The sequence below is a fragment of the Larus michahellis genome, chromosome 18 (assembly GCF_964199755.1).
Source record: "Larus michahellis chromosome 18, bLarMic1.1, whole genome shotgun sequence".
NCBI classification, from domain to species: domain Eukaryota; kingdom Metazoa; phylum Chordata; class Aves; order Charadriiformes; family Laridae; genus Larus; species Larus michahellis.
The window spans coordinates 7402358-7459702 of record NC_133913.1 but is presented as its reverse complement, the minus strand read 5'-3'; the positions used below and the strand labels follow the sequence as shown (position 1 = coordinate 7459702).

Genomic DNA, 57345 nt, shown 5'->3' with positions numbered 1-57345 from the left:
TGAAGGAGATCAAATTGCTGTGATAGAAACTGTGCAGGAGAACGGGAAGATCAGCAAGGATGAGGGTACTGGGTGCACTTCCCATGAATGCTGAAGGCAGGTGCAGAGCTCTTGACTGCTTCATTGGTCCCCCTAAATAATTTTTACTCAGGAATTGGCTGCCTTTCTTGGAGGGAGAGCACTTTTTAACATGTAAATTCCTTTTACCAGGGCCTGTAGTGAAAGGGTAAGGCGCGATGGCTTAAAACTGAAAGTGGGTAGATTAAGATTGGATATAAGGAAGACATTTTTGTATGATAAGGGTGGTGAGACACTGTAAAATGTTGCCCAGAGATGTTATGGAAGCCCCATCATTGGAAGTGTCAAGGTTAGGTTAGACGGGGCTCCGAGCAACCTTGTTTCCTTATGATCGGTGGAACTACCTCTTGGCAGCCACCACAGTCTCATATCTTATTTCCCATCATGAAAATCCAGTTGCCTTGGCACAAACTGTACAAGTGCAAGGACGGTAATCACCCTACCCACGTTCTCCACTTGGATGGAATTATGGTGGATGAACTGTAGCTCCGAATGACTGAAGACCAAAAGTTGCAGTCTCTCTTCTCCAGTGCCTTCCTTCCAAAGGTTCTGTATGGCTTCTCAGGCCAGGGGACATACACATCTCCTTCCACAGCTGCATGGCCCACCTGTACTTCTGGCTCCTGGGAAGTGCTCAATGCTTTCTCTACACTTTCATGTCCTACAACCACTGCTTGATGCTCTGCAACCCACTGCACTATAAGGCCATCGTGCATAAGGCTGTGTGCATCTGGCTGGTGGCAGGCACATGGCCGGCTGGTTCCCTGGTTCCTTCTCTGCATGCATTACTCACCTCCCATTTGGCTTCCTGCAGGCCCAAGCACATCCTCCACTTCTTAGCTGATTCACAAGCTGCCCTGGACATGGCTTGTGCTGGCACTTGTGCCAACAAGGCCGTGATTACCTTCAGTACTGATGACGAGACCCTTCACTGCTTCATCTTCATTCTCACTTCCTACAGGTGCAGACCAAGAACCACCCTGTGACTCTGCTGTGCAGAAGGCAGGCCCAGAGCTGCCTCAACCTGTGCTTCCCATTTCACTGCTGTGGTCTGTTGCTAGGGCCCATGTGTCTTCACCATCATGGGAAGTGACCTCCAAATGGTCACTGGACAGAACAGCAGCTGTTCTTTACATGATTCTTACTCCTCTGCGCAACCTCTTGATTTGCACCCTAAGAAACAGGGATGGGAAAGCTGCTCGTATTTGTTCACATCCAATAAACAGCTGGCAGGGTTGTGGTGTTTGACAGTAGAACTGATGAATAGAACTGTTTCCTTTGAAGGCAATGCTCTAATACTCGACTGACCAAAACTGGGTAATCCTCTGTGGATGCGATCAGTCCAGTGACCTGTGCCCTGGAGAGGGGGCAGCACATTGTCCTGTGCTGTGGGAGTGACTGGGCACTGGCATAGGTGTCCCAGGGAGTTTACTGAGTCTCCCTCTTTAGAGATATTGAAAAACTACCTGGACATGGTCCTGGGCAACTGCCTCTTGGTGGTTCTGCTTGTGTGGGGAGGGTGGACAAGGTGACTTCCAGGAGTCCCTTCCAACCTCAGCCATTCTGTGATTCTTTCAATCTGTGAGAGCAGGTGATGTAAAGCAGCTCCGAGTTCCCAGCCTCTGATGGGATTTAAGGTTGTCTATACTGTCCTCTCTTTCTAGTCTTAGCACTAGTAAATAGCATTTTAAGGAATGCTTTGAAGATGCTGAGTGACTTTCTTAGTGGGATCAATCTGTGTCATTTCTGGTGCTCCAGTTTTTGCAGCCTGTGGGGAGTCTGGCTTGTCCGAGGCTCACCACTGAGGCACTGTACCCTTTACAGTGCTGGGCCAAGTCCCACACCCCAACATCGCCCTTAAAGAGATCACTTAGGACATCTGGAATGATCTGAGGGCTGGAGGAGTTTTTTCCGTTGTAATGTGGAGATTCTTTGTAGTTGCAGCAGTATGGATGTTCTCTAGATTTTATGTTATGCCTGACCTGCAGAGCTGGGGCATGGAGAAGCTCAATATCTGGAAAGGTCATGGCAGCTTCGACTCCACTGTGCTTTCTTTCTCTTTTCTAGTGAGAAAACAATTGACTGAACCAGCATCAAGCTCTTGAGCTCATTAAAGCTGATGCTGCCTGATTCATTGCCTTGACTGTGGCACCTGAAGGACTTGCCTAGAGTCATCCCGAGAGGCTGTGAGCTGGCATTGAGTGCCGTAGTTCTCAGTGGTGTGTGTGCATGTTCATGCTCACATACATGTTCCTCTTGCTGTGCTCATGTATGCATTTGCACACATGGGAAGACACCGCGAAAGACCATCTAGTCCAGTCCCCCTTGTCATGGCCAGCGGCATCTCTCACTAGATCAGGTTGCTCAGAGACGCATCTAAGCTCACCTTGAACACTTCCAATGATGGGGCTTCCATAACATCTCCGGGTAACATTTTACAGTGTCTCACCACCCTCATCATACAATGATTTCTTCCTTATGTCCAATCTAAATCTACCCTCTTTCAGTTTTAAGCCACCAACCCTTGCTCTTTCACTACAGGCCCTGATAAAACGTCTTTCTCCTTCTTTCTTATAAGCCACCTTCAAAAATTGCAAAACCACGAGAAGGTCTCCCCAGAGCCTCCTCCTCTCCAGGCTAAATAACCCCAGCTCTCTCACGAGAGGTGTTCCAACCCTTGGATCATTTCTGGAGCCTTTCTTTGGACCCACTCCAACAGACTCTACAGACTCCGACTGTGGGAAGTGAAGAGACATCAGCTCACTCACGGGCCTTGTCCCATCCTAAGCAGATGTCCACAGGAAATGGAATGAATCATCTTTCTGGAGACACCGATCCTGCAAATGACCAATGGTAGCCTCTGATCTCTGAACTAAGCTCACAGCAGGGCCTGCCTACCTGGTCACCTGCACATGGCTTGCTTCATCATACGGTCAGAAGTGAACCCACAGGCTCTTCCACCAGAGCCTACAAACACCTCTATCCCATGGCTAAACCCCATATCCATGTCCCTGGTACTCAGGCACAGATGGATAACAGAGAAAGGGCTTTTGTGTGGGTGAATGGAATCAAGCTGGGTATGTTACTCTCCTCAGCTGCATCTCTGGCTCTCCCTGAGTGCACATCAGTCTTCCCTCAGCCACAATGAGCTCTTTCAAACAGGATTTGCAGAAGATGACTCTGTGAAGTGCGTGTCCTGTGCCCTGGACAGTGTAGGCAGCCTCTCATTGGGTGTCTTGAGTCTTCTCATTTCACTCTAGATGCCTAGAGGTCTAGATTAGTGTGTGAGTATGTGTGGGTGTTGTCGAAGCAGGCTGTTTAGTGTGTCTTGAGTGACCTTTCCTGGACTCTTCCAGCATGTGAGATGAGTCCTCTGACCATGCCAACATGTATTGCACCAGAATGCTTGGGCCCCTCATCCTGTCATGCAAAAGATGCCTCCACTGGGGAATGTGCCTGGCATAAAGCTGGAAATGGAAGGACAGCAATCCAGGAAGCCAAAACATAGCTCATAGCATTGCTCGGGATGTTTTGCATTCAAGGAGCTTGTCAGCAAAGAATCACCTCTGCAAGGGATGCCTCTGGCAGCCTGGGGCAGTTAAGGTGCATGATAAAAGCCAGCCCAGCTCCTCACTCTCTCATCCACTTCTCTTGCCTCCTTCTCCTTGGGAGTCAGGTTAGTTTGAAGCCCCTTCTCCTTCTCTGCTTTCTCTAAAAAGAGGTCTCACTTCAGCTGACCTCTCAGCTGAGACTGGCTTTGTTCTCTGCCAGCTCATGAGGCTGCTTGTCATGGGAGGGGGTAGCCGGGAGAAGGTTAGACATGGAGGGAGGTTGGGACTCTGCTGAGGTGGCTTCTGGACTCAGGGGCCAGGCAGTAGCTGCATAGGAGCTGGTGGCTCTTTTTGGGCCCTGTCAGAACGAGGCCAAGAAGTCCTCACATTCTTGGCACAGCCTCCGTCTCCCAGCTCTGCATGTTCTTTGTCTCTCTCATGGTGATGTGATGGGCTGCTCCTCACACATTCCCTTGTTTTGCTTCCTCCCTGCCTTCTCTCCCAGGTGCACCTCCGAAGCCAAGACATGTCCTGCTATGACCAGTGTCAGCCCTGCCAACCCTGCCGGCCCGGTGGCCCGACCCCACTGGCCAACAGCTGCAATGAGCCCTGTGTCAGGCAGTGCCAGAACTCCACCGTCGTCATTGAGCCTCCTGCTGTGATGGTGACCCTGCCCGGCCCCATCCTCAGCTCCTTCCCACAGAACACCATTGTGGGATCCTCCACCACCGCTGCCGTTGGCAGCATCCTCAGCTGTGATGGAGTGCCCATCACCTCTGGCTGCTGTGACCTTTCCTGCATTTCCAGCCGCTACTGTGGCAGCAGATGCCCCCCCTGCTAAACATGCGGTCAATGGCTCCCCATAAGGACCCCTTGGAACTCAGAACATGGTGCTGGACAGAGGATCAGACTTCATGCCATTTTTTTTAAGACAGCTGAACATCTCTGACTCTCCCTGCAAGGACAGACATGAATACGCTGACCTGGGCTCTCTGAAAACACAGTCAATATTTACCTTTCCTGTCCTCCATTCACCCTTTTTCTCTCTTTTCTTTGATGTCCGGTGCTTCCCTCAAAGCTTTGTTGTGAAGACCCCAGAAAGCAGCCTGGAGGGACCTGCTAGCCTGCCTTTCTCTGCTGGGCAGGTCAACAGATGCCCTGTGGGAACTCTGCCACAGGAAATGGGGAACACATTCTTGTCTGCTCCTTCTGCTCCCCACGCTGGGGGCCTCCACTTGGAATGACCTCATTTCCCTCTTTAGACTCATTAAACAATTGATGCAACCCTGCCTGTGCCCTTTACATGATCTTTCCATCTGCACACTGACTGCGGAGGGTGAAAGCCATTGCTTTGTGGTAGGAATCAGGTGAGGGCACAGGGGAACCCTTCATCACTCCTAGAGGCATTGGAGGGTGGGACACAGTGCAGGGAATCCCCTTTCAGGCACTGCCTCTTAAAGCTGAAGAAGACATCCCTGGTTACTCCACAGCCAACGGCCATCAGTCCTTGCCTTGCTGCAGCTCTGCTCAGAAATACCCCCTTGGCCATGGACCATGTCATGTGAAAGGGAATCATGACAACTCTTGTTCTCCGGAGAGGAACCGCGGGCATGTGGGAGGCCTGGGAGGTCTGCAGTTCCACAAGCTCTTGGGGAAGAGTGCTCCTCTTGCTTTGGGTGGAGCTGTGCTGGGCAAGGAGGCTCAGAAGACCATGTTCCCAAAGGATGCCAGGAACTGGGAATGGGTGAATAGCCTTGGGGATGGCCCACATTCCCTACTCCACCGGCCCCTTCCTTCCATCTCCTGATCTAGGGAACATGGTCAGTATGCCATGGCATGAGCAGCAGGGACAGCTTCCCCATGCAATTCTATCACCCTCTAGCATCTGGCATGTTTCATCTGTTGCCCAGATATGTAGGGCTGAGGTGTTCACAAGTTCCTATTGGTATCAGCTACAGCAGGCCACTCACTGGAGTCCCCTGTCCCAGTGAACCCAACACCCCTTGGGTGAAGGCAGGCCTAGGACTATGACCTGGTGCCCAAAGATGCAACACTGCTCTGTGCTGACCCAGGTGAATAGGGTCGCAGTTTGGGAGACGGATAGTTGTAAGCAACTGTTAGAAACAGGAGGACAGAGAGCACTGCACATTGGTTGGGTAAAGGGCCCTGATTGTTCGACCTCGATCAAGGCCTAATTCAACCAACAGGTAGATAGCCTCACGTGGCTGTAGCAAATTGATATTGTAGATGATGGTTGGGAATGGGAATGCTTACTCGAATGGTTACATGTTAAGCGTGGCCACACAGGCTGTGCTGACCTATACAAGCAAGATCTAGCCCGAGGGTTGCCTGTATCAGTTAAGCTGTGCAAATAAGTAGTAACTGCCTGTTCAGAATGTCGCCTACGACTCAGTAAAGATCATTCCAGTAAGGCGCCTCCCTTACACATTCAGGACAAGAAAACATTGTGTCATTCATGGCAGATTGATTATATTGGGTCCTTGAGATCATCAGGTGAGAAAAGATACGTCCTAGTAGGAGTGGAGATTATCTCCGGCATCACTGTGGCCATCAGCTTCAAATCAGCTACTGGGGACAACACAGTAAAAGGTCTAAAGGGGTGGTTCAGCACACTTCCCCTTTCTGAGGAAATCCAAAGTGATAACGGTTCACACTTTACCTCTACAGTGGTACAAGATTGGGCCAAAGAAGAAGGGATTCGATGGGTATTTCATACTCCCTCTTATCCTCAGGCTAATGGCATTGTTGAATGCACCAATGGATTGGTTAAGCGTTTTGCAAAAACTCATGAACCTGGTTCGCATTTGTGATTGGATGATGCCATCTATCAATTAAATAACAGATGGAGTGGAGATGGCTGTCCTAAAATGAAAACTTTCTGTGTATCTGCCAATATCATCACTCCAAAAGTTCCCAATGAACCGGGAAAATACCTAGGAAGATTTCACCCTGGGCAACCTGTGCTAGTGAAAATGCCTCAGACTGGAATGGTTCCAATGGTGCTAGCTACTCCCAAAAATCCCCATGCATGGGAAGCCAAAGACTGTTCAGGGAAGACACACTGGATCAGCACCCGGTGGATCTCGCCCTCTTTTTAACCCCATCAGTAAAATAAGACCGAGCAGATTTTCTTTTCCTTTGTGTCTTACAGGAATCTTGAATGAACTGTACGTGGACAGACGGATTGGCCTACGCTAACCCTGAGTGTCTCCAGGGAATCCTGACATTGATCCTGGCAATAATGTTATTTTTATTATGTATGGCTATCTGGAGGACCAAATTCTAAAATGATGAATTGGCAGATGGAATTGATGCTATTCAGTTTTACCTTTTTATTTCCTGTTGTTTGTAGTCAAAGACATCCAGAGTGGCCATGGTCTCAAGCTTTTGTTAAACACAATGAGATGGCAGGAACAAGAAAGGGAGAACTGAGTTTGGCCATTGTAGTTCTACATGAAAATGAGGTGTTACATGAGTGGACCTGGAATAGTTGGTACCCAACCCTGAAAGGTAAGGCAGGGCTGGAAATCTAAGTAGGATGTAGAATGATCAACGGTTCAAACCACGAGAAGGCCATGAGAACAGAGATATTTCACCCTCAGAACTCACGCTCAATGACAACAAAGCACTGTGTCACCAACGAGTGGGATTGCTGTTATAATTTTACTCTTGTGGAACCCACTTTTGTAACTTGTTGTTGGCAACAGGATGAAATAGCACTGCTGTTAGAATTCAAGATAGACATAGTTGAACCTGACCCAACTAATGAGCTTTGGGATAATGCATTGTCACAGTACACTGCAAGCACTGGAACAGCAGAAAACAAAAAGGATTTAAATCTCTCCACTCTGGTTATACAAGGCAGTGAAGTATATTCCAGAGATAAATGGAGATGGAAAGACTCACTTCAAATGGCTAAAATCGAAGCCGCCCCTGGAAAGAAAATACACATTGGTTGCTGAGTTATCAATGGGTCTACTTACCACAGGCCAACTGAGATTAAAACCATCTACGTGGACTCTACCAAACCAGAAAAATATAACACTCAATGTTACAAAATTATGGAGCCAAATTCAGATTGCTGGCACAGCTTCACTTTTACCAAACCTATAGTAGTGTATTGTCTTTGGGGCTATAAGGGCACAGAATTGTCATTTGAATTTATGATTGACTCAAATACCCCTGAACCTGCTGAAAATAATGGAAAACCTACACCCTCACAAACTTTCAAAGGTGTACCGACTCAGCCTTCCATTAGTCTAACTCCTTACACCTTCAACACTGGCCCTTATGTTATTAAACACACAGGCCAACAACAGATACTGTTTAATCCAACATATTCCCTCAAATGAATAGAATTGTCAATGCAGATTAATATCTCTGCGATCAAGCCTACCTGCTCACCATTCCTGAGTATATCTTATGCAGGGGGGTCAGCAAGGTTACACAGATGAACTTTTGCCACCTCACAACAACTGAAGAGAGATGTGACTGGTATCTCAGGAACAGGACTTGGAGTCTTCAATAGTATAGATGCTGAGATACTTGCCAACAAACTAGTCACAACCACTAGTGATCTAGACAAATTAAAACATCCTCTACAGTCCTCTCTATCAGCGTTGGGAAATCACCAATGGCTTTTATCGAATATATTGCCTCAGTGGGAAGAAACAGGTGAAAAGGACCATCAGCTGATCACAAATTCACTCAGTACAACCCAAAATAATGTTGCTTTCTTTGGCTGTTAGTTGTATCCAAGCACAATTGTGGATGCAATCTATGACAGCCACAATCATTAGGGAAGGTGAGTAAGGCACCTAGCCCACCAAAATTCTAAAAGTAATATGGGATAATGCAATTGAGTTTGAGAAAAAATTTCAATCCTGATGGTACCTGGTTAATTTCACCTATGATCCCATTGAGAGCAAGGCCACAGCTTTTGTCTTAACAATACGCAATGCTTTAGTATACACCATATACCCAATCATCGCCCTGGGGTTGAGTCACCATGGAGCTATACTCTATCCAATAGAGCATAGACTGTGGGCACAACAAAATGAGAATAAATGGCAAACTGTTGATGTTGACGCATGCGTTTCATGAGACCAGCAAGGATTCATTTGTGAGAGTAATACTCTCAAAGCACAAGACATTTATCTTGACACCAACCAGAATGTCTCTCAGTTTAAGATACATCCCAATGAAACCCCAGAAACTGTGCTTGTATATATTGGGAAAGGGTGCGTTTGCATGAGGTCTCCCTGTAGTCTTGTGTTCATAGATGACATAGTAGTTGATATAAGTAATCACTCAAATCTTTGTGTTTGTAACTTTACTAACATTATCGGATGTGACTTCAATTATTCAGCTACTGTTACGTCTTTTCAATTGCTACAATCTAATTACACATTGATTCGAGATCTGTTGCCTACCCCTATCGGAATGAATCTCATACTGGTGAAGAAGCTGCTACAAAACGATGACTTGAAGTGACTGCTGAAAGAGGCCCAAGAAAATGGGCAAAGAACTTTGATGACTGTCCGTCATGATGTTGAAGAAATACACCAAGTGCTGGAAAGAGTCAAGAGAGATGGAGGACATGAATGGTGGGACACTCTTTTTGGATGGTCACCAACAGCTACAGGACTTTTTAATAAGATGCTTCATCCTGTTGTTGTTTTACTAGTACTCACTGTATTGTGCTTTTCTTTGACAGTTGTTTTGTATGTTAGACTTTGGATTATGATGAAAAGCTTAACTTGCTTGATCACTCCAAGATATGTATTTGCACTTGATAACCCCCACCCCAAGAGGACAAGTGATATTCCCTATCAGTATTGAGTATTGTGGAGCTTGAGTGACTGTAGTCACGGGGTGGATTATATGGAATAATTAATAAATTGGCCAAGAATACAAAAGTACAGCATTGTTCACACATTAAGGAAAAGTATAAAATCAAGAGGCTTCTGAGGTAGAAAACAGCCGGAGCTGGCATGTGAAGAATGCAACCTCTGTGGTTGCCTGTACAAGGTTGCTTGCGAAGCTACACAATGGATGGAACGAAATGTTATCATTCCATGACCTTGCCTTGTGACGAACAGCAGATATGGTAACGAGATGGTACTATGGAACCGATAAGCTGCCTACTTGCTACCCTGAGCCAACATTTCGTCAAATTTTGATGAAATGTTGTTCTTTGTGTGAACTTTGCTCATCGTAATGTACTAAAACACACGTCCATCCCAGAGGCTACCTGCCTCCAAGGTGCGACCGCTCCTTCTTGAGTGCACCAGTCATAACAAATGTATTTATGACTAAAGTCACTCAAACTCCACTTTGAAGATAAAAAATAGTATAAAAATAGCTCAAGAGAGGGGAGATATCAGGGAAGACACCATTGCGAACAAGTCGAGGAGAACTCCATCACTGGCTTCCGGGATCAGTTGATGGGCTGGAAGTTTCTTCCCCCCCATAGGGATGCCTTTGTGTAAGACTTAGATTATACCGAGTGTTTCCTCAGGGAACTTAGAAGTCTCTCTAGAGAATCTCTATCCTACATTTATAGCCACGCTGTATTGTTTATAACTTGTCACGCATCTTGTATATTTAACAATACCTTTATTTGCACATGCTTTGAAGACAGTGTATTTATCACTGGCAATCCTAAGAACCTATATATCTGTTGTTTACTTAAACTGCACTGTTTAAGTAGCTAGTTGTTTCAGTTTCTCACTGAACGTGACCAAAGACTCGAGAGTGGCCGTGCTAGTTCATGAGCACGACTAGACTGAAGGTGCAGTCTACTATTAGTGTATCCAAATCGTAATGCTTTAATACATATTAAACACGATTGGATTGATAGTGCTGCATTGGGCATCACTCAGAATTTAAACCAAGCCGCGCCTAGCCTCCCACTTCAGTGAGGAGTGTTACAATGCAAGGGGGTTTATCTTCTGCCAAAACTGCTTTGTACCCTTTCACGCCACAGACATTGTCCAAAAATGCCTCTTAACTGCTGACAGGCATCAACCTCCTATCTAGGAAGCCTGTTCCCATGTGTGAAAACTCTCTCAGTAAAGAAATGTTTCTTAATGACAACTTTGAACTTCCCCTGATGCAGCTTTGAACCATTGTCATGTGTCCTGCCGCTGGATCCCAGGGAGAAGACATCAGCAGCTCCCTCCACTTCCCCTCCTCAGGAAGCTTAGAGAGCTATGAGGTCACCTCTCAGACTCCTTTTCTCCAAACTAGACAAGCCCAAAGTCCTTAGCCACTCCTCATAGGACATTCCTTCCAGCCTTTTCACAGGCTTTGTTGTCCTCCTCTGGATGCATTCAAGTACCTGCACTTCCTTCTTAAATTGTGGGGTCCAGAACTACACACGGTACTCAAGGGGAGGCTGCCCCACTGCTAAATACAGCAGGATAATCCCCTCTCTTGACCAGCTGGTTGGACTGTGTTAATGCACCCCAGGCTGTGGTTTGCCCTCTGGCCTCCAGGGCACACTGCTGACTCCTGTTGAGCCTGCTGACAACCAGCACCCCCAGATCCCTTTCTGCAGGGCAGCTCCAGCCACTCCTCTCCAAATTTATACCTGTGTCTGGTGTTACTCCATCCCAGATGCAGAATCTGTCATTTGGACTTGTTAAATTTCATGCCATTAATGATTGCCCAATGCTCCAATTTACCTAGATCCCTCTGCAAGGCCTTTTGTCCCTCCAGAGACGCGTCAACACCTCCCAGTTTGGTATCATCAGCAAAATTGCTCATGGCACATTCAACTCTTGCATCCAGATCACTGATCAAAATATTGAACAGAACCTGCCTCAGAATTGAGCCCTGAGGAGCACCAGTGCTGACTGGTCATCAGCCAGATGTAGCCCCATTCACTACAACCCTTTGAGCCCTGCCTTTCAGCCAGTTTTTCACCCAGCACACCATATACCTACTCATCCCACAGTTGACTCTCCAGAACTTCTCACTTTACTTCCCAACTTTTCCAGAAGGATAGGGACACTATTAAAAGCCTTAGTAAAATTCAGAAAAACTCCATCCACCACCTTCCCTTCATCCACTAGGTGGGTGACCTCATCACAGAAGGATATCTAATTAGTTCGACAGGACTTTAGTCAAGTGACCATCTTCAACATGTATTTGTTCAATGTTTCCTTTAGACCTCCTCTTGCTATCTAAGTACTTAAAAATGCTTTCTTGTTGACTGACACAAGACGGGCCAACTCTCAACTCTCATTGAGCCTTGGCCTTTCCTGCCTTCTCCCTGCATATGTGAATCGGAGCTCTATAACCTTCCTGTGAAGCCTGACCTTCCTTCCAGAGTTTGCACAATTTCTTTTTCCTCTTGAGTTCCATGAGGTCTTCTGCCCCGCCTGCATAGCTTGAAACACAGTGGAATTGCCTGTTCCTGTGCTTTTAAAAGATGTTTCTTAAAAACTGAATACTGCTTGCAGACTCCTAAAAGCAGATTCTCAAGGCACAATCCCAGGATGAATGCTGGTTTACAAGTACATAATAGGTTCATTGCCTTCAAAGAGAAGGAACGTGAGGAGTTCGAGATGAGTGGGCAGTTGCAGGGCTACGATCATGTTGGGATCATGGAGACAGGGTGGGATGGCTCCCATGACTGGCATGTTTCAGTGGAGGGATACAGGCTCTTTCAGAAGACAGACTGAAAAGATGAGGAGGAGGACTTTCTCTTTCTGTGAGAGAGCAGCAGGAGTGCATGGAGCCCTGCCTGGCGATGGGTGATGTGCCAACCGAGAGCTTGTGGGTAAGCATTAAAGAGAAGACAGATAAAGACACACTGTAGTGGGTGTCCCCTATAGGACACCTGATCAGGAAGAACCAGCAGAAGAGACCCTCTACAGGCAGGCAGGAGCAGTCTGATATTCACTGGCCTTGGCCTTCATGGGGAAATTCATCCACCCCAATATCTGCTGGAGGAGCAGCACAGCAGGACATAAGCACGTTTCCTCAAGTGCATGGATGACAACTTCATCACCCAAGTGATAGAGGATCCCATGAGGACAGGTGTTCTGCTGGACCTCATAGGTATCAAGAAGGAAGAGCTTGTTGTGGATGTGAAGATCAAAGGCAGCCTGGGTTGCAGTGACCGTGAAATGGTGGAGTTCATGATCCCAAGGGGACTGAGGAGGGTAAATAGCAAGCTCATAACCTGGGCCTTTAGGACAGCAGGCTTTGGTGCCTTTAAAGACCTGCTTGGAAAATTCCTGTGGGGTATAGCCCTGGAGGCAACAGAGGCTTAAGACATCTGGACCACTTCCTCCAAGCTCAAGAGCAGGCCATCCCAATGAGCAGAAAGTCAGGAAAGCATGCCAGGAGGCCTGCATGGATGAACAAGGAGCTCCTGGCCAAACTAAAACACACGAAGGAAGTGAGCAGAGGAAACTGGGGAGGACTCCAGGGACACTGTCCAAGCATGCAGGGATGAGGTTAGGAAAGGCAAAGGCCAAGTGGAACTGACTCTGGCAACAGCTGTCAAAGGCAACAAGAAGGCCTTCTGTAAGGACACAGGTGACAAAAGGAAGGCTAGAGGACTGTAGTCCCCCTGCTGAATGAGTGGGCCTTCTCTGATGCTGCGCAGCCTGGCAACACAGGACATGGAAAGGCTGAGGTGCAGAATGCCTTCTTTGCCTGAGTCCTTACAAGCAAGATCAGTCTTGAGGAATCCTATGTCCTTGAGACCAGGAACTCTGGCATAGAGTCCAGTTGGAGGCCTGTAACCAGTGGGTGTTCCTCAGGGGTCAGTGCTGGGCCCAGTCTTGTTCAATGCATCCATCAATGACCTGGATGAGGGGACAGAGTGTACCCTCAGCAAGTTTGGTGATGATACAAAACTGGGAGGAGCAGCTGACAGACCAGAAGCCTGTGGTGCCATACAGCGAGACATGGACCGGCTGGAGACTTGGGTGGAGAGGAACCTAATAAACTTCAACAAGGGCAAGTGTAGGGTCCTACACCAAGGGAGTAATAACCCCATACACCGGTACAGGTTAAGGGCTGACCTGCTGGAAAGCAGCTGTGTAGAGAGAGAACTGGGAGTCCTGGTGGACAGCAAGTTGACTGTGAGGCAGCAATGTGTCCTTGTGGCCAAGAGGGCCAGTGGTCTCCTGGGTGCATTAAAAAGGGTGTGGTCAGCAGGTCGAGGGAGGTCATCACAGAATCACAGAATGGTAGGCGTTGGAAGGGACCTCTGGAAATCATCTAGTCCAACCCCCCTATCAGAGCAGATTCACCTAGAGCAGGTTGCACAGGAACGCATCCAGATGGGTTTTGAAGGCCTCCAGAGATGGAGCCTCCACCACCTCTCTGGGCAGCCTGTTCCAGTGCTCTGCCACCCTCAAAGTAAAGAAGTTCCTCCTCCAGATGCAGCCTCAGCAGGGCAGAATAATATCCCGGTGGTGGTAGAGGGCCCACATAACTTTGATTTTCAGCAGCATTGAAATAATGGGGGAAATAACTTTTACAGCTCTTTAATACCCATAGCTTGGGGAAGGCTGCTTAGTTTCCTGAGTAAAAGATTAAAAGAATCCATGAAACCCAGCCCACCTGCACCCTACAAGTGACCACGTGAATGAGTTGGGAGGGAAAGAAAGACAAGGCATGTCCTTGGGAGACCAACCAAGGATTAAAGGGTTGGGAGTAGTTTGGCTCATTCCTGTCAATGCAGTCACAGACCACCCACCAGTGTGCCCCAGGCCAACATCACTTGCCTGCACTGCACCCGTCCAGCACTTGAGCTGAGGCTTCTGCTATCAATGACACATTCCTGCCCCAGAAATCATGGGGTCTCACAATCCCAGCACTCAGAAGAAGCCTCCGTGAGGGATGGTAGACAGCATAAGCCAGGAAATGAGAAGGCGGCGTTGGAAAAACAGCTACCCAGCCCATGTCATTAGCTGGGATGTTTTCTGTTCACCATGAGCAGCTTCGACAATTGCCACTTCTGTAGAACCTACCTCTGGGCCCAGGGCAGGTCAGGGCCACCATAAAAGCCAGCCCAACTCCTTGTTCTCGCATCCACTTCTCTCTCCTCCTCCTCCTTGGGAACCAGGTCAGTCTGAAGGCCTTTCCTTGCATCGTTTTCTGCTCATGCAGATGTGTACTCCTCCCTCCTATAGTGGGCTGTGGTGCTGCTCTCCATGAGAAGGGGAAGAAGGGTGAAGATCTGAGTAGAGAGTGTCTGGGACTTGGTTGAGGGAGCTGTTCTCTTAAGAGATAGGCAGCAGCCTCCTTGGGCCTGGAGACACTTTGCATTGTCTTGAAAGAGGACTTGGCACTTGGCTGAGGTTGCCCTTCACTGCAAAGATTGGCAGCAGCCTGGTTGGGCCTGGGTGATCCTCACAGTACTGTGTCTGGTAACCCTTTTGCCTCACTGCACAGTTTCTAGCTCCTGGCTCAGCAGGTGCCTTCGACACGCTTGTGGTGGAGTGACAGACTCCTGGCAGACTGTTCCTCACATGTGCATGTGCTCTACTGCCTCTCTGCCCTCTCTCACAGGTGCGTCTGCAGCAGACAAGAGTCATGTCCTGCTATGATCAGTGCCTGCCCTGCCAACCCTGCCGGCCCTGTGGTCCGACCCCACTGGCCAACAGCTGCAATGAGCCCTGTGTCAGGCAGTGCCAGAACTCCACCGTTGTCGTGCAGCCCTCCCCTGTGGTGGTGACCCTGCCCGGTCCCATCCTCAGCTCCTTCCCACAGAACACCGTTGTGGGATCCTCCACCTCTGCTGCTGTTGGCAGCATCCTCAGCTGTGATGGAGTGCTCATCACCTCTGGGTGCTGTGACCTCTCTGGCATTTCCAGCCGCTACTATGGCAGAAGGTGCCCCCCCTGCTAAATGTGCTGGTGACAGCCCTAACAATGACCCCCAGGAATCTTGAAGCTGTTGCCTCCGTGAGGACAGAGCACCTGACCATCGATTTCAGAGAGGCTGAGCATCCAGTGCTGCCCTTCCAAGGGAGGAAGACTGCTGGGTTTCTCTGAAAATGTGGCCAAAGTCTAACTTCCCTGCCTTATTTTCTCTCCCATCTCCTTCTTGTCTTCTGTTTTTTGGGGTTGTAAGACCTGCAAAGCCACCGTGGGCCATCTGCTGGCCCCTCTCCCTCTGTGGGACAGGCCTGTGGGATCTCAACTGCGGGCCATAGGCACAGACTTTCAGCAGCTGCTGATCCTCTCCCTGCTCTGGCCAGCTCCTCTACAAGTGAATTTGTTTCCCACTTCAGGGTCATTAAAGTTTTCTGCATGCTAACCTCTGCTTCCATGTCATCCTTTTCATGGTGGACCTTGTCTTGTATTGCCAAGGAAGAAAGGCATTGCTTTGAGTAGCAGAGGATAAGGTGAGGGCACAAACAGAACAGGAAGCAAAGGGTGGCCTACAGAGCAATGGGTTCCTTCCAGTCACTGTCCCTTGGTGCTGAGGAAGATATACTCATCTCCTCCACAGCCAGTGGGCATCAGGCCCGGTACTCCAGCATCTCTGCTCACATACTATCCCCTGGTGTCAGAGCATATCCAGCAATAGGGAGACTGATCACTGCTTTCCCTTGGAGAGTGCTCCCCAGTGCTGCTGGAGGCTCTGAGAGGCCAGCAGCTCACAGTCCTGTGCAGAAGGGGATTCCTCCTGCTCTGGATAGCCCTGTGGCGGGAAATGAAGCTCAGTCAGAAGATGGCCCCAGAGGATGCAGGAGTAAAGATGGTGTGAGAAAAAGCCTTCAGAACGACCCCTGACTTTCTCATCCTCATTCTCCCACTTGTCCCCTGAATGAGGGAGCATGGTCTGCACCCAAGGGCAAAGGTAGTAAGGGCAGGACACCTATACACCCTCTACTCCCTCTGTTCCCTGCACAGTCCAGCAGTTACACGGATGTGCAGGGCTAAGGGGACTCACAGGTTGATGTTGAAATCAGCATGGCCAGGCAACACACCAGGGCATTCATTCCTCTCACACACACCCAGCTCCCATCAGACAGGGCACCCCAAGGGCAGCAACCAGTGCCAAAGCCCCCATGGTTGGTCTGGGGTGCCTGGCCTGGGGTGCCTGGCCTTCTTCTAGGCATGAAGTATCTTTCCCCAAGGCCAGTTCTTCTCCTGGTAGGGCCTGTTGCTCACCTCTGCTTGGTGGGTTATCCACCTCTCCAGCTTTGTAAACCTGGTCCAACTGCAGAAGAAATGGTGCAGGGCTGCGGGAAGCCTATGAGGTATTGTATGAGAAGGGCTCCAAGGATGGGCAGAGTGCACTGGGGAGAGCAGGTCCTCCAGATCCCAGCACATGACCATGCAACAATTGGAGGGTCCACAACGTGGTTCTGAGTATTTTCAAAAATTCTTGTAATCATGTAATTCCAGGAAGGAGCAAGAGGGAAATAACACAATGGAACCAGTTTTAAGGTGTCTCTATCTCAAGAGAAGACAAACCAAATTGGTGTCGGGGATGATGAATGTGCCTGCAGTTATTAATAGTGGTCAAAATTAATAAATCACTAACCTGTATGTGCAATGGCTCATGTGCGTGCTGCTTGTGTTTTACCAGACTTCCAATGCATTGGCTATAGGAAGACTGTGCCTTCATTTAGTGTGGTATGGGAATGCTTGAGGCCATCGTTGCATAAATTGATGTGTGGAACGGACAGAAAACATTCCATCACAGGATCTTGTCCTGCAGACCCCTGGGTGTACAGGGGGAGCAGCGCTGCCAGGGCACAGCTGAGGGCCCCTTCCCCCACCCTCAGCCTTGCACAGACACATCCCCTCCATCCCCTGGGTTCTTACACAGCCAAGGAAGCTCCCTGCACCGGGGTGTCACGCACTGCACAGAGGTACAAGGCACTGTCAGAGAGCTCGACTTCCTCCAGCTGGAGGAGGCTGTATTTCTCCATGGTGTTCAGCACGGTGGTGAGACGGCCACTGGGCTTGCGGCCAGCAGTTGCCTGATAGGAGACCAGCTGGGGACCTTGGCCTTTCCTCTGCTGGTACCAGAGCAAGCCATTAAAGTCGAAAGTCTGGTATGTGCAGGTTGTCTGGAAGGTGTCTCCCTGCTTCACTGTGATGTGTCCTTCTTGCTGGGTGACAGTTATTTGTCCCATAGTGCCTGGAAGGAAGTGAAGGTCAGCAGCTTGGCAGGGAATGGCTCTGGGAAGCAAACCAGGAGTGGATAAAAAACCCTGGTTGCGAAGATTCCCTCCCTTTCCCTTACCCTGCAGGAATATTCTGAGGCCTGGGTACAGCATGATAGGGAGGAGATTTGGGCAGCACCTCGGAGCTCTCAGCCCAGCATGGACCCTGTGAGAGTTGTACTGTGTCCCTGCTCCTTCTCCCTGCTCCTGTTCCTACTACATAGAGGAGCAGAGAAAAGCCTGTCAGGCCTGATCTTCATGTGCTGGGACCAGCAACCCTCCAGCAGGTAAAGGGGCCCATGCAGCTATGGCAAAAAGATTCACCCTGCTTCCCCATCCATCCCATCTCCGAGGGCTCCCAGCTCCCTGATTATATACAATTGTGAGCTTGAAAGAGGGATCCCTGGCTGTGTCAACATCCAGGAGAAAAGTGGAAGCCACGGCAGACATGTGCCAGCCAGGAGGCAGAATGGGACACCCAGTTAATGTCAGTGGGATGAGAGCTTTAAAGTCCCTGTAAGAGCTTTGACAGGATCTACTGATTTGCACTGGAAAGGGAGACATGTGAGAGTGAGAGAGAGCGCTGAGATCTCCTGTGGTGAGAGCAGGTGGATCAGAAGAGAGAGGCAGAGAGAAAGGCACTGAAGGTGAGAGAAGAGCAGCAGAAGAGGTCTGAGGTATCTCTTCTCTCTCCTTTCAAACAGTAAGAGCATCTTGAGAAAAGAGGTGCAAAACCACAATGTGAGCTGGTATTTCACAGTGTTTTCCTGTAATTCAAGAGTAGTTCTCTGCATGATCCTGATCAGGCTGGCAAGGGTTTCCTTGGGGGAAGAAGGATGTGTTTATAGAAAGCCAGGACTTACCCAGCAGTTGCCCCAGGAAGGCCGTGAGGATGAGAGATCCGAGCTGCATGTCGACATCAACCCGCCTCTTTGTGGAGTGAGAGAGAGTCAGAAAACCCCCTCCCAGCCCCGAGATAACAGAGCTGCCGGAAACAACGCTGTTGGGGGAGCCAAGGAAGAAGCGGGGAAGAGCAGAGGTCTGTTCTTCCTGTGCCTCAGATGCTGCTTCTGGGTTTCTCCCTCCTCCAGCAGCAACACCTGTGGCTCCCTCAGCCAGTGGCATTCTCAGCATTTCCCCATGAAGAGCCCCTGTGGGCTCTGGGGGCCCCAATTGTGGGAAGGGGCTGTTCCCAGTGAGCTCACAGTGGAGTCACCTCCCAGCTAGAATTCCCTGCTCTTCTGCACTCCCACTGCTTGGCCACTTATAAGGTCAGGGATTTCTTCCCCAATGAGGCTTAATATCTTCTGCTGTGCTCCCCAGCTCTCTTGGGACACTGCTATTTCCTTTGGGAACAGAATTCTCTTCTGTTTCTCTCACTTCTCCCCTTTCTTTTTTCATCTTCCTGGCAACAATGCCTCTCCCCCAGCTCCCCACAGTTAGCAGAGGAACCCTCCTGTGCGGTAGACCAGGGCTTCTTGCCATGTCCTCTTCTGATGGGATAACCAACAGTGAGAGAGAAGAATATGGCTCCAGAACTGTTCTTAGATGCCCCAAACCCAGAGATGACACAGACAACCTATTCCTACTCTATGGGAAAGGGTGAAAGGTCAGCAGGCAACAGAATGAGGGATGAGTGGGTCACCCCCACTCTCAGAAAACACATAGGGCACCCATTGGAGTGCTGCACTGCGAGGGCTGGGGATAGGGCAGTCCTGCACCCACAGCTGAAAGGGCATGTGAAAGGGTGGGGGTACTGCAGATGAGGACTCCTACTCCCACACCTTTGCCACAGGAACTCCAGACTGATCCCATGCACCAGTTGACAGAGAGAACACCCATCCCATGGCACCCATCCCATGGCACCCAATCCATGGCAGACAGAACAAACTCTTCATTGTCGTTAAGTTAACCTGACCTGAGTAGGCCCCGACCTGTGCTGTGCTGAGCTGTATATACCACTTGCCAAACTTGGCAACACTCCAACAAACACGTCCTTGTCTTGATCTAGGAGTGAGGCACTGTGCTTTCATATAATTGTCCTTTTGCTTAACATGAAAAAATTAGTGGTTTATTTCTAAGGAAATGCCATGAAAACTCCAGAGATGACAATGCCAGTGAGTCTCGGCATGGGCAGGATTTGCACTTTTTGTGAAACCCCAACTTGAGCTCTGCCTGATGGTCTATAAATCAAGGTTCTGAGCATCCAAAAGGGCATAACATCACCTGTACCATACCACTTTACCTTCTGTGTTATCTCCAATTAACGGTATTTTTAGTCAGCACTCTGTGGAGGAAGAGCCACATTGTACCTGTAATCTATCTACAACCATGCTCCACCTTCATCATCCCTGCAGTCACTGGTTCTTTGACCTCTAACACATATACATGCAATGAGGTCCCTCCAGTTGCTCACAGCAAGAGGTATGAGCCCTGGGACACGTTCTTCCTTCTCCAGTTGCTGGCACCCAGGCCTTGCTTACACCCCAGTCCCTCCAGCGCCTGGCACAGAGATCGACAGGGTCTGTGACCAGAGGCCGCTTCTCCAGTTGCTGACACTGAGACCTTGCAGCACACCCTGGTCCATACATTTACTGGCACCCAGGCCTACAGTCTCCATGGCCATTAGTTGTTTGCCCAGTTACTGGCACCCAGAGCTCTCTTTCACACCAGTCGCTCCATTTACTGGCCCTCAGACCTTGCAGCACACACACATGGGAAAGGAAGGGAAGGTATGCAGAAGGATGATTAAGAAAGGATTTATGAAGAAGGCAGGGGGGGCTGTAGTGATCAGGCACAGGGCTCATCCCAACAAGTGCACTCACCAGCCCCTGCTTACTTGCAAGTACCTCCCTTTATCCTTCCTCCTCTCTATTGCCTCCTCTTGCTACACCCCAGTCCTCTCTTTTCCCCACTTTTGACCCTTCCCCAAAGCATTCTTTAATAAGTGTTGTCTAGTCCCACAGGACCCCCTCAAACACCCATAATCCTCATGCTCCTCTTGTCACTTCTTGTCACTTCCAAAGCTCAGCCTGACCCACTTCAGAGCTACACCTGCAGTTTCCAAATGGCCCATCAATTAGCAGCTGAATGGCTCTGGGCTCCCTCCTTGTCTCCCTTGTCAATTGCTGAGAGATTGGTGTCATTGTGTGCTTTTTTTTTAACACTTTCCCTTTTGCTGCTGCTTCCCTTTGAAAGGAAAAGGGACTTGATCTGATAGCCATACTGAACCAGCCACTCTCACCTTCCACAAGCCTTTGCAGTGGCATCTGCTGACCTTGCTCATGTGTGTGAGTTCCTGAAGAGAGAATGTGGGCACAGAATCCAGAGGGACTCAGGGACACAGGAATTCCCTCAGGCCACACAGTCCAGCCAGAGCTGCAGGAGAGCTGTGAAAAGCAGAGGGACAGCTCAAGGGGATGAACAGGGAATCTCGTCCAGTGCTTGGCAGATGGGTCTTGCTCGCATGTCTAGGCTTTCACTGATCCCCAGATGCAGGGCCAGGAAGACATTTTCCCACCTTCAGTTTCTGTACCTGGGAAGTAAAGCCACAGGAGCAGTCATGTCTCCTACCAAGAGCCCCCTTCTCCAACAGTGGCCATTGGTGGGAAAAGTAAGAGCTGGACAAGCAGCTGGGATGCTTCTCCTGAGCACTCACTGCTGTGTCCTGCTCAGTTTCAGTGGCTCAAAGGTGGCCCTGAGTCTGCTGTGGCAATGCACCCTCATGGCAAGGAAGGCCAACAGCATCCTGGGCTGCAGTAGCAAGAGCATCACCAGCAGGATGAGGGACCTGACCCTCAAACTCCACTCAGTGATAGTGAGGCCCTTTGTGGAGTACTGGGTCCAGTTCTGGACTCCCCAGTACAAGAAAGGTACTGGAGTGAGCACAGCAAAATAGTGGATGGACTGGAGCATGTTTCCTCTGAGGATGGGCTGAGAGGGCTGGCAGTGTTCAGCCTGGGGAAGAGAAGGCTTCTGGGAGATCTTGGCAATGTGTGTAAATAGCTGATGGGAAGGAATGAAGAAGAGACTCTTCTCAGCCAGGCCTCCTTGGGACTCCACAGCTCTTTGGTGAAGATGATCATTAGGGTGAGAAACTAAGGGAAAGACACCAAACTGTGACCCTTACACTGTTCCAGCTTCACAAGGGCTAAAGGGAGTTTTTTCAGCACTTGGTGGTTCTTTGGGCAGTCAGGCCACAGCCAGGCTTCTCACAGCCCCCCATGTCACAAGGTGCTTGAGCTTCCTCTCAGGCAGACATAGCCTGGTGTATAAGTGCTGCCTCTCAGCTCCAGGTCACACTGCCGAAGGGGCCTGGGGCACCGGAAAATCCCTGTAGGAGCCTGAAGGAGGAAACCAAGCAGCCTGCTGTCAGGCAGTAGGAGGCAGGAGGCTGTTTTCCTCATGGGATGAAGTGTAAAGGTTTCTTCTGGATTGTGCAACGCATGGGATGTTTAGGAGAAGCAGGAGAGATGGGGAACAGGGAGACAGGGAAAAGGAAAGACCAAAGCTGTTTGGCCTGGAGCAAGCATGGGAAGACAGATAGAGACAGGGATGAGAGGGGCCAATCCCATGAAAACATGTGTCTGATGTGTGTGTTGACCTGGCCATGCCTGTTGCTCTGCCTTGTTTGTCACCTGCCAGGAGTTCCCTGGAAACACAGTCATCAAGTCCAAATAAAATACGGAGTCCAAATAAAATAAGGATCCTTCACTCAGAAGGAGTGCCTTGGAACCTCTGACCCATGTCAGAAGGTGCTTGAGCATCATTTTAGGCATAGTCTGGTGTAGAAGCGCTGCCTCTCAGCTCCGGGTGTTTCTACATCCTCTTATGGGATCAAACCCCTTATGGGATGAAGTGGAAAAGTTTTTTTCCTGGATTGCACATGACATGGCATGCTTAAAATAAGCAGCAAACACAGGAAAATGGAAGGATCAAAGCAGTTTGGGCTAAAACAAGTGTGGGAAGACAGATGGAGAAAAGAATGAGAGGGACTAAAAGTGTGTGAACATGTGTCTGATGCGTGTGCTGGCCTGGCCATACCTGTTACTCTGCCTTCTTTGTCACCTGCCAAGAGTTGCCTGGAAACACATTTCTCAAGTCCAGCTGGAACAGGGAGCAGGGCTGATCCTTCCCTCTGTGCCTCAGAAGCCTCTGCCCATGGGGTTTGACCACCTCTGACAGCTGCGCGAGCCACACAGGGTTCCCCAGGGACTGGCTGGAGCCCACAGTCTCTTGCCAGAGGCCTCCTGCCAGCTCTCACTCCCCTCAGACCTCCAGCTCCTGAGGGCAACTCAGCAAATCCCTTTCTGACTCACTCCTCAAGGAGGAACCTGGCATGCCTTGAGGCTGCGCTCAGTGTGTCCAGGCCAAGCATTTTGCCCTGTCTCCTGGGCCTCAACTCCAGAGGTGCTGAATCCTGTCAAACAAGCTCATGGTCTCAACACTGAGGCCCTGTGGGGAGCGCTTGAAGGTGCCTCTGACCTCGACATGCCCTTCTCCTGCTCTGGGGAGCTTCAACTCCTGAACCCATGCAACGACTTTGTAACGCTAGCAGGAACATTTTGAAAGCTTTGCGAAAATGTGGGACTGGAGGACTCAGTTTTCCATTGTATATCTGAGCTTTCACAGAGTAATGAAATGAGAAACCCTTCCTGGTTGTCCTTTTCTAAGGACCATTTGGCATTGGCAACTGCGCCCTGGAGTCCCCATGGTCGCAGAGCAGACGAAAGCAGCTGCTCAGGGCTCCCTCGGCATCGTCGTGGGGAAAGTCAAAAGGCCGAGAAGAGGCCCCGTTTGTTCCATGTCAGCAGTGGGCGGTCCGTGCGGCAGGAGCGAGGGCTGGGCGGCTGCCCGTGGGCAGGAGGATCTCTGCCGCCCGCCGCCCTGTGCTGAGTAGAAGGACGGTGCTCCTGGCCGGGCGCCAGCGGGGCCGGCGGCTGCCATCGCTCCTTGCCGCGCCCCGCCGGACACGGCCAGCGCTCCGGGCGCCATTCCTGCCCCGGCGGCGGCGGCAGCGTGGCGGGGGATTTCTGTGTGCGTCCCGCTGGGAGTGCGGGGTTGCCGCTGCCGGGGCCGGTCGGGCGGGGGAAGCGGCGCGGGGCGCGGGGCCAGTTGGGGCGAGGCGGCCAGGGCGGGCGGAGCGGCAGCGCCCCCTGGCGGGCCCGTCCGGGGCTGTCCCCCCCGACCCCGACACACACGCCCGGCCCCGCCCGCGCCGGTTCCTGCCCGGCCGCAGCCCCGGCTCCTCTCCCCGTGTCTCCCAGGGCGCAGTAATACACCGCCGCGTCCCCGCGCCGGGGCCGGGCGAGCCACAGGGCGCTGGAGCGGCGGTGTGCCGACACCCACAGCCGCCCCGGCGGGTCCCGCAGCTCTTTGGAGTCTTTGAGAGTGCTCAGGAGGAAAGCGGGGCCTCGTCCCGGGAGCTGGCGGTACCAGTGGATGGAGTCGTAAGGCTTTATGTTGGGGTGCGAGCAGTTGATGCTGATGCCGATGCCCTCGGTGGTCTCTGCCATCTGCTGCTGCTGTACCTGGGCTCCTCCTGCAGATGCTGCTGGGAAAGGAGAAGGAAAGGACAACATCTGTTAGAGATGGTCCAGCTCTGATGGCTCTTATAACAGAGGAATTGTCAGGAACTGTAGCAGTGACACAGGACAGGAACAGATGGGGACATGGGCCTACCAACACAGATGGCGAATGATCCTGGTGTGGGTGTCTGGAGGGATTAGAGAAGGAAAGGAGGGAAGCTGAAATTTATGCATGCGGAGATTAGGTAAAAGTCAGGTTAATGGATGGGAGGATGAATGGATGGCAAGAGAGAAGACCAGGAGGGGAAATGGGTGTTATAGCAAAGGATAGAGGGCTATATTGAGGACAATAAGAATTGCAGAATGAACAGGGGTGCATGCAAAGGTAGACATAAATGCAAGCAGGTCTACCAACAGAAATGATGAGGACATCAGGAAAGTAGGAAGAGGAGAGGAACAAAAGATGACAGAGAGGCAGGAGGGGGAAAGAGAGGCTGAAGAAGGAGAGGGAAGAGTTGGTGCTGGGCTCCCCGGGGAACCCGCCAGGCATAGCCCCGGCCCCATCCACTACCGCCAGTCCCACGCACCCAGCAGCAGCGCGGCCAGCCCCGACAGCCCTGCGCCCCGGCACCGCCCCATCCCGCCGCTCCGCCGCCCGCGCCTCGCTGCCCCCCGCCAGCCCCGGCTCTCTGCTCCGGCCGCACCGCCTCCTCTCCGCCGCCTCCTCTCCTCTCCCCTGCGCAGCCGCCAGCTCCGCCCCGGGGCTCAGCCCCTCCTCTGCGCTTCTCCGGGGCGGGCAGCACTTTGCCCAACTGGGAAATGGACTCTCCCCGTCCTCCAGCAAGAAGAAGCCTGCACAGCGCCAGCTGCAGCCTGGCACAGCAGCGGGGCCTTGGTCCAGCACATGGACCAGCTTCCCAGAGCTCTCTCCAAGCCCAGGGGCTGGAACCAGCAGCCACTCATTTCCCGTGGCTGGGAGTGAGGAGGCTGAGAGCCTCCCTTCAGCTGCTGCTCTGCAGCCCCAGCACAATGCCTAGGAGTTGTGTTGGGGCAGAGGGAATGTGAGGACAAATGTGCCCATGGTTGGGCAGGGGTCAGGGAGGGCAGGGGTGGTGGGGAATCCCAGTGTCAGAATGTAGGTGAGAGGGGACCTCCAGATGTCATTTGCATCAGCCTCTGCTCAGAACAAATCAGGTTTCTCAAGGTCACATTCAGTCCAGCCTTGAACACCTCCCAGGATGGAGATTGCACAGCCTCCCTGGGAAACCCCTTCCTTGACTCACTATTTCTTTTAGCCCACTGCTTCATGAGAACTCCCCATGTTCCAGCTGATGTCCATTGCCTCTACTCTTGTCATTGGGCACTTGTAGAGTCTAGGCCCACCTTTTCTTTCTCCTCTGAACAAGTGGTTCCTGAACCTGTTCAGAATGCTTTACCTACACACAGCTCAGTGTAGCGCCTGTTCCCCCCTTGTCAGTGTTTGCCAAAGCCTTGGTGGGCATGCCCTCCTTCCCACCTCTCATATTGCTCATGAAATCAAGAAACAGTGTTGGTCCTACTGCTGATCCCTGAGAGACCCCACTGGAAGCATAAAATCAATTAGGTTGGAAGAAACGCTTGGGATCATTGAGTCCAACCATCATCCCCACTCTACAAAGTTCTCCCTTACACCATATGCCCTAACACCACATCTAAATGACTCTTAAACACATTCAGGGATGGTGATTCCACCACCTCCCTGGGCAGCCTATTCCAGTGTCTGACCACTCTTTCTCTGAAGAATTTTTTTCCTAACGTCCAGTCTAAACCTACCCTGTTGCAGCTTGAAGCCGTTCCCTCTTCTTCTATCGCTAATTACCTGTGAGAAGAGACCAGCAGCAACCTCTCGACAATGTCCTTTCAAGTAGTTGTAGAGAGCGATGAGGTCTCCCCTCAGCCTCCTCTTCCTCAAACTAAACGGTCCCAGCTCCTTCAGTCGCTCCTCATCAGATTTATTCTTCAGGCCCTTCACCAGCTTCATTGCCCTCCTCTGCACTCGCTCCAGGAGCTTGAGATCTCATATTGAGGTGCCCAAAACTGGACACATTACTCAGGGTGTGGCCTCGCCAGTGTTGAGTACAGGGGGGCAATCGCCTCCCTACTTCTGCTGGTCACACTATTTCTAATACAAGCCAGGATGGCATTGGCTTTCTTGGCCACCTGGGCACACTGCTGGCTCATGTTCAGCCGCTTGTCAATTAGAACCCCCAGGCCCTTTTCCGCCAGGCAGCTTTCCAGCCACACTGCCCCAAGCCTGTAGTGATGCATGGGGTTGTTCCGGCCCAAGTACAGGACCTGGCAGTTGGCCTTATTGAAGCTCATACTGTTAGTATTGGCCCATTGATCCAATCTATCCAAGTCTCTCTGTATAGCCTCCCTATCCTCATGTAGATTAACACTCCTGCTTAACCTGGTGTCATCTACGAACTTACTGATGATACACTCCATGTCCTTATCAAGATCATCAATAAAGATGTTAAACAGAAATGGTCCCAACACTGTGCCCTGAGGAACACCACTTGTGACTGGCCGCCAGCTGGATTTAACTCCATTGACCACCACTCTTCGGGACCACCCATCCAGCCAGTGCTTGATCCAGCAGATCGTATGCTCTTCCAGGCCATGAGCAGCCAGTTTTTCCATGAGAATTCTATGCGGAACAGTATCAAATGCTTTTTGAAAGTCTAGGTAGACAATATCCACAGCCTTTCCCTCATCCAATAATCGGGTCATCTTATCGTAGAAGGAGATCAGGTTCGTCAGGCAGGACCTACCTTTCATAAACCCAGGCTGACTGTGCCTGATCCCCTGGTTGTCCATTATATGACTTGTAAAGGCACTCGAGATGATCTGCTCCATGATCTTCCCTGGTACCGAGGTCAGACTGACAGGTCTATAGTTTCCCACATCCTCCTTTCTGCCTTTCTTGTAGATGGGTGCTACATTTGCTCCCCTCCAGTCCATTGGGACCTCCCCAGTTAGCCATGACTTCAGGCAAATAGTGGAAAGCGACTTGGCGAGCACGTCTGCCAACTCTTTCAGCACTCTTGGATGTAACCCATCCGGTCCCAAGACTTGTGTGCATCCAAGTGGTGTAGCAGGTCACTGATCACTTCCTCTTTAATTGTGATGACCTCGTGCAGCTTCCCCTCCCTGTCTCCCAGCTCTTGAGACTGGGTGCCCAGGGAACAGCTCGTTCCACTGCTAAAGACAGAGGCAAAGGAGGCATTGAGCACCTCAGCCTTTTCCTCATCCTTTGTGACTATGTTTCCTTCTGCATCCAATAAGGGAGGGAGATTTTCCCTAATCCTCCTTTTGTTGTTAATGAATTTATAGAAACATTTTTTGTTATCCTTAACAGCTGTAGGTAGGTTGAGCTCTAGCTGCGCTTTGGCTCTCCTAATTTTCTCCCTGCATAGCTTCACTACATCTTTATAGTCTTCATGAGAGCCCTGCCCCCTCTTCCAAAGGTCATAGACTCTCCTTTTGTTCTTGAGGTCCAGCCAAAGGTCCCTATTTAGCCAGGCTGGTCTCCTTGCCTGCCTACTTGTTTTTCGGCACACAGGGACAGCCTGCTCCTGTGCCTTTAAGGCTTCTCTCTTGAAGTAGGTCCAGCCTTCCTGGGCTCCTATATCCTTCAGGGCAGCCTCCCAAGGCATTTTGTCAAGCAGTCTTCTGAACAGGTCAAAGTTTGCCCTCTGGAAGTCTAAGGTGGCAGTTTTACTAACCCCTCTCCTTGTTTCTCCAAGGATCAAAAACTCAGTCATCTCACGATCACTGTGCCCTAGACGGCCACCAACCTTTACTTCCCCCACAAGTTCTTCCCTGTTCACAAGAAGCAGGTCCAGGAGGGCACCTTCCCTGGTCAGCTCACTTACCAGCTGTGTGAGGAAGTTATCCTCCACACATTCCAGGAACCTCCTGGATTGTTCCCTCTCTGCTGTGTTGTATTCCCAGCAGATACCCAGGAGGCTGAAGTCCCCCACGAGAACAACGGCAAGTGACTGCAAGATTTCTCCCAGCTGCTTACAGAAAGCTTCATCCACCTCTCTGCTTTGGTTGGGAGGTCTATAGCAGACTCCCACAGCGATATCAGCTTTTTTGGCCCTTAACCTAATCCAAACACTCTCCACCCCGTCATCACTATACTTGATTTCCGAGCTCTCATAGCATTCTCTAACATACAGGGCCACTCCACTGCCTCTCCTTTCCTCCCTGTCCCTCCTGAACAGCTTGTAGCCATCGGTTGTGGCACTCCAGTCGTGTGAGGCATCCCACCATGTTTCTGTGATAGCCACCATGTCACAGTTTTCCTGGTGCATCATGGCTTCAAGCTCCCCCTGTTTGTTGCTCATACTGCATGCATTGGTATAGATGCACTTCAGATGAGCTAATGATTCCAACACCTTTTTGTGAGTGTGGGCCCCATTTCCTACCAGACCCTTCTCAGGTGCTTCCATGATTTCTAAACATCTCTCCCTTCTCTCAGATGAAATGGCAGCATGACAGTCCTCACTAGTCCACCATCCTTCAAGCCCTGGCATGCTTCCCTCAGGTTTACTCCTGACAGGCCCAGTTATCTCCCCTTCCCCCCTCATATCTAGTTTAAAGCCCTGTCAATGAGCCCTGCTAACTCCTGCCCCAGAATTCCTTCCCCCTTCTGGGACAGGTGCATCCCACCTGCCACCAGCAGGCCAGGTGTCTTGTATTAGTAGCCTATGATCAAAAAGCCAGAGCCCTGCCAATAACACCAGTCCCAGAGCCACGAGCTGACCTGTTGCCTCTTCCTGTTAATTTCCTCATTCATGATTGCCACTGAAGGGATAGAGGAGAATACAACTTGCATTCCTGATCCCTTAAGCAGTCGTCCCAAGGCTCTAAAATCTCTTCTAATCGATTTTGGGCTCCTTCTACCCACTTCATCACTACCCACCTGAAATACTAAGAGGGGGTAGTAGTCAGAGGAGTTTACTAGGGCCGAAGTTTGTCCAACACATCCCTGATCCGTGCCCCAGGGAGGCAGCAGACTTCCCTGTGAAGTGGGTCAGGAGGGCATATCGGCCCCTCTGCCCCCCTCAGGAGAGAGTCACCCACAACAATGACCCATCTGCTTTTCTTTTTGGAGACAGTTGTGATGCTGGGTCCATGGCAACTTGGTCTTTCTGACATTTCTGGCCTGGGTGTATCGTCCTCCTCTCCAACAGCCAGTTCCTCCTGCAGGACTCCATACCTGTTCTGCAAGGGTAACTGGGAAACTGGGAGGGGCTGGGAGGGGATTCACCTGCTTCCCCAAGCAGGGACCTGTTTCCATTCCCCCCCTTCTCTGAGATCCCCTCCTACTGCCTGGTGATGAGAGGGGAAGGGGTCCTCTGATTTGTGTGGGGCCTCAACCTGTTCCCTTTCTCTCAGGGAGTGGGTCCACCAGTCGATCTCCCTCTCACATTCCCTGATATTCCTCAGCCTCTCCACTTCCTCCTTCAGCTCAGCCACCTCACTGAACAGATCATTTACCTGTTCACATCTGACACAGGTGTTGTCTCTGCTGCCCTCCATTGCAAGTGCCAGGCTCTGGCACTCTCTGCAGGAGGAGGCCTGGACACCCACGTGTTTGCATGGGACCTCTGTCTGGGTGCCCGCAGCTTTTCTAACAATAGCCTTCGACTGGGTAGCAACCATGGCTGGATCTCTACAAGCAAGTGACACCTTGTGACACGAGGGTCAGTTGGGGTGAGCGCCCTCGTCCTCTGACCACCTAGAGGGATTGAACTTACCTCCTGCACTGGCAGAGGCTCGGCACCGTGACCTACAAGCTGCAGCTATCCAGGGCACACACAAGCACTGGTTGCTTGCTCTGTACTCTGTCGGCAGGGACTAGTCCCTGCCCTCCCTGAGGCTTCTTATAAGCTGGTGGCTTGATCAACCGGGGGTGGTGCTGTCTCGACCCAGGCTCACTCAGCAGCCTGCCCACCAACTGACTGCCCCCAGCACAAGCCGATGGCTTTTCCTGGCTTTGAAAACCACCAAAAAGAGCTTTTTGTGGGCCCCTTTTGCTGCAGATCCCTTCCCCAGTGCAGTCTTACCTGCCCTGAAACTGGTCTCTGTAGCAATAAAGCTGGTCTCCAGAAACGAGTATGTGTCTGCCAGCTGGGCTTTGCACCACTGCTCATAACTCTTTCTGCCTTACACTCCAGCCAATTTTCCTCTCACCTTATCATGCTCCAACCCATTTATCCCCAATTTGGCTCTGAAGAAAGTAGGAGAGAGGGTGTCAAAGGTCTTGCTAAACTCTACGGACACTCATGCCTTCCCTTCTCCACAGTGCCTGTTACCTCCTGAGAAAGCAATGAGCTTGGCCATCAGCTTCTCAGCTCGGAAGCACCTCCATGGAGAGGGAAACCAGCCCTGGATGAGCTCTCCCAGAAGAGCTCCCTGGTACTCATCTCTATGGGGTCACTACAGGGAAGTGGAGGAGCCCTCAGCTGCCTTATCTCCAAGCTGGATGTGAGTCCAGGCAGACAAACCTTCAGGCAGGGATATGGGCTCAGGAACTTTCTGTACTGTGCATAGCCCTTGTTTGAATGAGGGTATCTCTGGACAGCCCTGCAGGACAGCAGTGGGCTTTGGGGGAGTGTCGCCTTGGATCCAATGTCCCTTCCCTCCCAAGGACAGTTGCTGGGTGCTCAGACTGAGACTCCAATATAGGACATGCACATTCTGGGCATGAACATCAAAGCTGTCATCAGTTCTTTGGCTCCTCCTGTGAAATCCGCAGGGACTGTTCTTCTGCTCACAGCGTAGTGATATCAGACTCTGTGTTCCTTTCATTCAGGACCTGTTTGTGAAAAGGTCTCAGCCCCTGCCTGGCACAGCACCAGGCCTGTGAAGAGCACAAGTACTTTTGGCATTGGCTTGGGCATGAGGGTGGGCTGTGTCCCATCCCAGACACAGTACACAGTGCTTTGGAAGCAGATCCACTCAGGGATGGCCAGCACATGGTGGGCAGGATATCTCAGTGTTCACCTTGCCGAGAAAGCTATTCACAACCTTTGAACTCTCTAGCACTGGGGAGAGCAGCTGTGTCCTGGCCTGGAGAGGCAGGGAGCGGGGACCGCCAGCCATGCTGAGGCATTCCCAATATTGTCACAATGAATTCAACTAAGGATTAAGGTTGGAGTGGAACCATCTTTGTTGTGGCCTGCAATCAGCAATGGCAGAGCATCAACTGTGCAGAGACAGAAGAAGGAGGTCTCAGAAGGCAGGGTCTACATTTCAGTGCCTCTTCCCTGGACACATCTCCAGCAGGCTGGTGCCATCACCACTCCACTGCACTCGGGATCCTTCTGACCCTGGGAACCTGCTGCTCTGTGGTGCTCATGGAGAGAGCAGTGGACAGTATCCCTGCCATAAGCAGCACATGCCCTCTTGATGATACACAGGGACACACAGAGGCTTGGGCACAAATTTGTGCTCCCGTTTATAGCCACTAAAACCTGGCTACTTACAAGTACACAAAAGATAAGAACACACACAGGAACACCATGAACCATGGACTCTGCTGAGGACCGGGCAGTGTTAAGCAGGCTGGGACCAAAATCTGGCAGTGCAGCATCTCAGGAAGCAACATCAAGTGACGACGAGGGTGAGCTGAGGAGCGAGGGAAAGAGAAGGACATGGCAGGTCCTCCTGCACAGGAGCCCATGGGCTGCCAGCTGAGGATGGCTGAAGATTTGTCCTGAGAACAACATTTCAAACAGCCCCAACAGGTGACCCAAGCTGACATGTCTTTCCTGCCCTGGAACCATACAGCAATTGAGTTTACCCTTCCACCCGCGCTGCTGCATTCCTGCCCTGGAAATCCTGGGGCCTTTCATCCCAGTGATCACAGGAAGCCTTCACTGGGGAATGGGCATGGAACAAACCTGGAAATGAAAAGGCAGCAGTGTTGGAAACCAAAGCACAGCCCATATCATTAGCTGTGATGGTTTGCATTCAAGATGAGCTTGTGCAAAAATTGTTACCTCTGCAAAGGGTGCCTCTGGTGCTGCGGCAATGAAGGGCAGGTATAAAAGCCAGCCCAAGTCCCTGCTCTCTCATCCACTTCTCTGGCCTCCTTGTCCTTGGGAACCAGGTGAGTCTGCAGTTCCTTCTCCTCCTCTTCCAAAGTGACATCTCCTCCTCTTCCAAAGTGACATCTCCTCAATGGACATCTCAGCTCTCTTCTGTCCTGTGTTTTGCATGTTCTTGTCATGCTAGAGGGAAGTGTGGAGAAGGGTAGAGAGAGGCTGGGATGTGGCAGAGGGCGTTTTGGTCTACAGACTAGGAGAGAGTCACTCCAGGCCAGGCTGCTCAATATAGGGTGATGAAATCTGTGTGTCTTCTGGCTGAGCTGCCAGCTCCCCACCCAGAAGTGGTCGTGGCTCTTTTTCTAACAGGCTGCTCCTCACCCACCCTTGTGCTCTCTTCCTCCCTGATCCTCTCCCAGGTGCATATCCACACTCGAGACATGTCCTGCTACAACCAGTGCCTGCCCTGCCGGCCCTGTGGCCCGACCCCACTGGCCAACAGCTGCAACGAGCCCTGTGTCAGGCAGTGCCAGAACTCCACCGTCGTCATCGAGCCTCCTGCTGTGGTGGTGACCCTGCCTGGACCCATCCTCAGCTCCTTCCCGCAGAACACCGTTGTGGGATCCTCCACCTCTGCTGCTGTTGGCAGCATCCTCAGCTGTGATGGAGTGCCCATCACCTCTGGGTGCTGTGACCTCTCTGGCATTTCCAGCCGCTACTATGGCAGAAGGTGCCTCCTCTGATAAAGATGCTGGGAAAGCCCCAGGGAGACACCTCGAGCAACGCAGAACATGATGCTGGGCAAGGGATTGAGATTTAGGATGCGTTTTCGGTGTAGCTGAAGGGCTTTGCTTTTCTCTCCCTTTTCTTTATTTGCTTTGGTTCCCCTTTGCAGCATGGTCCCACTAATGCCAGCCTGGTGGGTACCTTCTGTCTCCTCTTCCTCTATGGGGCAGGCAGACAGACATCGTGCAAGAACTTCTCAGTGGTTAAGGACCGCAGAGTTTCTGTGGCTGCCAGGGCTCCATGAACTTGCGGCCCCCACCTGGAGTGACTTTGTTTCCCTCTTTGGGCTCATTAAAGTTCTGCTGCATTCAAGCCTGGCCTCCATGGTGTCCTTCTCTCTGTGGACATTCTCTAAGCTACCGAAGGAGAAGGGTGTTGCTCTGGGATGGAAAGGGGTGAGGGAACAAGGAGACCTGTCACCATTTGCAGAGTAGTGGGAGGTTGGGACAGCTCGCAGGGCCTCCTCTCTTGAGCACCATTCGTTAGAGCTGAGGAAGATATCCTGAGGAAGATATCCACTGCTCTGCTGCCAGTGACCATCAGGCCTTGCCTTGCTGTTATCTCTGCCCCTTCCCAGGAAGGCAGAAGACCCTGAGGTGTCAGCAGCCCCATGAGCTCTTGGAGAAGGGCATTCCTCTTGCTATGGCCAGAGCTGCTCTGGTGTGGCAGGGGGTGAATGTGGGTCTGCAGAAGATGATTTGTTCTGCAGAATGGCAGGAGTGGTTAAGCAGGAAACAGCCCTTGGGATGGCCCATAGCTGCCACTCCACCTTCCTCTCCCCTCCACCAACCAATCCAGGGGCCATGGCCAACACGTGTGTGCAGGAGTAGCTGAGAAATGCACCCGTGCTGCTGAATGCGTTGAGGCTGGAAACTGGAGCTAAGCCTGTGGGAGCTGAGGGCAGTCAGCACAGAAACGGGGACAGTGAAACGGTGTATTTCTGAGGGAGATCATATTGCTCTGATACAGAGCATGCAGGGCTGATTCCTTCCTTACCTGTAGGGTCTGAAGAACTGGCCTAGATTCCTCTAGAGGGGCTGAGAGCTGGTGTCAGGAGTCCTGGTTCTCAGTGGTGTGTGTGCATGATCGTGGTTGTGTACATGTTCCTCTCACTGTGCTGATGTGTGCACTTGTAGTAAAATTGATATTAACTTGAAAAGTGAAATATAGCATGTATCTGAAGCAACCAAGGGAACCTGCCACTGCTGCTAGAAGTCATCTATACAGCGCCAACCATGTTGCATTAATTATAGAGAAATAGTAACTAGACATGATTAGTCTAAGATTAGAGGAGAAGTAGTTAAAAGGTAATTTCGGCAGGGGGAGATCACAACCACTGACTCATTGATACCACCTACTTATAAGAGAACCGTGGATGAAGAGGACAGAGTCTGCATACTAACACACAAAGGAAGCAAAGAAACCTTGACCAATCATTAAAGAGAATAGAAATGCATATGTATCAATTATTAGAATATGTAATAATCAGTGTATAAAAAGGGAAATTGTAAAACCTAAGGGGCGCTCCCTTGGAATGAGCACTCCATTTCTGTGCAGTAATGGAATAAACTTGGAAATACCTCTGCTCTGTGTGTTATTGGCCTGCACACTGGGTAAAGAACCCAGATTTGGGACAACATATTCACACATACATTCATGTGCCTGTGGTAGAAGGGTACACTTGATTATTTACTGCATAGAGGACAGGGTCAGGCAAGCTGTCAGGGAGACCCTCCCGTTGAGTCACAAGGTTCAGAAAGGACCCCCTTGCTTTCTAAACTCCTTCTCCGAGAGGAGGCTGGCTGCAGCTGGATCCAAGCTTAGTCCCAGACTTGGTCAATGGGTTATGTCTAAAGGATTATATATGCACAATTAATCCTTTATATCACTTAGCTAAGATTTCAAAGTTTAGCATGCTATTAGTCACTTACCGAGAATCTGTTGCGGCAAGGAATCTCTCAACCTTGAGGAGCAGAACCCACTCAAGGGAAGATCCTGGCATGCAGCCCTCTGCCATGCAGGAGAGGTCCAAGGGCTCTTGGGCTATCCACTATTTATAGAGTAAGAGAATTGACCTATAGTCATATTCACATGTGAACAAAATATCTAGGTCCCCACTCCAGAGAGTGTTTTGACTGTGTTGCCAGCCATCCCCCAAAGTCCAGGTGCAACTCATCACAACTCCCACTGATGGTTATGGCTTGAGCAGCAGCCGAGGAGGGGAAAGGGGGAGAGCACACTGCCAGACACGTACACTGATGGAGGAGAGCATGAATGTGTGTGACTGGTCTGTATATTTGTAATTGTGTGGGCGTAGGTGTGTGTATATGTGTGCCTTAGTGTGTGTGCATCTGTGTAGAGGAGCATGCATGTAATCTGTATGCAAATGCATGCATGCAGGAGTGTAAGCACGTGTGTGTGAATATCTGTGCGTACACATTTGTGTGTGGGGTGGCTGTGCGTGTTGGTATGGAGATGGGCTCCTTTGGAAATGCGTGTGCACACACCTCCTTATAAGTGCACATGAATGAGTTGCTCTTTGGGTGTGTGTCAGCTGACGTGTGTGGTTGTGCTCATGTGTGTGAGTTTGTGTGTGCACTGAAGGGGAAATTCAACTTGTAACTGCTCAGCAGTGGTAATTTGTGACCAAGGAATGATCTGCCACAGAGGGCACAAAGGCCCAAATGCAGCAGGGGTTAAAGTGGCTGGCAGCAGGAATGCAGAGACAGAAGGACTCTCTGGAAGGGAGAGCAGTTTCCCTTGGTGATGAGATGAGAAACAGCTGCAGCATTGTCTTGTAGCAACCCTGGAATGGGAATGGTGAGTGGCCACCTTTGGGCAGCAGAGCTGGTGCTGAGGGATAGACCCAATGCCAGGCTGAGGTGTCCCATGCACCATTCACAGGATTGGTGCTGCTAACAGTGTATGTAACAAATCATCTCCTGATTCATCTTTGCAGACTCCTTGTAGAACTGCTTATGGTGGTAGGACTCTGGCCAATACGTTGACCATTTGGTGGTCGGTTGGTTGTTTTTTTTTTATAAATCTAAGCATAAGCATGTGTTTCATTTGCCTCAAATGGTACAATAAAATTCCGCAACAGCAGACATATTTACGCGTGTGCATGCCTGTGAGTGTGCATAGCTCGGTGTGCATGTGTGTGCACCCATGAGGGCATTTCAAAGGTCTTGATGAAGTCAAGGTACACCCCAGGCAGTGTCCCTCCCCTTCCCACAGTGCCTCCCATCTCCACATAGAAAGCAATGAGGTTGGTGAGGCATCATTTGTTCTAGTTTCACTCCTAGTGGCATCTGAAGGACCAGCACAGGCACGCAGACTCTCCCAGAAACTTTCCTGTCTTTGCAGATGAACCTCAATCCTGGGGGACACATAGCAAATGGGACAACTGTGGAAGAATTCATTTTTCTTGGCTTGCCAGGCACGTGGCATTTCTGGGTCTCCCTTGTGGTGGTATTTGCACTGACGTGCTCCCTGAGAGTAACATGCAATGCATCCATCATGGCTCTCATGTGGACGAACAGCAATGTCTGTACCCCAATGTACTTTCTCCTCCGTAAACTCCCCTTTCTGGAGATCTGGCACACTACTCGTGTTGTTCCCAAAGCCATAGGAGTCATGCTGGGGAGTAGCCAGACCATCTCCTTCAACGTCTGCATCCTCCAGTTGTTCTTTCTTCTCTCCCTAGGCTCCACTCAGTGTTTTCTCCTGTCTGTCACGGCCTATGACCGCTTAGCCATACGCTACCCCTTGAGATACAGCTCCCTCATCAGCAGTGTCCTTTCTGCTCGGCTGGCGCTCAGCTCCTGGCTGGGAGGCTGTCTGTCCGTCTCGCTGATGGCCTTTCTGACATCCAGGCTGATGTTCTGTGGGCCACATGTCATCAATCATTTCCTCTGTGATATAGATTCCTGCCTTGCCCTCTCCTGCAGTGACATGTGGCCCATGGAGCTAGCAACGTTCCTTAACTCCTAAACTGTTCTGGTGGCCCCCTATGTGGTTACCCAGCTCTCCTACGTGTACATCACCTCTTCCATGCTCAGAATCATGTCAACCCATGGTCAAAAAAAGGTGTTTTCCACTTCCTCTGCCCACTTCAGTGTCGTCAGAATCTGGTATGGTTCCACCATGTTCCTGTATGTCAAGCCATCGGTCCAGAACTCCCCGGATCTGAACAAACTCGTGAACACCTTTCACACACTTGTAACTCCTTTGTTGCACCCCTTCATTTACACACTCAGAAACAAAGATGAGTTGTTCTCATGGTGGGCCTTCCAGAACAAGTGATGTGACTTTTCAAAGGGCCTCAGTGGGAGCAAACAGGTACATCCCCTCCCTCCCATGACTTCTACCCTGCCACCAGTTTCCCACTGAGCCCATTTCACTCCACTCACAGCTCACAAATACCATTGAGAAACAGCTCTCCAACAGAAGACTGGAGGAGTGGTCTTCCCATAGGTTTGAATTCCAGGTTGCCAAGTGCTTCATTTTGTCAGGGATTCACCTGTGTCCCCTAAATTATTCCCAGCAGCTGGCTCACTGCTTTAGGAAATGGGCATGTATTTCTCAGTTTAGTTTGACATTTTCTGGAAGGATTTATGTCCCAATCCCGTGGCTGTTTCAGAGAATCATGCTCTGGTTCAACAGAAAATTTGGCAATGTCTGGTATCTCTACCTATAGCCATTATTCCTAACAGAAGTCAGTCAACAAAATTTACACTCCCTCTCCTTCCCTCAATCCTGTATCTTAAGGTATTTTTAAATATTTAATTAAAAATATGCAAATCACTATGCTTCATGCTAGATGTGTCAGGACATTTCCACATCTGAAACTCCACATCAGCTTTTAACAGTCCATCGTGCCACCCATTTTGGGCTTTGTTGTGGAAACACTTCAATGAGATTGTCAAAGTCCCCAAACTGCAGAGCTGTGAAAGGCTGGCTGGGCAGCAACTCTCTCCTCACACTCATTGGGAGGATGTCAGCACTTCCAAAGGGCACTTGCTTTTCCCCCTTCCAATTTTCATTTGAGGCATCATGTTCTCAAAGCTCTTCTTTCTGCACAAGGACACTGAAGGGGGTCCATGTCACCACTTCAGAAGGAGGAGGCATCAAGATGGCAGACACACCTTTAAGATCAGTGTGGGACTGATTTCACCTGAGTGTAGAGCTCTCCATTGAGATGATTGAATCCATACTGAACATTCTCTCCTCCCTTCTGGAAGCAGTGGTGCTTCTGGAGGTGATCTTCCTGTGTCCACCTGTCCTGGGCACTTGGCTCCTAGACTTGCAGCCAGACCCAGGCACCAGTGCCAAGGACAGGCTGATGCCCGCCCTTGTCAGCTGTGCTCTCTTTCTCAGGGGCACTTGGGAAAATCCCTGCGACAGCCCACTGAGGCTGGAGAAAGAACCTGAGCATGGGTGTGTCCTCAAGTAGCCATCACTGTTTGTCATTCCTTGCTTTTGGGGGAGAACTGTGTCTGTGGAGTGTTGAAGCACTCTGCAGCCCTGGAGAGCAATCAAAAGCAGGACCTGAAGTGTCCAAGGGACCTGAGACACAAAGGAGTGCGAACCCCGAAGGCTGCTGTCAACTCCCCATCAACACTGCCTAAAGCCCTCTGAGATAAACAGGGGCATTCAAAGCCTGCAACAGGGCTGTCAGAGCAGACCCACATCACTTGGGAGAGGCAGGCCATCCTGCAGCAGCACTAGGACAACTGCAATCTAGCCTAGGCTTTCTCAGGTGAAGTGGATGATGCTTCATGAGCAACAGACTCCAATTCATAGGGTGGGGTCCACCTGGAAAGTCAGCACCCTCCACCTGAGCTTCCACATGCATTGCTGGGATGGGATCACCTGAGAATGGATCCCCAGAATGATTCCTGTTGCCTATGGCAGGAAACAAGATCACTGGGATGTGATGACCATTTGTTGGACAGAGAAACCAGCACAGACTCAGGGACATAGGGGTTCCTCCCAGTTGAGCACTGCTGGTTTTCCTGAGAAGGAAAAGAGACATGAAAAAGAGTGGGACCACTCTCTGGCAGTGGCTGAGTGCAGGAAGGGTTTAACCAGAGAATCTTGTTCAGCGTCTGGCTGATGGGTCTTTTACACTTGATGATGCCTACATATGGGGCAAGGAAGGGCTCTTCCCTTCTGCGGCTACTATGGCCATGTGGCAAAACCATAAGAGCAGTTGTGCCTCCTACCACAAGCTTCATTCTCCAGCTGTGTCCATCAGTGGAGCCACAGGGAAAGGGAAGAAGCACACAAGCTGATAGGTTACTTGCCCTGAGGACTCACGCCACTGTACCAGCTATTTTAAGCAGAGGGCATTTACAAGCCTGGTTTGGCTTCTTTATGGTTTAGCCTCCAATGGGCCTGCCCAAGTCAGGTTTCTTGGGTTCTATTCATCACCAAAGACCCTGGATCTAGACACAGCTGTAAAAGTCACATTGGCATGTGCTTCACAGCAGCACAGTCTGGGGAGGCAGAGGCCCACCCTCACCACAGCCCCAGGTGCCACTGCTGGGCAGTCTGAGCTCAGAGCTCCATGCAAGCAGTGGCAGGGAGGGAACTGCTCCTCAGAGCACCCCCACGTTTCTGTGCACTGCTGCCAGCTGTGGGCACCAGTGTGGGCTCAGTGCACAGAAATAGGCAGCGCTGTCCTGGAGCTCGGTGTCTCACACATGCAGAAGCACCTGGGAGTCCTTTGCAGACAGTGTGGAGGAGAACCTCCCTGATGCCTCGTGAGCTCTGTACTTGCTTACTCGTAGCAGCATCTGAAGGGACTGGGTCTGGTGCTGCTGGTACCAGAAGATGTAGGGATTGGAATCACTGGTGGAGAAATTGCAGTGCAGCGTTGCCTTGCGTCCCGCCTGGATGGTCATTTTTGCTGGGAACTGGAGCACAGAGTCCTTTTGGGCATGACCTGTAAAGCCAGAAAAGGCTTTCAGCTTTGCTTGCCAATGGACCTGTCCATCTACAACTTCATCAGCTTGCTCACTGTCCCCACTGTCCATCTCACTTTTCTAGCCTCAGAAATGATGAGCTGTTTGTCCCTTTTTGTTCTGCAGCTTCTTGTTTATAGCCATCCCTACAGAGATTGGTAGCATTGTATCCAATACAAACAGCAGAGAAGCTGCTCTATGCCACGTTGGTCCATTCCCCAGCACCTTTCCCTCTTTTCAGGCTTAATATGTATTAGCAGCACATTCAGGAATGCTGAGCAGCTGCAAAGTTCAGGTGAGGTCTTGTTCCTCCTTTGACGCCCATTACTCCTGACATCTCCCAGATTATTTGCTGTACCCATATGCAGCCCCTGATCTCCCTACGGATACATTCCCAGGTATCCCAGGCAGTCAGCACTCACATCCCCTCCCTTCCACCACCAGATGCACAAACTCTTGCCTCAAGCTCCCCAGCCTGAAAGTCACATCTCACCAAAGTCAGCCAGTCCCACCAGGGCTGACAGGAAAATCAGGACCATGTCACGCTCTCTCTTCAGGGGGTGCCCAGGGACCTGCGAGCATGAGGGACCCGAGGCTTGCACCTTCGCCTCTTCTTCTACCTCTGCCTGATCAAAGAGGCCTCCAAACCACAGCCCAGAGGGTGGAGCAAAACTCTCTCCCTGCTGCTCCAGCCAGGCCTCTTTGGGCCTGTCCCCCGACCTCTACCACAAGGCAGCCCTCTAGAGACATAAAAGAATCATGGTTTAAGTAGTGGCCATCTAAAGAACAAAGATCCCTTGAGAACTTCTCCTGACACCCACCACCTAGCCAGCTGCACAGTCCTGCACCCAGCTCTGCAGGAGAGGGAGAAGGCACCCCTGCACCCACCCATGTCCACCCTGTCCCTGGACTGTCTGGATGGAGAGAGGACCAGGCACACTCTGAAGTGCCTGGACCCAGGTGTCACACACTCTTTCCCTTCTCCTCTGCCCATAGAAGAGGAACCTGAAGAGAAACATCTCTGTGAAGAGCATCTGCTCCAGAAACCAGCTGCACAGGGACAGACACACTGCCTCACTCTGGCAGGGGGAGGACATGGCAACTCAGCTCTCTGTTGTGCAGGCAGTCCTTCTGTGTCCCTTCACGTACCCACATTACCCACAGCCTCCAGACGCTTCTCCCACCCTGAGCCCCAGAACGTCAATACCCAGGCAAGCAAAAGGCCTACTTGATTTTCATGTCTTCTGGTGTCTGCTGCCTGGAACAGGGCTCCTCAGCCCCCATTCACAACCACACTTCCACAAGGCCTGTACTGTCCTGTTGTTCAGTCGAGGCCATGGCAGAAGGATGGTGGGCTGCCCTCTGCTCCCCAATGACGCCAGTGAGTGGGGTGGAAGAGATCCCCGGGCCCTGCCCGTGGAGCAGCAGCAGCGGTGGGCAGTCCGTGCGGCAGGAGCGAGGGCTGGGCGGCTGCCCGTGGGCAGGAGGATCTCTGCCGCCCACCGCCCTGTGCGGAGCAGAAAGGCGCTGCTCCCGGCCGGGCGCCAGCGGGGCCGGCGGCTGCCATCGCTCCTTGCCGGGCCCCGCTGGACACGGCCAGCGCTCCCGGCGCCATTCCTGCCCCGGCGGCGGCGGCAGTGTGGCGGGGGATTTCTGTGTGCGTCCCGCTGGGAGTGCGGGGTGGCCGCTGCCGGGGCCGGTCGGGCGGGGGAAGCGGCGCGGGGCGAGGGGCCGGTTGGGGCGAGGCGGCCCCGGCGGGCGGAGCGGCAGCGCCCCCTGGCGGGCCCGTCCGGGCCGGTCCCCCCGGCCCCGACACACACGCCCGGCCCCGCCCGCGCCGGTTCCTGCCCGGCCGCAGCCCCGGCTCCTCTCCCCGTGTCTCCCAGGGCGCAGTAATACACCGCCGCGTCCCCGCGCCGGGGCCGGGCGAGCCACAGGGCGCTGGAGCGGCGCTCTGCCGACACCCACAGCCGCCCCGGGGGGTCCCGCAGCTCTTTGGAGTCTTTGAGAGTGCTCAGGAGGAAAGCGGGGCCTCGTCCCGGGAGCTGACGGTACCAGTGGATGCAGTCATAAGAATTTATATTGGGGTGCGAGCAAGTGATGTTGATGCTGATGCCCTCGGGGGTCTCTGCCACCTGCTGCTGCTGTACCTGGGCTCCTCCTGCAGCTGCTGCTGGGAAAGGAGAACGAAAGGACAAAAACTCTTGAAGATGGTCCAGCTCTGATGGCGCTTGAAGCAGAGAATTTGTCAGGAACTGTAGCAGTGACACAGGACAGGAACAGATGGGGACATGGGCCTACCAACACAGATCAAGAGTGATCCTGGTGTGGGTGTCCAGAGGGATTAGAGGAGGAAGGGAGGTAAGCTGAAATTTATGCATGCGGAGATTAAATATAAGTCAGATCAGTGGATGGATGGATGGATGGATGGAGAGAGAAGACCAAGAGGGGAAGTGGGTGTTACAGCAAAGGACAGAGGACTATATTGAGGGCCATAAGAACTGTAGAATGAACAGGGGAAGGAGAGGGTGCATGCAAAGGTAGACATGAATGCAGAGCAGGTCTACCAACAGAAATGATGAAGACATTGGGAAAATAGCAAGGGGAGACTCGGAGACACAAAAGATGGCAGAGAGGCAGGAGGGGGAAAGACACATTGAGAAGGAGAGGGAAGAGTTGGAGCTAGGCTCCCCGGGGAACCCACCGGATACAGCCCTGGCCCCATGCACCGCCGCCAGCCCCACGCACCCTGCAGCAGCGCTGCCAGCCCTGCCAGACCTGCGCCTCAGCACCTCAGCATCCTGCTGCTCCGCTGCCCGCCGCCAGCCTCAGCTCTCTGCTCCAGCCGCGCCGCCTCCTCTCCACCTCCTCCTCTCCTCTCTGCTCCTGCCGTCCGCCGTCAGCTCCACCCCGGGGCTCAGCCCTCTGCCGTTGCTGCTCGGGTGCTCGCCCAGACTCAGAGCGCTCAGGACTCTGGAGGGGCACTACTTTGCCCAGCTGGGAAATGGACTCTTCCCGTCCTCCAGCAAGAAGCAGCCTGCACAGCGCCAGCTGCAGACTGGCACGGCAGCAGGGCCTTGGCCCAGCACATGGACCAGCTTCCCAGAGCCCTCTCCGAGCCCAGAGGCTGGAACCAGCAGCCACTCATTTCCTTCTGCTGGGAGTGAGGAACAACACTCGAAGTGGGGGAAGGCTTGGCTGCACTGTCTCCTGGTTGGGCCTGAGCCCAGGAAGACAAACACTCGGGAGGGGAGATGGGCTCAGGAACTCCATACACCCTTGACACCCAATGTCGGAAAGAGGACCGACACCCCTCTGGGACAGCACTAGGCTTTGGTGGATGTGGCCTCAAATCTAATGTCTGTACCCTCCTGCGGCAGTTGCTGGGCACTCAGACCGAGATTCCAGTGTGGGACATGAAGGTCCTTGTAGGCTGAAAGACCAAAGCAGTTGTCAGCTCTTTGGCTTTCCCTGTGCAAGCCACAGGGTCTGTCCTTCCACTCACCAGCGACCTCAGGCTTCATGTTCCTTTCATTCAGGACCTGTTTGATCCAAGGTCTCAGCCCCTGCCTGACATGGCATCAGGTCAATGGGCTGTACAAGTCCATTTGGCATTGACATGGACATAAGAGAAGACTGCGTCCCACCCCAGACACCACCAACACTGCATTGGAAACTTGCACCCAGGGATGGCCAGCACATGGTGGACAAGATTCCTCATCCTTTCTCCCTGCCCAGAAAGCAATCCCCATCCTTTTGAACTCCCTAATACTGGGGAAAGGAGCTGTGTCCTGGCCTGGAGAGGCAGGGAGCGGGGACTGCCAACCCTGCTGAGGAGCTCGCATGCTGTCAAGTCACCCATGCTCCCAAGTCACTCATTCTGCTGAATGAGTTGAGGCTGGAAACTGGAGCTAAACCTGTGGGAACTGTGGGCAGTCAGCACAGAAATGGGGACAGCGAAACGGTGTATTTCTGAGGGAGATCAAATTGTTCCCATAACGAGCATGCAGGGGAATGAGAAGATCAGCAAGGATGAGGGGACTGGGTGCACTTTCCAAGAGAGGTGTAGGTAAATGCAGAGCCTGTGACTGCTTTGTTGGTCCCCACAGAAAATCTGTGCTCAGGGACTGGGTGCCATTCGGGGAGGAGAGGTTTCTTCTACATGTAAATCTCTTCCCTTCTGATCAGTAGAAATGTCTCTTGGCAGCCACTACATATCTTATTTCCTGCATGTAAATCCAGATTTCTTGACAAAAGTGTACAAGTGGAAGGATGGAAATCCCCACAGCCACGTCCTCCACCAAGAGGGAAATACAGCTGACAATGTCCAGCTCAGCACAACTGAAGACAAAAAGCTTCTTCTCCGGTGTCTTCCTTCCAAAGGTGCTGGAGGGCTACCTCAGGCCAGGGAACAAACCCATCTCCTTGCAGTGCTGCATGGCCCAGCTGTACTTCTCCCATGTCCTGTGGCCACTGCTTGGCTCTCTACAGCCCAATGTGCTACCGGGCCATCACGCATCAGATGTGTGCGTCTGACTGGTGGCAGTGACAGGACTGGCCAGTTCCCTGTGTGCTCTGCCTACAATAATCATGTCCCATTTGGTTTACTGTGCACCCAGGCACATGTACCAGTTCAGTCACCTGCCACCCCTCCTGGACATGGCTTGTGCTGGTACTTCTGCCAACAAGGATGTCATCATGTTTGGTATTGATGAGGTGACCCTCTGCTGCTTCCACTTCATCCTCACTTCTCTACAGGTGCAGAGCAAGAATCGTCCTGTGGCTCTGCTGTGCAGAAGGCAGGCACTGAGCTGACTCAACCCGTGCTTCCCATTTCATTGCTGTGGCCTGTTTCTATGGCACGTGTGTCTCCACCTACACATGAACCCCCTCCAAAGGGTCACTAGGCAGAGCAGTGGCTCTTCTTTGCATCCTTCTTACTCCCCTGATCAACCCCCTTGATTTACACCCTAAGAAACAAGGATGGGAAAGCTGCTCGTAGTTGTTCACATGCAATAAACAACTGGCAGAGTCGTGGTGTTTGAGAGTTAAAATGATGAATGGAATTGTTTCCTTTGAAGAAAAGGCTCTAAAACTCAACAGACCAAAATGGGGCAACACTTCTGTGAATGGGACCTGCTCAGTGTTCCCAGCGTCTCGAGGGATGTAAGGTTACCTATATTATCATCTCTTTCTTTCTAGTCCTGGCACTAATAAATGACATTTTTAAGGAATGCTTTGAAGAGGAGGAGTGCCTTTCTTACTGGGTTATTATAATTTTGGGTGCCCCAGCCTCAGTGTTTGCAGCCTGTGTGGAGTCTGGCTTGTCCCAGGTGTGCCACACTCTGCTGCCCTGTGAATACTCATCACTGAGGCACCAGTGACTTTACAGAGCTGGGACTGGTCCCACACCCCCACAGCACCCTTAGGGAGATCACTTATGACAGTTGGCACCTGTGCTTCTGCCAGTGTATATCAGGAATTGGCTCCTGACTCATCTTTGCAAACTCCTTGTAGAACTGCATATTGTGGTAAGACTCTGTCCAATACATTCATCATTTGGTCATTGTTTGTTGGTTGGTTTTTATTTTGTGTTTTTTTTTTTTTTTTGAATCTAAGCATAAACATGTGTTTCATTTGCCTCAAAAGATACAATAAAAATCCCCCAACAGCACACGTATCGGGGTGTGTGCATGCCTGTGAGTGTGCTTGCCTTGCTGTGTGTATGGGTGTGCACCCATGAGGCTATGTCAAAGACCTTGATGAAGTCAAGGCACACCCCAGGCAGTGCCCCTCCCCTTCCCACAGTGCCTGTCACCTCCTCATGAAAAGCAATGAGGTTGACGAGGCATCATTTGTCCTCAGTAAGACCATGTCAGCTGCTCCCAATCCCCTTCTTGCCTTTCATGCATGTCGAGAAGGCTCCTAAGAGTATTTGCTCAGGGTAGATACTGTCCAGTCAGCTCCTTGGATGCCCTTGGATGCATCTCAAGTGATCCCATGAACTTGTGTATGTCCAAATGTTAGTACGAGCTCCTTAATTCCTTATTCTTCTACTGTGGGAGCTGCATCATTCCCATAGAGTTTGTGGGGACATGCAGGCATGTGGTAGGCCTGAGGAGAAAGAGGCATCAGGTCCATGACACATGTCACCAGATCCACTTTTTAACCAAGCAATAAGCCCACATCTACTTATTCATCCTTTTGGTGCCAATAGGCTCAGAGACAATTTTCTTGATTCCCTTTACATCTCTTGCAGTTTTCCACTCCAGCTGCGTTCTTTTGTCCACATTGCAGAGGACCATCCTTGTGCTCTGAGGAGGCTCTCCTTGAAGGTTAGCCAGCTCTCCTGGGACCGCTGTGCTCCAGGGAAGTTTCCCAGGGCATCTTGCCAAGCAGGTCAATCCCTGGCCACTTCAAGATGTGCTCTCCTGAAGTCCATTGCAGTAGTTGTCCTGTTTGTCTTGGTCAGTTCTCTGAGGATCTTAAATTCCACAGTCTCCTGGTCACCGCAGGCAAGGCTGGTCTTGAACTTTACATCATCCAACAGTTCTTCCTCATTTGTGGTTAGCAGGTCACAGAGAGCCTCTGTCCTAGTCTGTTCATGGATTTCCTGCATCAAAAATTTGTCTTCCATACAGCACAGACATGTCCCGGTTTGCTTGTGGCAGCCATTTTCCTCCTGCAGGAGACACCGAGGTGATAAAAGTTATCCATGAGCATCTGTGTCCTTCTAGTGTGGACACTGCCTGACCTGGGCTGGGGTCAACTCCATTCCTACCTCCTGCTCTTGCTTTCCTGGTCTAGCCTACCCAATTGCACGTGAACATTAAAACCTCATGGACTCCTGCTGTGGGCTCAGGTCAGAGACATTCTGCAGCAGCTGCTGTTCATGGAGATGTTTTGCTTGAGGAGCCACCTCTGTGCCCAGGGACAAAAAGGAGAAAATATCATTCTAGGGTAAGAGAGAAGTGCTCAGGCACACAGTTTGATCATTTGTGACTGAGCAGATCCAGGACACTTGCTACCAAAAGTGCCAGTTCATCACAGCAGATGAGCAGAAGGAACCAACCAGCTCTCACTAGAATGTTTAATGTCCCCAACGAGAACAGAGGAATGAAGGCCCATGGATGCCCCATGCTGAGATCTGCCTAAGTGAAGAAATGGTACAGTATCTCTTTACATCAACTGCCATGGCCAATGTTCAAGAGGGAAATACCACAGTGGAACCAGCTTTAAGGTGTCCCCATCTTGAGACAAGGCAAACCCAGTGGGTGTTGGGGAGGATGGGTCTGCCTGCGGTTATTAATAGTGGTGAAGACAAATAAATAGTAATATATAAATGCAATGGTTCAAGTGTGTGCTGTTTAATCAGACAGCAGAACTTCCAATGCATTGGCAATACGAAGACTGTGCCTTCATTTAGTGTGGTATGCAAATATTTAAGTCCATGGTTGCATAAATTGATGTCTGGAATGGACAGAAAACATTCCATCACAGGATCTTGTCCTGCAGACCTCTGGGTGTACAGGGGGAGCTGCGCTGCCAGGGGACACCTGAGGGCCCCTTCCCTCACCCTCAGCCTTGCACAGACACATCCCCTCCCTGCCCTGGGTTCTTGCACAGCCAAGGAAGCTCCCTGCACCACTGTGTCTTGCACAGCACAGAGGTACAAGGCACTGTCAGAGAGCTCGACTTCCTCCAGCTGGAGGAGGCTGTATTTCTCCATGGTGTTCAGCACGGTGGTGAGACGGCCACTGGGCTTGCGGCCAGCAGTTGCCTGATAGGAGACCAGCTGGGGACCTTGGCCTTTCCTCTGCTGGTACCAAAGCAAAGCATAAAAGTTGGAAGTCTGGTATGTGCAGGTTGTTTGGAAGGTGTCTCTCTGCTTCACTGTGACTTGTCCTTCTTGCTGGGTGACAGTGATCTGTCCCATGGTGCCTGGAAGAAAGTGAAGGTCAGCAGCTCAGCAGGGGAAAGCAAACCACGAGCACATATGAAAAGCAAGCATAGAAGGCTCCCTATCATCTGCCTTAGAGGAAAATCCTGAGTTCTGGACACAGCAAGCAGAGAGGAATTTTGGGCAGCAGCGTGGAGCTCTGAGCTCAGTGGGGAACTTGAGAGGAGCTGTGCTGTGTCCCTGCTCCTCCTCCCTGCTCCTGCTCCTACTACCCATTGAAACAGGGAACAGCCTTTCATGCCTAGTGTTTGCCATGGCAGACATGAGCCAGCCAGGAGGCAGGATGGGAGACCCAGTTACTGTCAGTGGGACGAGAGCATAAGGGTCCTTGGGGCAGCTTTGACAAGTTTTGCTGATTTGCATTGGCAAGGAAAAATATGAGAGTGCAGAGAGAGCTGAGATCTTCTTTGGTGAGAGCAGGTGGATCAGAAGAGAGAGGCAGAGAGAAAGGCATTGAAGGTGAGAGAAGAGCAGCAGAAGAGGTCTGAGGTATCTCTTCTCTCTCCTTTCAAACAGGAAGAGCATCTTGAGAAAAATGGTGCAAAACTGTCCTCTCAGGAGGCTCTGAGGTCAAGGAAAAGAGGGCAATGGAAGCCCAGGCACTGAGGACTTGCAGGAGGAATGGATAGTCCAGGCAAGCTGCATGACATGTGCCAGCCAGGAGAGAGACTGGGACACCCTAAGAACGTGAGTGGCATGAGAGAGCTTTCATGTCCCTGCATCAGCTTTCAAAAAACATTTGTGTTTTGGATACAAGGTCAGAAAAGGTGTACTTCAAGATGGAAAAGAGTTTCTGCAATGATATGTCTGCGAAACACCGGGCCCAGAGAGATCAGAAGAGAGAGGCAAAGAGAGGTGGATGGGTGGCAAGAGAAAAGGAAAGCAAGAGGTCTGTGATGGTCAGGAGAGGAGCTCTTTCTTCTCGGTCTCATCTTTTCTTTTCCATCAGTAGCAGCAGTATCTTGAGAAAGCAGGTGCAAAACCACACTTGCGATCTGGTGTTTCCCAACATTTGCCCGTAATTCAAGAGCAACTCCCTGCAGAGACCTGTTGAGGGGGTGAGGGTCTCCTGGGAAGAAGGGGAATCATGCCTCCAGTCAAAGCCAATGCTTACCCAGTGGTTGCCTCAGGAAGGCAGCAAGGAAAAGATACCCGAGGTGCATGCTGAGACCGATCCTCCTGCGTGTGTGGGAGAGACTCAGAAAAATCACACATCCCCACCAAGAGCCCCGAGAGAGCAGAGCTGCCGGAAATGACTCTGCAAGGGGAACAAAGAATGAAATGGGGAGGAGAAAATGCTTGTTCTTAGCACATCTCAAATGCCTGTGCTGTGGTTTTCTCTTCCCCAGTACTGGCACATGTTGCTCCTGCAGTCAACAGCTTCTGCCTTTGCAAGGTGAGGGGTTAAAGGGGGATAGGCCTGCACCTGGTGACCCGCTTCTCTGACACATCCCCCTGTGCAACATGTATCTCCTTCCGTGATGCCGATGGTGTCCTCTCTCTCTCCATCCTCAAGCCCTTGGCTGGGTGCCTCTCCGGGCTCCTGCACGGTGTCTAGTCCCAAGCTCCTGTCAGCACACCCAAGGCTGCAGGTCTCAGAAACACAATGGTCAACACACCCAAACTCTGCAGACACCAGCTGCCCTATTCAGCCCCCCACAAGGCCACACTGCTGCCTCACCTCCAGCCACTGGCCACCAGGCATCCCCTGCCTTCCCAGCCCTCTGACCTATAACCTCTGTCTACAGCACAGTCTAAGGTTCATCAAGAAGCCAAACAGTGCCTGTCCCCACAGGACCTGTTTCTGTTGACTCAGGCCTTTGGAGAACAATCCTGTTTTGTTGTGTCCTACCTGGATGCTCAATTCTGGTGGGAACTGCAGAACAAACTCCTTCTGCCAGAAAGTTATTTCAGCTTTGCCCGACTCTAAATGCATCTACCTATCACTTCAGCAGCAGTGCCCCTGGCGTAGAATGGTTTGCGCTGGAAGGGACTTTGAAAGTACATTTCATCCAACCCCCCTGCCATGGGCAGGGACATCTGTCACTAGAACAGGTTGCTCAAAGCCCCATCCAGCCTGACCTTGAACACTTCCAATGATGGAGCATCCACCACTTCTCTGGGCAACTTGTTCCAGTGTCTCACCACCCTTCTGCAAATTTCCAAATTATACAAAATGTCCAACCTAATTCTACCCTCTTTCTGTTTAAAACAATTAGCCCTTGTCCTGTCCATACTGGGACCAATAGTGTTTGATACCTTCATTGATAACATAGACAGTGGGATTGAGTGCACCCTCGGCAATTTTGCAGATGACACCAAGCTGAGTGGTGCAGTTGGTACTCTTGAGGGAAGGGATGCCATCCAGAGGGACCTTGACAGTCTGGCGGAATGGGTGCATAGGAACCTCCTGAAGTCCCACAAGACCAAGTGCAAGGTTCTGCAGCTGGCCTGGGGCAACCTCCATTATCAGTACAGACTGGGAGTCAAATTGATTGAGAGCTCTGTGGAGAAAGACTTGGGGATACCAGTGGTTGAAAAACTGGACACGAGCTGACAATGTGTGCTTGCAGCCCAGGACGCCAATTATGTCCTGAGCTGCATCAAAAGAAGCTTCTCCAGCAGGTCAAGGGAGTTGATTCTCCTCTTCTACTCCACTCTGGTGAGAGCCCACGTCAAGTACTGTGTCCAGTTGTTCTGGGGTTCCCAATAAAGAAAAGAAAAAGCTGCGAGAGTTGGAGTTCTTCAGCCAGAGACACTAAAGAGAAGGCTCCAGTGAGACCTCATTGCTGCACGTCAATATATTAAGGGGGCTTACAAGAAAGATAAAGGCTTTTTACAAGGGCCTGTAGTGACAGGACAAGGCATAATGGTCCACCAGAGCAACACCTGCTGAGCTCACCAGCCAATGATGGAAAATCCTGACACAGGCGTGCTTTTTACACACATCGTACACATCTATTATGGCTGCCCTGTGGCTAACAACGGAAGCAGATTATTTAGCCTACGCAAATACTGCCTCCCAGGATGCAGATTGCACAACCTCCCTGGGAAACCCTTTCCTTGATTCCCTGTTTCTTTTAGCCTACTGCTTCATGAGAATTCCCCATGTTCCAGCTGATGTCCATTGCCTCTACTCTTGTCATTGGGCACTTCCAGAGGCAAAGCCCGTCTACTTCTCCTCTGAACAAGTGGTTCCTGGACCTGCTCAGAATGCTTTACCTATACACAGCTCAGTGTAGCGCCTGTTCCCCCCTTGTCAGTGTTTGCCAAAGCCTTGCTGGGAGTGCCCTCCTTCCCACCTCTCATGTTGCTCATGAAATCAAGAAACAGTGTTGGTCCTACTGCTGATCCCTGAGAGACCCCACTAGAACCATAGAATCATTTAGGTTGGAAAAGACCCTTGGGATCATCGAGTCCAACCATCAACTCCACTCTACAAAGTTCTCCCCTACACCATATGCCCTAACACCACATCTAAACGACTCTTAAACACATTCAGGGATGGTGATTCCACCACCTCCCTGGGAAGCCTATTCCAGTGTCTGACCACTCTTTCTCTGAAGAATTTTTTCCTAATGTCCAGTCTAAACCTATCCTGTTGCAGCTTGAAGCCATTCCCTCTTGTTCTATCGCTAATTACCTGTGAGAAGAGACCAGCAGCAACCTCTCGACAATGTCATTTTAAGTAGTTGTAGAGAGCGATGAGGTCTCCCCTCAGCCTCCTCTTCCTCAAACTAAACAGTCCCAGCTCCTTCAATCCCTCCTATCCTCTCTTTCTTGTCTTAGCGCTAGTAAATAGTGTTTTAAGGAATATTTTGAAGATGCTGAGTGACCTTCTTAGTGGGATCAGTCCGTGTCATTTCTGGTGCTCCAGCCTCAGCTTTTGCAGCCTGTGGGGCGTCTGGCTTGTCCCAGGCTCACCACTGAGGCACTGCACCCTTTACAGTTCTGGGGGAAGTCCCACACCCCAACATCGCCCTTAAAGAGATCACTTAGGACGTCTGGGATGATCTGAGGGCTGGAGGACTTTTTTCCGTCGTAATGTGGAGATTCTTTGTAGTTGCAGCAGTATGGATGTTCTCTAGACTTTATGTTATGCCTGACCCGCAGAGCTGGGGCATGGAGAAGCTCAATATCTGGAAAGGTCATGGCAGCTTCGACTCCACTGTGCTTTCTTTCTCTTTTCTGGTGAGAAAAGAATTGACTGAACCACCGTCAAGGTCTTGAGCTCATTAAAGCTGATGGTGCCTGATTCATTGTCTTGACTGTGGTGCCTGAAGGACTGAAGGACTGAAGCCATTGAGCTTTGTCCTTTCACTACAGGCCCTGGTAAAACGTCTTTCTCTTTCTTTCTTATAAGCCACCTTTAAAAATTGCAAAACAACAAGAAGGTCTCCCCAGAGCCTCCTCCTCTCCAGGCTAAACAACCCCACCTCTCTCAGCCTTTCTTCACAGGAGAGGTGTTCCAACCCTTGGATCATTTCTGGAGCCTTTCTTTGGACCCACTCCAACAGACTCTACAGACTCTTCCCACAGTCAGTGGAGAGACATCAGCTCACACAGGGGACTTGTCCCATCTGTTGCGTGAAACGGGGCCAAGCGGTTTTGGCAGAAGATAAACCCCCTTGCGTTCTAACACTCCTCACCGAGGTGGGAGGCTAGGTGCGGCTAGGTTTAAGTTCTGAGTGATGCCCAATTCAGCACTATCAGTCCAATCGCGTTTAATATGTATTAAACTACTACGATTTGGATACACTAATAGTGGACTGCACCTTCAGTCTAGTCGTGCTCCTGAACTAGCACGGCCTCTCTGTAGTTTTGGTCGCGTTCAGTGAGAAAGCGGAACGACTAGCTACTTAAACAGTGCAGTTTATTTAAACAACAGATATACAGGTTCTTTAGGATTGCCGGTGATAAATACACTGTCTGCAAAGCACGTGCAAATAAAGATATTGCTAAGTATACAAACGCGTGACAAAATTATAAACGATACAGCCTGGCTATAAATGTAGGGTAGAGATTCTCTAGAGAAATTTCTAAGTCCCCGAGAAAGCGCTCGGTGTAATCGAAGTCTTACCCAAAGGCGTCCCTATGGGGGGGAAGAAAGGCTCAGCCCGTCGGCTGATCCCGGAAATCAGCGGTGGAATTCTTCGCGATGGTGTCTTCCCTGACATCCCCTCTCTCTTGGGCTATTTTTATATTATTTTTTTATCTTCAAAGTGGAGTTTGAGTGACTTTAGTCATACGTACTTTTATTATGATTAATGTATTCAAGGAGGAGTGTTCACACCTCGGGGGCGGATAGCCTCCGGGATGGAGGTGTGTTTTGGTACATTGTGGTGAGCAAAGTTCGCACAAAAGGACAGCATTTCATCAACATTAGACGAAATGTTGGCTCGGGTAGCGTGTAGGCCGCTTATCAGTTCCGTAGTACCATCTCGTCCCCATATCTGCTATTCGTCACAAGGGAAGGCCACGGAACAAGCGTGTTCCGTTCCATCCCTCATGTAGTTTCGCAAACAACCTTGTACAGGGAATCACAGATGCTGCATTCTTCGTGTGCTAGCTGCGGCTGTATTCTACCTCAGAAGCCTCTTGATTTTATGACTTTCCTTAATGTGTGAACAATGCTGTATTTTTGTATTCTTGGCCAATTTAGTAATTATTCCACATAATCCACCCCGTGACTACAGTCACTCAAGCTCCACGATAATCAATACTGATGGGGAATATCACATGTCCTCTTATGGCGAGGGATATCAAGTGCAAATACTTCTTGTGGGGTGATTAAGCGAGTTAAGCGTTTCATCATAATCCAAAGTCTAACATACAAAACAATTGTCAAAGCAAAGCACAATACAGTGAGTACTAGTAGAACAACAACAGGATGGAGCATCTTGTTAAAAAGTCCTGTAGCTGTTGGTGACCATCCAAAGAGGGTGTCCCACCATTCATGTCCTCCGTCTCTCTTGACCCTTTCCAGTACATGGTGTATTTCTTCAACATCATGATGGACAGTAATCAGAGTTCTTTGTCCATTTTCTTGGGCCTCTTTCAACAATCGCTTCAATTCATCGTGTTGTAGCAACTTCTTCACTAGTGAGAGATTCATTCCGATAGGGGTAGGCAGCAAATCTCGAATCAATGTGTAATTAGATTGTAGCAATTGAAAAGACGTAACAGGAGCTGAATAACTGAAGTCACATCCAATGATGTTAGTAAAGTTACAAACACAAAGATTTGAGTTATTACTTATATCTACTGCTATGTCATCTACGAATACAAAAGTACAGGGAGACCTCATGCAAACACACCCTTTCCCAATATATACAAGCACAGTTTCTGGGGTTTCATCAGGTTGTATCTCAAAATGACAAACATTCTGGTTGGTGTCAAGACAAATGTCTTGTGCCTTGAGAGTATTACTCTCACAAATGAATCCTTGTTGATCTCATGAAATGCATGCTTCAACATCAACAGTTTGCCATTTATTCTCGTTTTGTTGTGCCCACACTCTATGCTCTACCGGATGGAGTATAGCTCCATGGTGATTCAACCCCAGTGCGATGATTGGGTATATGGTGTATACTGAGGCATTGCGTATCGTTAAGACAAAAGCTGTGGCTTTGCTCTCAGTGGGATCATAGGTGAAATTAACCAGATACCACCAGGATTGAAATTTTCTCTCAAACTCAATTGCATTATCCCATATTACTTTTCGAATTTCGGTGGGCAAGGTGCCTTCTTCACCTTCCCTTATAATTGCGGCTGTCATAGATTGCATCCACAGTTGGGCTTGGATACAACTAAGGGCCAAGGAAACATTGTTTTGGGTTGTACCAAGTGCATTTGTGATCAGCTGATGGTCTTTTTCACCTGTTTCCTCCCACTGAGGCAATATATTCGATAAAAGCCATTGGTGATTTCCCAATGCTGATAGAGAGGACTGTAGAGGATGTTTTAATTTGTCTAGATCACTAGTAGTTGTGACTAGTTTGTTTGCAAGTATCTCAGCATCTATACTATTTAAGACTCCCAGTCCTGTTCCTAAGATACCAGTCACCTCTCTCTTCAGTCGTTGTGAGGTGGCAACAGTTCGCCGGCCTAACCATGCTGACCATCCTGCATAAGATGTACTCAGGAATGGTGAGCAGGTGGGTTTGATCGCAGAGATATTAATCTGCATTGACAATTCTACTCGTTTGAGGGAATATGTTGGGTTAAACAGTATTTGTTGTTGACCTGTGTGTTTAATGGCATAAGGGCCAATGTTAAAGGTGTAAGGAGTTAGACTAATGGAGGGCTGAGTAGCTACACCCTTGAAAGTTTGTGGGGGTGTAGGTTTTGGGTTCATTTCAACAGGTTCAGATGTATTTGAGTCAATCATAAATTCAAATAACAATTCTGTGCCCCTGTAGCCCCAAATACAATATACTATGATAGGTTTGATAAAGGTGAAGTTGTGCCAGCAATCTGAGTTTGGCTCTATAATTTTGTAACAATCAGTGTTATATTTGTCCGGTTTAGTAGAGTCTACATGGATGGTTTCAATTACAGTTGGTCTATGGTGAGCAGACCCATTGATTACTCGGCAGCTAATTTGTATTTTCTTTCCTGGGACGGCTTCAAGCTTAGCCATTTGGAGTGAGTCTTTCCAACTCCATTTATCTCTGGAATATACTTCACTTCCTTGTATAACCAGAGTGGAGAGATTTAAATCCCTCATGTTTTCTAGTGTCTCAGTGCTTGCAGTGTATCGTGACAGTGCATTATCCCAAAGCTCATCATCAAGGGGCAGATTCTTAAGTCCGCTCAATAAGGTGTCATTATCGGGGGTTTCAGATAGTGGCAGTGGAACCAGACTAGTCTGTGGAGTTGAGTCAGGTTCGACTATATCTATGCTTTGATCTATCTCATGTTTTGAAAACACCTCATTTTCATGTAGGACTACAGTGGCCAGGCTCAATTTTCCTTTTCCTGTTCCTGCCATCGCATTGTGTTTAACATAAGCTTGAGACCACGGCCATTCTGGGTCTCTTTGACTACAAACAACAGGGAGTAAAAAGATAAAACTGAATAGCATCAATTCCATCTGCCAATTCGTCATTCTAAAATTTAGGCCTCCAGATGGCCATACATAACAAAAATAATATTATTGCCAGGATCAATGTCAGGATTCCCTGGAGACACTCGAGGTTAGCGTAGGCCAATGCGTCTGTCCAGTACAGTTCTTCCAAGGTTCCTGTAAGACACAAAGGAAAAGAAAATCTGCTCGGTCTCATTTGACCGACGGGGTTAAAAAGAGGGCGAGATCCACCGGGTGCTGATCCGGTGTATCTTCCCTGAACAGTCTTTGGCTTCCCATGCATGGGGGTTTTTGGGAGTAGCTAACACCATTGGTACTGTGCCAATTTGAGGCATTTTCACTAACACAGGTTGCCCAGGGTGAAATTGTCCTAGGTATTTTCGTGGTTCATTGGGAACTTTTGGAGTGATGATATCAGCAGATACACAGAAAGCTTTCATTTTAGGACAGCCATCTCCACTCCATCTGTTATTTAATTGATAGATGGCATCATCCAATCGCAAATGCCAACCAGGTTCATGAGTTTTTGCAAAACGCTTAACCAATCCATTGGTGCGTTCAACAATGCCATTAGCCTGAGGATAATAGGGAGTATGAAATACCCATCGAATCCCTTCTTCTTTGGCCCAATCTTGTACCACTGTAGCGGTAAAGTGTGAACCGTTATCACTTTGGATTTCCTCAGGAAGGGGAAGTGTGCTGAACCACCCTTTTAGGCCTTTCACTGTGTTGTTCCCAGTAGCTGATTTGAAGCTGGTGGCCATAGTGAGGCCAGAGATAATCTCCACTCCGACTAGGACGTATCTTTTCTCACCTGATGATCTCAAGGGCCCAATATAATCAATTTGCCATGAATGCCACAATCTTTTCTTGTCCCGAATGTGTAAAGGAGGCGCCTTACTCGGATGATCTTTATTGAGTCGTAGGCGACATTGTGAACAAGTAGTAACCGCCATCTAAGTGAATTGTGAACAAGTAGTAACCGCCATCTAAGCAGATGTCCACAGGAAATGGAATGAATCATCTTCCTGGAGACACCGATCCTGCAAATGACCAATGGTTGCTTCTGATCTCCGAACTAAGCTCACAGCAGGGCCTGCCTACCTGGTCA

General features: G+C 50.5%; 1 protein-coding gene, 1 pseudogene and 1 gene segment (V, D, J or C); 2 read left to right on the top strand and 1 right to left on the bottom strand.

Annotated features, from left to right (window-relative positions):
• The first annotated feature begins 15212 nt into the window (after window positions 1-15212).
• LOC141732577 (feather keratin Cos1-1/Cos1-3/Cos2-1-like) lies at window positions 15213-15527 on the top strand. Its single transcript, XM_074561790.1, has one exon. The coding sequence runs from the start codon at window positions 15213-15215 to the stop codon at window positions 15525-15527; it is 315 nt and encodes a 104-aa protein (XP_074417891.1).
• A 693-nt stretch (window positions 15528-16220) lies between these two features.
• Window positions 16221-18714, bottom strand: LOC141732619 (T cell receptor alpha variable 1-2-like). The segment is given in 4 exon segments: window positions 16221-16325; window positions 16728-16847; window positions 17497-17777; window positions 18666-18714. Coding segments are annotated over 4 exon segments (555 nt in total).
• Window positions 18715-31913: 13199 nt separating this feature from the next.
• Window positions 31914-37522, top strand: LOC141732618 (olfactory receptor 6F1-like; annotated as a pseudogene).
• The last annotated feature ends 19823 nt before the right edge of the window (window positions 37523-57345 follow it).

Coding starts and splice junctions, on each gene's coding strand:
- LOC141732577 (XM_074561790.1), top strand. CDS start 15,213: ATGTCCTGCTATGATCAGTGCCTGCCCTGCCAACCCTGCCGGCCCTGT.